The 72,089-nt window shown below is 41.7% G+C and overlaps 3 protein-coding genes and 1 long non-coding RNA gene across 6 annotated transcripts; 2 read left to right on the top strand and 2 right to left on the bottom strand.

Annotated features, from left to right (window-relative positions):
* Positions 1-1,478: 1,478 nt before the first annotated feature.
* LOC128458450 (sodium- and chloride-dependent GABA transporter 3) lies at positions 1,479-14,258 on the top strand. The gene is made up of 14 exons (XM_053443283.1): positions 1,479-1,611; positions 2,516-2,650; positions 4,595-4,732; positions 5,759-5,870; positions 6,012-6,144; positions 6,969-7,103; positions 8,982-9,085; positions 10,022-10,146; positions 10,284-10,396; positions 11,687-11,824; positions 11,955-12,057; positions 12,925-13,025; positions 13,814-13,981; positions 14,104-14,258. The coding sequence occupies exons 1-14, from the start codon at positions 1,482-1,484 to the stop codon at positions 14,224-14,226; spliced, it is 1,758 nt and encodes a 585-aa protein (XP_053299258.1). The 5' UTR covers positions 1,479-1,481; the 3' UTR covers positions 14,227-14,258.
* Positions 14,259-36,833: 22,575 nt separating this feature from the next.
* Positions 36,834-38,324, top strand: LOC128458352 (cilia- and flagella-associated protein 45-like). Its single transcript, XM_053443148.1, has one exon. It carries the CDS (start codon positions 36,834-36,836, stop codon positions 38,322-38,324), a length of 1,491 nt encoding a protein of 496 aa, XP_053299123.1.
* Positions 38,325-51,683: 13,359 nt separating this feature from the next.
* LOC128458610 (transmembrane and immunoglobulin domain-containing protein 1) lies at positions 51,684-62,813 on the bottom strand. Of its 3 annotated transcripts, XR_008342037.1 has the most exons (11): positions 62,719-62,813; positions 62,367-62,548; positions 58,522-58,876; positions 58,164-58,385; positions 57,290-57,646; positions 56,987-57,217; positions 53,973-54,251; positions 53,569-53,653; positions 53,380-53,437; positions 52,460-52,548; positions 51,684-52,121 (listed from the first exon to the last, which is right to left on the bottom strand). XR_008342037.1 is itself a non-coding variant. In XM_053443509.1 (6 exons), exons 2-5 carry the CDS (start codon positions 54,190-54,192, stop codon positions 52,468-52,470), a joined length of 444 nt encoding a protein of 147 aa, XP_053299484.1. In that variant the 5' UTR covers positions 54,193-54,251; positions 56,987-57,273; the 3' UTR covers positions 51,684-52,121; positions 52,460-52,467. The 3 variants fall into 3 exon arrangements, 1 of the variants encoding a protein (XP_053299484.1); XR_008342038.1 differs by lacking the exons at positions 53,380-53,437; positions 53,569-53,653; positions 53,973-54,251; XM_053443509.1 differs by lacking the exons at positions 57,290-57,646; positions 58,164-58,385; positions 58,522-58,876; positions 62,367-62,548; positions 62,719-62,813 and having other exon boundaries at positions 56,987-57,273.
* Positions 62,814-67,036: 4,223 nt separating this feature from the next.
* On the bottom strand, positions 67,037-67,705 carry LOC128457980 (uncharacterized). The gene is made up of 3 exons (XR_008341976.1): positions 67,483-67,705; positions 67,179-67,310; positions 67,037-67,092 (listed from the first exon to the last, which is right to left on the bottom strand). It is a non-coding gene; the product is annotated as an uncharacterized LOC128457980 (long non-coding RNA).
* Between the last annotated feature and the right edge of the window lie 4,384 nt (positions 67,706-72,089).

The following is a 72,089-nucleotide window of genomic DNA, read 5'->3' on the forward strand; positions in this document are numbered from 1 at the left end:
CATTGATTTGCAATTCTGTCAGTACTGGGAAAGGGATCCCACACATTGGCTCTCTCTGAGGGTTGTTAAAGCCCTATGAGACAAATTTTGATTTGTGAATATGGACTATACAAATAAAATTTGATTGATTGACTCAAGGCACGAACAGGAGGAGCACGAAAAGCCGAATTTTCGCCCCTGCAAACACCCTTAACTCGTGGCAGTTAGTGCCTGTTCGAAGATGTGATCTAAGTAACATATGAATCGCAGTGAAACCGCTGGTGAGAATTTATCTCACTTCACCATTGGATGAAACCACATACCTTTGAAACGAAAAGTCACTCGTGATTGGCTGGTAGATATTTTGCTATTGGTCACCCTAGGTCATTATAATAGACACGTGGGTAAACCCCTCCCACACAATAATAATAATAATAATTGATATAGTTATTATCAATATTTATTTATTGATAGTAATTATAAGTAAGCCTATACCAAAAGCACAACATTTTGGTATACACATTACATAGGTACCTGTGGAGTCAAAACTTTGTTTACATACAACACAAATATTTTAAAAACACAACAGGCCTTGCCAGTGAAAAACTAATCAGGTGAAGCTTGAAATGTCTCTTTGCCGCCTCTGGGTCTTAAGTTCTTTGTGGGACTCTGTCCGAATCTGCCCCAGTGTGTAGACGTCTGTGGTGTGTAGCTGTGAGATTCAGTGTAGCTTCTAGTCGTCTTTGAAGTGTGGCACACAGGTTTGGATAGCTCGGGGACTCAGGAACAGGTCAGTCTGCTCAAAACTTATCCCAGTTTAGCATATAGATCCAAGAGCACAGCTCTATGGTTATTCAGTCATAATCATGGGCCAGGAAACCCTTTTGTTCCTTAATACTCAGCTCGTTCAAATCCTCTATTTGCATTAAATAAATATTCCCCTCTCCCCCGTATTGTGCATACACAATGATTACAAATGTTTTGTCGCAACAGTAATAAGCCAAATAGCCAATCATGTGAGGAGACTGCCTCAGGCTCTAACTGAAATTAGAGTTTGAAAAGGCATTTGTATTTTTCTATTGGCCTTTCAGTAGCATTTTAAATTTATGTTTTTATGACAAAACAACTGTTGCACTGTGTACGCATTAACAATTATTTCCCTTTATCTGAACTGGTGAGATTTTACTTTCATATTTACATACTCTGTGTCTTATTCAGGTTTAGTCAATTTATTATTGTGAATCTGTGCCAAATTTAAATTAGTCAATGTTCTTAGTATCTCAGTGCAAAATTAACACATGTTTCAAACTATGTAAATAGCAATGAATATGGTTTTTCCGAATGAGCTCGCTGTTAACTTTAGACATACTTGCTTATTGGGTTTAAGCAAATACACTTAAACTTGCTGTACTAGTTGTACTAGTTGTAACTGCCATATTGTCTCGAGTTGATGAGGGGAATACTGATAGTACTGATCAGAGGACTGAGGAGGAGACACAGACATGGAGAGCAAAATGGAAAAGAGGGACACATGGATGAAGAAAAGGGAATATATTCTGGCAGTAGCAGGGAATGTTGTGGGCCTGGGCAATGTGTGGAGATTCCCATACCTGTGCTATAAGAATGGAGGAGGTAAGCTTGAGAATATAAAGCCAAAGACTGAATTTTAGCAGCATCAGCAGTGGAATTAAGAAACCAACTAGACCAGTGCTCTTAATTGTTTGCCATTTGTGCTGTACTTGTCTATTTTGATATGGCTTCAAAATATTACAATATTATCCAAAATGCAGCAGGCTATAATAGTTCTATAATATCTCTTGCCTGTAGAGCAGCCACCAGCTGTTTCAAGGTACATTCACCTGCATGGCTTTTTACAACATCAACAGTGTTCTCTACTGTGCACACATGGTTCTCATCATATGTGTGATCCTGACTTGTCTGTGTGTTGTCATGATCCAGAGACTCATGCCAGCTTCTCGTTTTAGCAGTAGCAGGAAATGTACACTCTCCTTGCCACCATGCAATGACAGGTACATGAATGCATTTAGTATTATGTTATAACTCTAATTGCAGAGTTAAACAAAACAGCTAAATGTATTCATTTAGTTATTATTCATCAAACTAATAAAGCGTAAAAAAGTTAATCTGTGTTCGGTAAACCCAATTAGAGTTTGCCTTGATCTCATTCAGCAAATGACATAAAAAAAACAAAAAGATAATTTCTCTCTCTCTCTCTCAGCTGTCATTTCAGTGATTCGCTGCAACACTCCTTCTACCAAATTAGCTCCAGTCACTAAATACTTCCTGCACAATAAGTAGTCTTATTAACTGTGGAATAAAAAATACAAAGAGTTGATTAATCAACTGACAGAAAACAAATCTGCAGCAGATGGCTGGATGGATTGACAAACAGTTATTGTACACTGTAAAAGTTTCTTGGCCAATTTTTTTCAGATCAGCATATTAATCAACTAATGGAAAGTAGTAGCTGCCACTCACTTCATCAACAGCTGATGGTGTGTAATTCTGTGTGCAGGTGTCTTCCTGTTTCCTTATCTCGTCTTTGCTGTGCTGTGTGGTTTTCCACTCTTCCTGCTGGAGACTGTGATTGGTCAGTACACACAGGAGGGTGCCATCACCTGCTGGACTAAAATCTGCCCACTTGCAAAGGGTAAATCAGCAACAATTCAGTACATGAGCTGACAGCAGCTGACCTCTATGCCGGACCACATCAGCTGATGCACATTTTGAATTTATACACTTGGTGGGCTTTTTGATATATGGTTTTGACATTGGATTTGTAATCTCATAAACCTCCCTTATGTGTCTCTGCCTGATTTACTTCAGGTCTTTGTTTTGTTTCCCTCTCCTTGGATTCTAGCTTACCTGATCTAATGTGTCACACTTATGTCCAATTGTCTTCCCTCCCTTTGAATATAGTATATTTATTAGAGGTGTAAAGTAACGAATTACATTTACTCACGTTACTGCAATTGAGTTGTTTTTTTGGGTACTTTGTAATTTTTGGAGTAGCTTTTGAAATGGGTAATTTTACTTTTACTTAAGTAGATTTTGACTGAAGTATTGTACTTCGCTACATTGGAAATTACATCCGTTACTGAGTAAAAAAAAAAACAGTTCAAGGCGCAAGGCAATTCTCACTGCAGTGGTAGATGCTGCATAGACTGAATGACGTTCCCTCACGTGCACGTTCAACATATGAAAACTGATCGTAAAGTTCACTGCGCGACATGCAGAACACTGCACAGGGAGCCCCTGCAGAGCGGCTGCAGAGCAGCGGGTTGCCGACCCCTGGCTCCGGCGAAAGAGCGATTTGTTTACTGCTCCGCCGTTAAAGACATGCGGACGTCAAAGCATTAGTTCAGCTAGAATATTAGTTCCGCCTCACATTTTCCCCTCCTGGTCGCGCGCGCACATGTTATGCCTCCGCGCAGTTTGAGAATCACTGCGCCGGCGATAGAACATTTGGTACTCTATGCAAGCTTCACTCCTGGCGGCCCCTCCCCCCCTCCCACAAGACTGCATTTCTTTTCAAATAAACACAACAACGATCACAACGACATGGTGCAAGCATTCGATTTAGACAGCCTCTCTCCTAAGGAGAAGGAAAACATTCTGTAACGTTTTAGCTAGACCTCCGATAATATCAATGTGTTCACCGTTCAAATTCATTATTTGTCATTAAGTTTCGTTCAGTTCAACGTTCTCATAAATATGAACGTGTTCAATGAACGCGTTCTTTTGAACGCGTTCATGCACAACACTGCCTGAAACTCAACACTGGCCTACCTGCCTCTGCCGCCTGTGCTGGATGCTGTTCACTGCAAAGCGAGCCCGATGAGCTCTACTCACCTTGAAAATCTACTGCTGCTCAAACTCAGCAAGAAGTTTGTAGACTAGTGCTCTAAAGGTGGACAAAGTTTTACCAAAAGTTTAAATATACAGTGGGACTGCGGCATTTTAACTTTTTATTTTAGCTGTCATGTGGTTCATTTCTTGACATGTCCTCCCAGAACTTCTTAAATGTTGTGTTGACATGTTAAATGTTTATTGTCATTGCACTTATATTTATATATTATATAAATATATATATATATATATATATATATATATATTTGTAAAGATTCTCCTTTATTTAAAAATAACAGTTTTTGGATTGGATTTATGACCCCTTGTCCTTTTTTGCCCTGTATAGGAGCGGCCCCCATCAAGTTGTTGGAAGTAACTAAGTAACTTTTACTTAAAGTACATTTTAAATGAAGTACATTTTACTTTTACTTGAGATTTTTAGATTGGTACTTTTACTTGTACTTGAGCAAAATTTCATCAAAGTAAAGGTACTTTTACTTGAGTACAATATTTCAGTACTTTTTCCACCTCTGATATTTATAGTATATTTCTCTCTGTCTTCATTCATTTCTTCTTTTTCGTCTGCATTTGCATCCTCCTAATTACAAACGTAACATCATGACCAATGTATCTATAGTCCTGAGCAGTATGAATACTGTTGTCACGGTATTGTTGCGTTCACATTTTTTTCATACTCACTTTTGAAGTGTTTATAACCATGTGATACTGTATTGTCTGACTCCAGGAATTGGCTATTCTATCAACGTGATCCAGGTGTATGCCACCATCTACATCCTTATCCTGGCCTGGGCCCTCCTCTACCTTATCTCCTCTTTCAGAGGCACACTGCCCTGGGCTACCTGCAGCAATCCCTGGAACACAGGTCAGTGTGGAACTTTACACACTGCAATTATCTACATGACCTCATGTCAAAGGAAGGGGTGATGCAAAGGGCAATCAGAAGCTCCGCCTTGGAATTGCATAATTTAAGGCTAATGTAAACAGGGTCTGTGACGTAAAATTTAGACGAGATTAGTGTTAAGGATATAAATCTGCCTTAAATAAGACAATACTCCTGATTGTAATCATATTATGTTTGTGATGTGGCCAAGCAACATAATATGCATTTAGTTGTTTAAATGTTTTATCCAACATTTTGTATTTGTCCCACTTTATCAAACATGATTGATAAAAGTGCTTTACAGTTTAAATCATGTTCACACTCAAATTATTATATCCACGATGAGCTGCCACCACATTAATTAATCTTTTGGTTAAGAAAACTGAACTGAATCCCTTCCTCTCAGCTGAGTTGAGATCTGTCAGTTGTGAGCATCATTTAGAGAGGGAAAATTTAGAATATTAAGAATTGTCAATGAAAGTGAATACATTTTTTTAAGTCAAGACATTTAAAATGAATTAAAATGGCAACAAACAGTGTGCTAAGTCTGAAAATGAAACCAAATAACTGCGATTCTTATTTCAGTGATCTGAATAATAATAATTATAATAAGAACTTTATTTGTATAGCACTTATCTAAATAAAAATATAAAGTGCTTCACAAAATACTTGGCAGTAAAAGAATGAATACAAATAAAAGGAATTCAATTAAATAAAATTTTAAGCGTCAAATCATAAAATATTAAGGTCACGACTTTAACATTTATAGAGAAACTCAACAGTTCCCACAATGAGCAAATACTGTGGTGATGTGGAGAGAAAAAACACCTCAATAACCAGACTCCTTGTGGGCAGCCACGACCGGTTGTAGTCAGCATAGAAAATAGGGGAAGAGAGGAGAGGTGGGTGGGGAACGGAGAGAGACCAGGAGCAGTTGTGTAGCCATCATATTCAAGCTTTGAAGATTAACATTTAATGAACACTATCTTTTTTTTTTCTTATTAACAGACAGATGTGTGGAACTCACATCTGCAAACAGGACTGCATTAAACAATGTCAACCTGACAGTAAACTGGACGTCTGGAAATCTCACCAAGTCTTCAGTCTCTGAGTTCTGGGAGTGAGTTAGTGTTGTCACATCAAGATCATTGTAAATTGCATTGGGTGGCAGCAACGGATTAAATGTATGAAACACATTATTTCCAGACAGCAATTCCTTAGGCATCGTAACAACATCTCACTGTCTGGTGTCCCCACACAGGAGAGGAGTGTTGTCCATGTCTGGAGGAATAGACGAGGTTGGCACAGTGAAATGGGAGCTGCTGTTGTGTCTCCTGGCCTGCTGGGTGGCCTGCTACTTCTGCATCTGGAAAGGTGTCCGCTCAACAGGAAAGGTCAGTGAGCAGAACACAGATCAGACCTGTTTGCTGGAAAAGTGTATATACTGCCAATGATCTGATATGATGCCGGTTTTTATGTCCTCTATCCTTGGCCAGAAAAGAGTTTTGTAGAAACTCCATGTTGATTTTTTGATGTAATGAGCATATGATCATAATTATGTTTCAGTAGCATGTACATTGTAGCAATGTATAAAGTTGCTATGAACCCTAAAGTACAGTTTCACTTGGTGTGTTAATTTAACACATATTGGCCACTTCAAACAGGTCAAATGGCAGAATAGAGGCTTTTATTTGTATCTGTTGCAGAGCTAACACTTATTACTGTCCAGGAAAAGCTCTTGAACACTCGTATCAAGTCTCAGTTAAATTTTTTCTGTCATAGTTCAGAGAACACAAGGAATGTCAAGGACCCTCTTACTGCTGGTACAGTTACCGAACATTTACAAAATTTGCATTGAACACTCGACCTGTGCTACATTGGTGCAACTGACTAATCTTATAAAAATGAGGAGCATTTTGACATTTGGTTCATACTGGACATATTTTTGTCACTTTTCATTACAGTGCCAACACGTATTTACTATCCTGGAAACGTTATCGAACACTTGTAACAAATCGTAACTATTCTCTTCATTTTTCTTTCTGTTGTTGACATGGTATGGAAACACCTCTTAACCAACATCATCAGAATCAGAAAACTATATAAGTAGGAAGAACAATAAGTTATTGGGCACGTGCATTATTAAGGTGCAGTATCATAGGGGCCGTGCTTTTGTAACCTGACACAGAAATATGTTATCTATCTAATGAAATTTCAGGTGGTGTATGTCACGGCAGTGTTCCCCTATGTAATGTTGGCCATCTTGCTGGTCAGGGGCTTGACACTGCCAGGGGCTTGGCAGGGTGTGGTCTATTACCTTTATCCAGATCCTTCTCGTCTAGCAGACCTTCAGGTGAGACACCTTAGATAAATCATGAAGTTTTTTGTTTAAGTGGTGGTATTTTTTATGAAAACATAACATGATGCTATGTAGTCCGGGCAAAGTAACCCATTTTGGAGCCAAAAATAGAAGTAATTGTAAAATAATTTTTTCAGCATAGATCATTTCTATGAGGTGTCCACAACAACATACTAAAAGTCCTAAGAAATCCTAGTTGAGGAAATATGTTAAATTCTCATCAATCCGAGATGTGTGCCAATAAGGCAAGGCAAAAATACATCCCAATGGGGCTATTTTTTCCATTTACTCCTATCAAAATGAAACTTTACACAATGAAAGTACCCTTGACAAGTAACAATTTTTATATTACAAGTTTCTTTGAAAAGTAATTTTATTATGCAAATGACCTATACCAGGTTTGGTTGATTAGACAATTTTTTATATTTTTTATAATTTTTGATTTATTTTCTAACCAATTTTTTTCCCACAAATTTAAATGTTTTTAAATACACATTAACATGCATCGACTATTGTGAGGCTGATATGACCCTCTGCCTAACAACCTCCATCCATCCAAGGTTAGATAAGTTGTGTGCTACCCATGAGGGTCCGACATCTCACTAATGTGGGAATATGTGGGGCGGCTGTGGCTGAGGGGTAGAGTGGTCGTCCTCCAACCTGAAGGTCGGCGGTTCGATCCCCAGTCTGACCCATCTGCATGCCGAAGTGTCCTTGGGCAAGATGCTGAACCCTGAATCGCCCCCCATAGAATAACAAAGTGCTGGGATAGATGCACTGTATGAATGTGTGTGTGAAAGGGTGAATGTAAAACTGTACTGTAAAGCGCTTTGAGTGGTCATCATCAGACTAGAAAAGCGCTATATAAATACAAATCCATTTACCATCCATTTACCATGTGTGGCTTGAGGATCCACTGTCTCTCCTACATACATAGTTTAAAATAAAAACATGAATCTGTGAATTAATTTAATAGCTCAGTGTTGTATGCTAGATGTATGTTTATAAGTGGCAGTGGCATGGCCATCCTGTACCTTGCATATGTGTAAATTAAAAACATGAATATATGAACCTGTGTAATATTTCAATGCACAATAACGGGTAAGCTATGTTTATATATGGCAATAGGCCCAGTTTAATATAAAACCCAATTTTATACAATATATATAGTAAGGGGTTTCTGCTCCATCTCTCCACCAGTTTGGGGGCCTTGGCCTGAAAAACTTTGAAGACCCCTGACCTATACACTAATCGAATATGCCCAAAATACACTCAAATACGCTTAATTTTTTCCTTTACTCCTACCACAATAAAACTTTACATGTTAAAAGTATACATGAAAAGTAACTTTTTTGTATTACAAGTTTCTTTTGAAATGAATTTGAATATGCACATGAGCTCCACACCTATTGAATATGTCCTAATTTGCATAGGCAGAAACACCATTCATATGTATGACAAATAATCTTCATCCAATCATCCCACTGCCAATGGGTGATGGCAAAGCTGCTTTTAGACTAGCCTCTAACCTGAAAACTGCCTGGCTTGGTAGTACTTGCCAGGGGTATAACCCCCGACGGTATAGTCTTCAGGGTCACGGAGGCCCACAAGCCTCCCCACCACGAAAGATTGATGAAAATTGTACATATTTCCTCAACGAGGATTCCTTAGGACTTATAGTATGTTATTCTGGACACCTCATAGAAATGATCAATGCTATAAAAAAATATTTTACAATTAGTCGGTCGTAAAACGCTACTTTGCCTGGACTAATGTGCCTGAAATGTTTTTAAAAGTGAATTCATTTAGTTTGTTGTAGAAGAATAAGGTGTTACACCGTATTACACATGGTTTTTCACTTTTGTTAATCAGGTATGGATGGAAGCCTGCACTCAGGTCCTCTTCTCCTACGGTGTTGGAGTAGGGACACTAACCACATTGGGCAGCTACAATAAATTCAAGAACAACTGTTACAGGTGAACCATGGGATCAGTAGTTCGATGCAGGGTGCAGTCCGATAGGGCTGTGTAGTGTGCTAGTTTAGCATGTTAGGTAGGGAGAAAATGGACAGACAGGCAATCCTGAAAAGAAAGAGAAGCAGGTTTGATCAGGTGCACAGACAGGCAAACAGATTGGTTCAAAAAGCAAGCTAAACATGATTAAGGGTCAGCTGAGGGATTATTAAATGGTCTGTATTTATAAAACTCTTTTCTAGTCTTGATAACCACTCAAAGCAATTTACAGAGCAGATTTCCATTAACACATTTACACACACATTCATACAGTGCATCTATGTGCAGCACTTTCATACATCAATCATGCATTGCTACAAAGTGTAAGCATTAAATATGTGGACACGAGAACAAAGTAAGATTAAACAATCCATAATCCCAACTCCTCCAACTGTTTGTCCTGCTCTGCATCACCAATGAAGACAATTGCACTGACTCCCCAAACTTATTTTTAGTGGAATAATTCTGAAATGCATGGCTTTGGCAGAGATTGTCCAAAATGGATGTAAATGATGGATGTTGATAACGGATGAATAAGTGAGAACACACTGGGTCACATGATAGCTGAATAATTAGGGAGTAGACTACATGGGTGTAATTTCTCTGACCATAAAGGCTCAAGCTTAACTCCTTGCCAGCCAGGTCATTTGAATCCATGTCATAGCCCAACTCACCGTTCCCACATTTCCTGTTTTTCCACGGTTGCAATCATTCAAGGTATGAGATTCTCCCAAAATATCTGAGAACATAAATAGGACCAACTGAATCATAACAATACTGGGGGGAAGAATGAAAGAATGTAGGTAGCTTAAATATACTCTTTATGTTTTTTAAACTAATTCATCTTATACATGTCAAGTATCTCAGAGTTGGGCATTTCAAAGCTGTGTGTGTTTGCAGGGACAGTCTGTGGTTGTGTCTGCTGAACAGTTGCACCAGTTTCATTGCTGGGTTTGCTGTCTTTTCTGCTCTGGGCTTTATGGCTCAGGCTCAGGGAATTCCCATCAACATGGTTGTTGATTCAGGTATGATTTGAAACTTAGAGACTCTGTCTGTAAAACATGCATTTACCTGCCCGCAGACTTATTTTGCAGAAGGACAAAGATCTATTAAAAGACAAGCAGAGATGTATATAATTTAAATGTCTTTTCTGTTCTTCAAGGGCCTGGGCTGGCGTTTATTGCATTTCCTCAAGCTGTGGCCATGATGCCCCTGCCTCAGTTGTGGGCTGCCTGCTTCTTCATCATGCTCATTATGATGGGGCTGGACACAACCGTAAAATATCTCCAATTATGTATATGTATATATATATTACCACACAATCAACTATTCTAAGATCTCTTTTTCAACAAACTCACACTACCAAACCATTGTGATAGAGTCTTTAGTGCAAGGGGGATTCAGGGGAAGGTGGCAGAGTCCGGTGAGGGGAAATTCAGGGCCAGTGCTGTGCAATAAATGAAGTAGCTTTGTCTTTTTAATTTTAAATGAGCTGCTCCGAGTTATTCTTTTCAAATAGAACCTCCTCCTAACTGTGATGGACGTTTTTTGGAAGCTGGTGAAAGGAGATTATGAAGAAGAGTTTATTGTAGACTTGATGCATCAAGGAGACCAGAAGGTGGAACAATATACAAAAACGCTAACAGAGTGACATGAGCAATTGTCACCTCTGAAGTCTCCAGATGTCTTGCACCATTCTAACAGCGCATCCAGGAAAGGCTAGAATTGCTGTCACTCTCTATGTGACATAAAGGTTTTTGTATCCTATTTGATAGTATTGCCTAAAGTTTGCATTCCTAAATCACGTTGTTTCCTTATTTTTTGGCACTGGTGAAATACGCAAAAGAGTTGGAGTTGGTGCCTCTTTGTCTGGAGCATCTGAGTTAGATATGAAAGTCCACGACACTACAATGTACTGCTAGTAGGCCCTTTATCTATATCCTGATCTTAGGTATTGCTGGGAGAGAAGAGAGTATATTTCGACAGGCTCTATTCTCATAATGGTATTGTGCAGATGTACTGTGTGAGGAAGGTGAAAAAATCCTTACCCTAGCCATACATCCCCAGCCCCTTAATGACTGCCACATCCCAAACTAAATGAACAACTGCATACTATTATGGAATGACAGACAGGGGTGACTTTAAATGAATCCTGACATTCATGATACCAGGGGCAACCGTCCATCTCACAGAGCACAACATATAGGAAGGAGCACGTCACACACCTTGCAACATGGCCATGTCCCAACATACCGTCTGAACACTAAGCAATTCAATCAGCATGTGATAAACTGTGTTTGTCCAAAAAATATTCACTGAGTATCATGTTATTTCATGCTTACAACACAAACTGTATATCAAATGAAAGCAGAGACTTAGAACTTTTTTTTTTCTTTCTTTCCTATTTTTGTGAAGATTTTTGTTCATGAATCACATTCTTATCACAGTCTGGCATGCCGATCTGCTTTCATACATATGCTTTTAAAGTTTTCGGTGTACCATGACGGAGAGGCGCTACAAATGTAATAATCTCTTGAATCTCTATTCTGCCCCTTTACATTTTAGTTTACAGGTTTGGAAACAATAACATCATCAGTGATTGACATGTTCCCAGGGACGATGCGCAGACCCTGGCGTAGAGAAATCTTTCTCCTCCTCCTCTGCTCTGTCTGCTTCATCTTGCAAATCCTTCTCACCACTCAGGTACTCCACAAAATGATGTGACCTTACCCAAGCACAGCACCTAACACTCAAATAATTCTTATAGGGGAGGGTTTATTCAAGTGAAATTACATATACACATAATTACATATCCCTCTTCTCTGTCCTCCAGGGAGGAGTCTATCTGTTCCAGCTGATTGATTACTATGGTGCTAATGGAGCATGTATAATCTGTGTGTCTCTGATCCAGTGTGTAGCTGTTGGTTGGGTCTTTGGTAAGTCATATTTGTGAGTGGTGCCGGGTATTGTGTCAAAATGGGGGAGCAAACTTACTTGGCGGAAATCCTTCCCCTGAATAAAATAATTTCAATTAATTTCTACTCCACCGAACAGCCAGATAAACTATAATCATACAAGCCCTAAAATCATCTCAGATCCACTTTACATCCTCCATTCTGAGTACAAGGTCCTCCCGTTATGGGTACAGAGTGCCCCTCAGGCGCCACCATATCAAACTCTTCTTGCAGGGGATGGTGAGTATACCCGTATTTGACATACATAGGTTCTGGCATGAATTGTTAGGGTGGAGCAGGAACAAAGGCTTGGATGAGGGTCTCTGCCACAGAGTCAGAAGACCCTTTAAGATCTAAAGTGGTTTGTACTGCACTTGCTGCAGGGTTCATTGCTAGGCAGTGTTCTTTTTTGGGTAAAAACAAAACAAAAACTTGACTGTTTACCAAAAAACTCCTAACTGCAACTTAAACATCAGTAATTATCTACTCATTACTATGCCGATGGAGGGGTGGGGTCATTGAGTCTACAAAACACTTCTGGAGTCTCAAGGGGAAACTTTTTTACAGCAGAATCCAATACAATGGGAGTCAATGGTGAGTCATTCTTCAGACGTAATAAAACAACGGAAAAAACACAACATGCCTACATACTGCTTGTGTGGTGTCATCAAAGTGTCTGCAAGCACCAACATTCACATTCGACTCCAAACAGGGTAATTTAGGTGTTTTTAGCCCCCACACTAACAGCTACTTGTTACAGGCCAGTCTATTAGTCATATTTTATTTATTCTGACAAACAACGACCTGTACTTTTAACCCGTTAAATTACTAATTATGTTTGTCATTCAGGTGCTGAACGGTTGTGTGATGCAGTTGAGGAGATGACAGGACAGAGGCCGTTGCTTCTTTTCAAACTGTGTTGGCGTTACTTTACACCACTGATCTGCATGGTGAGTTAGACACTATGAACAAAGAAAACAACTACAGTTATTGCTAAAGATAGGCAGAAACAAGGAGTTAAGAGTCCTCCCTAAGTTATTTTGCAAGGGCAATTTTTCAGATTTTTTACGCCAAAATGTTGTAATAATTTGAAAATGTAAACTAGGGATGCACCGTTATGGAAAATCTTGGCCGATACCAATACCGATGTTTAAAACAACAATCTAGCTGATTGCGATGCCGATATTTGTTTATTTTGTTTTTGTTGTTATTCATTCACCCTTTTGTGCTAGGAAAATAATTAAATCATGATTTAAAAAGCACTGTTTTAAATTATTTCAGCCCTTTATCACTCTTATCTTTTAATGAGCACAAATGCTTCCCCCGTCGCTTTTGCCACGTTTTAACTCGCTGCTTACCTCGCATGTTGACTTCCTTGTTGCATTGGCATGTGGTCTTCTTGGTGTGTGAGTGTACCACCACCTAGGGATATAATCTGGATGCCAGATTGGCAGGCTGCAGAAAACATACCAATGAACAACGGCCAATGCCATCGGTGAAAAACAAGTTTATTAACGATGCGCCGATGGCAGTAAACGAGGCGAATATCAGCCGCTACCTATGTACGGCCAATACACTGGCACACCACTAATGTAAACCTTTAAAAACCATCATGTTGTGTTTTATAAGACACTAAATTAGATCTGTAAGATCACGAAAACCAGCTGGGAGATCCAATGGTGTTACTTCAGTGTGTCTGTTCATAGAATTTGTATTTTCTATATCTTTTTGCCTTCAGGTTGGCTTAATCTGCTCCTTTGTGGACTATCAGCCCCTGACATTTGGGAACTATGTGTATCCAGACTGGGCCTACCATCTGGGCTGGGCCATTGCACTCTCCTCTATAATTGTTATACCCATCTGGGCTATTGGCAAGATCTGCCTCACCAAGGGCTCCCTCAGACATGTAAGAACACCAATACATCCTGCCTACTTTTTCATACTGTTTTACTTTTTATTATTTTCATCATATAGAATATTTCTAATATATGAATTGAATAACAAATCTGTTGAATTTTCTGTCCTCAGCGTCTGTTGGTCCTGTGTCATCCTAATAGTGAACATGTTGGTCCCAAGACAAACAAAGAAAATATCCTGCGGGAAACTGAAATAAACCCAATGTCAGCTCCTCTCCATGATATGTTATTATGAGTCAATATGAGGGCTGCCAAAGAAAAAAAGCATTACAGAGACACATAGACACATATACTGTGCATGTTTCTATGAATACATCCAAACACCCTTATATAATATCTTTACATGATCTGTTCTTGTATAAACTTACGTTGCTTCTTGAGTATTATGAATACTGTGCATCTATGAGATGTTCATTTTTACTCATGCTTTTATATATGCTTCCTGATATTGGCTACCTGCTGTGTGTTTTCTCTTGAATGGTATGGGGAGGTAGTTTTACTGTTATTTTACTACTGACACTACTATATTGTACAACATATATCTTTTAGTTCATGAAGATGGTGCCTCCCTACTGGCCGACAGTTGCAGCAGCTCTTCTTCACTCTGAGCTTTTTTTTCTCACTAACTTCGTTCTTTTTCGTTCTTTCTTACTCTCTTTTGTGTGTTTTTGTTTTACGGACATTTGATGCGAATTTCCCCATTGTGGGACTAATAAAGCACTATCTTATCTTATCTTTTTACCATTTACATAAGTGTAAGTAAAATGTTTTCAATTTCCCCCCAAAAATCTAACTATTAATATCTTTATTATTTTTAAATTGATTTGTCTGTAACCTACATTGTTTCATTAAAGCGGTATTCTTTTCTTTTCACTGGTATGTTGTCGGCACATCCTCTCCACCAATAGTTAATTAACAGTATTGCACTATACTGGGAATACCCGTGTCCTGTCTCACAAGCGCTTGCCACTTTGGACTCACTCTATAAAACAACACTGTAACAAGTAAAACTTGTCATACTTAAACTTTTTTTGTACAAGGCTATAAATATGCTTATATCTGCTGTAAAGTTGAGAACTTTACAATGGAGATCTAAGATAATTGACACGCTTTTAGAGCCATTCTCAAGTGGCTCATCAGGGAACTTTTCAATTATGAAAATGACTATAACTGGTAAGGAAAACTCTTTGAGAGGGTAATTCATTGCTATAGTCTTTCTGATGGAACCCCCATTTAGCCTTATTGAATGGAGAGCATTTCTAACAAAATATAAATGTGTATGCAAGTTATTTCTTTTTTGTTTGTGCTTTAAACTGAGAATCTCTTTTCAAACAAGCCTTAGTTTCTATATTTAATCTTAACTTTTTTAATATAGTCTACCAGTTGCAAGTGTAGCGATCAACATTAAATCAATCAATCAATCAATCAAATTTTATTTGTAAAGCCCATATTCACAAATCACAATTAGGCTCATAGGGCTTTAACAGGTTGTGACATCCTCTGTCCTTAACCCTCAACAAGAGTAAGGAAAAACTAGAGAAAAACTTTAACAGGGTAAAAAGAACGTAGAAACCTCAGAGAGCCACATGTGAGGGACGGACAGGAGGGCAATAGATGTCAAGTGTAAAGGAGAACATCAGAAAGATCAGATTATTTACAGTATTGATTAGAATAAACAGCTTGTAGCATGATGGAAGGTATATTAATAGATGGATTATTGTCAGTAATGGTCGAATATCTGAGCTTTCCTCCAGTTTACAACAGATTTTACTTTTTTTGTAGGATTCCTACTGTATGTGTACATGTGCTCAAAAGCCAAAAATTTGATACATCCAAAAAAATATTTAATTTTCAAAACTTTGCACATGCAATTTTTACTTCATAAAAAACAGTACATCTAGAAACGTTTGTGCGTGGATCTGCCTAATATACTGCCCTCTTGCACTACTGCATTGAACCATAATTGGTAAATAAAAGCACCTAATTAATAAATATGGTTAATTGACCCTGATGATCAGGAGTTTATTCTGAATCACAGTATTAAGTGAGAAGAAGCTTAACTTTTCGAAGATTGAAATAAAGGAGATTGTGAGCGATTTGGAGGTAAGAAAAAGTGGCTTTGATTAATGGATCACCTATAAAAAATAATTCACTAAGTGGTAACATGTTGATGCTGCAGTTAATGCTGTGAGTACAACATAGAGGACAGTGTGTGAATGGTTTGGTTCCGTCTGGTCAGTCTGTCTAAAACTGGACTCAGTTCAAGACAAAGATCCAAGATCACAGCTCACGAGAATCAGTCAGCATCATGGGCCAGGAAACTGTCACTGAACACAGATTTTCTCTTAATCGTTCCATTCGCATATTCATCCAGCAGTGCCATCTTGCAGGACAACACCCAAGTGTCACCGCAGGATGTTTATAGCAACCGGACTGATCACTTCTCATTGTTTGAATGCCTTTGACTTTACACACGAAACTGTACGAAAACTTAAGTCATAATTGTTGAGACAGGCACAGTGTATAAAATGCATTAGTTGCTTGACTGCAACTTTTATGGCATTTGAGCATAATTTGATTTAAGTTTAATGATATCTTTAAGAAATTAAGGTTTATGGAATAGTTATGTGGCCCAAACATAAATAATAACTGCTAGTTTCATATTTATGATAAAGTGGATCTATAATCTGCTTCACTTCACCACCTGATGCGTCGCCACCCAAATGTTGCTAGGCCTGAGTCAATGCCCACATTCTCTCATCAAGTTTGTGTGTAGAGAGTTCAACATTTGGTGTTCATATCTTTCAGAACCAGTTTTTGCGTAACAAAAGGATATAAATCAGGCCCCTGATGAGCATCAATGACAGGGGGTGGAAAACGGCCTTCAAAACACCTCTAGGGTATCTTGCGCACCTTGTTACAACATCCAGACTTTCTGAGAGACCTCTGTGATTTTAGAAAACACTTATTTTTTGTGTTTGAATAGAACATCAACTGTAAGTCTCTAACATCAGTTCAGTGTAATTTTTTCTGTTGCCGTTCTTTGTTTTAATTGTAAACTGAGTGAAAGAATTGAAGAGGAATTTGAAACAGATTGTATGTTAAACAACAAAGTATCATTGAATGCCAAAGAAGCTCTAGTTGCAACTCAAAATATCTAGAACTTACCCAAAACTTGAACTTGAACTACAACACTAACTTACTGTTTTACTATAACGCACTTCAGTAATCACAATATATGTAAAACATTATCGACGGAAACATGGAATTGAACTGTTCAAGTAGAAACTTAACTATTTGCATGACATTTTTTTTTTAAATGCTTTGCATTATATATATTTTTTGGTTTAAATTTTGAATATACAGTGTTCCTTGACTTATAAAAACAATCCTTTAAACTATGTACATAAAAATGAACAGGGATTGTATATATGTATTTTATATGACAGTTATAACATCAATATCACATTTGGTCCCGTTAATGCAGTCTCCGGTGGATGGTAGTGACATATCTTCCTTTGTGTACCTTTGTGTCATCAGGTGATCCACCCTTTTAATCGCAATAGCATTACAAGCCGAACCTGAGGGTAACACCTACTGTCAGAGGCGACAAAATCATAGGTTACCCGGTTTAGAACATAGGACAAGACAGCGAATATCTCACATATGCTCTGCCGCACTCATCAAAATGCAAACCACCAGCCTCAGAAATGACCAAACAACTTAATCTCCATAAAAATAAGTTTTGTGCGGACTACTTTGCCTTCTTTTATTTTCTGTCTCTCTTCTGGATATGTGGTTAAATCAAATTTTGCAATACCCCGCAGAAGCCATCTTCACCAGAGCATGGACATGATTAGCTTCAACACACATGTCAGACATTTGGCTGTGCAGCTGTGGGAAGAGATTATTTTCAGAACAATCAGAAGGAACCTGGGTAACAATAGAAGCTGTTGTTCTTTTTACCCGTGGAGCCTTGCCCTCATTGTTTTTCAGAAGCCACTGGAAGCATCTTGCCGTAGCTTGACAAACTGCAGTTAAGCCTGGTGAAGGTCTCTGTAAGCCAACTATGCTCTTTACAGTCACAAATTGATGCACTGAATCCTCTGAGGTGAGAGCTTCTCAGCAAGGCATACAGGTGACCCTCTGTTTCATCTTTTTCACAATGAAGCCTATGATGTAAGATGTGGCTGCCTCCTTGTTCTCAGACAGATTGTCAACATCTGGAAGGTGAGAGAGCACATCATTCTCAGGTACAAGCACTTCCAAGGGCTCCACATCCATTGCAGGTGTTGAGTCAAGGATGGCGGTATTGTCACAAAAGGGAGCTGTGCCCCTTTTCACGCTCGGAACTGTCTTACATTGGGGTTGTCGTTGTAACCTCCACCTGCTCTGATAGCAGAGAAGAACAGCTCCAAGTGGTCCTAACTTAGTTTGTATGTCAGAATGTATCGGCATGGAGCAGCTGGCTGCTCCAGCAGGTCTTCGTAGATGCCCATGACACTTCTGCAACAAGCAATGAACCCATAGATGGGTGTCTTTTTCTGAGTTGAATACAAGTGTACCAGTCTGTTGCAGTTGTTTTTAACTTTCAGCCCTTGGAGAAGTGACTCAGTTTGGCTTTGGCACGGTGTTTTGTTGCTGGTTTGATGGATGCTTTCTTTCCTTTTTCAAGTGGCGTTACGGCTGTTAAGGACATCAAAGGCTGCATCAATTGTGCGCAGAAACTGAGCGATGGCAGCACATCCACTGAGCTTTGAATATTTTTGCTCCTGCTCACAATAGTCAATCGCATCAGCCACACTGCGATTGAAGAGCTGGGCTGCAAGATGCACTTTCATTTTTTCATTGCGCCACTGAATGTGTGCCATTTTTTATTTGTTGCAGAGACGCAAGCCTTCCTTCTCCTGAAGTTTGTGGAGCTCCTCAATGTACTGCCACTTTATCTGCTGGCCATCTTCTCTAACCAGAACCTCAACTGTTGACAAAACCTTTCAAAGAAGTTTGAGCATGTGACATGGATCTAAGAGCAGGAAGAATTGTTGGTGTGATCCCGAGGATTGATAAAGTCATGTCAATGATGTCTGGGTTGGCACCAAGGTCTCTGATCATTATGATGTTTTGAGAGGGACCATCACATGTCAAGGACACAACCCTAACTCCGCACAAGAATTCTTATGCGGAGTCCAGTTCTCTCTCTTCATGTTGAGCATCAGGCACGTGCACAGACATTTTGGGGGGCAGGTGCTCAAACCAAAAAAAAAAGGCACCCATCGCCAAAATTATTTATGAAATTAAAAAGAATAATAATAAATAAATAAAAAACACAGTAGGATATTTTCAACTTATATATACATTTTTGTTAAACTAACTCAAATTATCAATTTGAATGAAAAAATGAATAATAGGCAAAAACAGACAAAACAAGGCCATATTGAAGACCCTAATATGTTAGGGTTGGGGTTGGGGTTAGGGTTAGTGATGTGATGGGCTCCTCTGGACCAGGTAGGTTTACTGATTCTCCCTCATCTGTTTTACAAGTTGATGGCCTGATCCAAGATAAAAGAGAGCTGCTACTCTGAGCTGCTTACTGCAGTTCCCTGTCCTTCTGTTTTTGGAGTCTCTCTTTTCTTGGCATTATGCTGCAAATTTTGTAAATGAGATGAATCAATGTTGTGGATAATTATCAAGAGTTACTTACATAATCTCTATAAAGCTGACAACACATTACACAATTTTTTTTTTTACTGTTTTCTGACAGAGTTGAAGCATAAGCAGCATTACACTAATAATATACCACAATATACCTCACCAGACTTAAGACCTAGCTTTTCATTTCAATAATTACGATTTTAAATGAAACAAAACCTGCCCTTAAATTAATGCTTGTGAGTGCCTCGGAGCATGTCAGGGCGAAATTCTCACAAGAACTCAAATAAATGCCCCATCAGATATCAAAACAAATTTGGGGGGAATTGATGACAGAGTAATTTTTATTCTTAAATATTGATGAATGAAGTAAAAATTGGGCTCCAGCAGAAGGGCACTTTTCTCATCTAGGGCAAAAGGGCCAGTGCTTGAGCACCACTAGGGGTCTATCTGTGCATGTGCCTGCCCAGGACAAAAAGTGCCATTAAATTAGATAGAACTTTATTTATCCACACATCGGGGATTGCACTTGTTACAGCAGCAGGCAGGTGTGCAGAGAATAAAGAAAAAGAAAATTACAATAAAAATAGTGAAAAAATAATTTAAAGTAATAAAAAAAAATGCAGAGTATGAAACATTCTGTACATACAGGATAATTGTACCTGGCAGGTAAATATCTGTTTGTACATAAGATTAAAAGGTTACGATAAAAGACAACAGTTGCTTTCTCATTAAAAATAGTGCATGATAGTACTAAAATGTAACTATATAACTGTGCAAAACAGATGAGGATATACCCTGTATATGACAAGGGCTGTGGGATAAATAAATTGTATAATAAATATGAAATTAAAGGTTTCAGCATTCCACACAATCACAGAAGGCTTTGGGGTTTTACATTTCTTTAATTATAAACAAACAAATATATACAAAACAAACGTGAAATAAAAAATATAAACAGTACGCTTTAGCTAAATTTTAAATAGTATTAATAACTATATATATAAATGAACAATAAACACAGAACATTTAATTTTACATTGGAGTTGGTTTGTGTGTGAGTGCGAGTGTGTGTATGCATGTCAAGCCCTGGTGTTCTCCTTTGGGATCCACTGCAAGGGCCACGTCATCCATCTGTAATTAAACAAGAAGTTGTTTTTTTTACATTAGCAATGAATGCATTTCAATCTTGATGAGGGAAAAGGGCAATGAGACACAGCGAGCTATATATGCCATATGCTTTAAATATGTTAACATGCACACAGTGTAGATGACCTGATTATGTAATAGTCTGAATAAGAGGTCTACATGAACTTGTGTTTTTAAAAATATCTTTCAAAGTAAATAAATAGCAGCACATTAGCTTTTAACAATTTAAACAATTTAATTTTTGGTAATAAAACAACAACGATAGATAATAGAATACGTTCTTATTTGTAATATTGTAGTAAAAGTTAAGTAATTTTATGGAAAACAAAATAAAATTAAGAAAAATTCTACATACCAAATTTAACAGGGCTCCCATTCAACATACTCCATTAAGTTCCCCTGAAAATCAATAAAACAGGTTAACTATTACAAGCAAACCTATGGTCAGATGACTCTTTACTTTGAACCTGTGATGAATTTAAATCCAGTTGGTAAAACATGACATTATTGACCTCAAATAACAAAACAAACCTTCAGCATTTTCGTCTTTATAACCCTCTTCACCGGTTAAAATGTTTCTCCTCCAGTGAGTCCAGTCGATGCATGGTTACATTCTGAAAGACAAACCTGACCTTGAATGTATTCATATTAGCATTGTTGCACAATTTGATATCAATTGTCAGGGAACATCTTGATACTCCTAAACCTAAACTATGCATTCGGCATGTGCATCATGAAGATCATTAGCCTGGATGCCAGACGAACTTAGCCCCGCCCACAACATTTGAGGTGGGGAAGTTCAGTCTGGAGTCGCTCCGTTGGGGAGAAACTATGCCAAAACAGAAGCTGTTCGGACCAATCAGATTGTCAGGGCGGGTTTTATACGATGATTGACAGATGATCAACAGTAACGTAATCAACCACGTCATCAAAGTAGGCTTGGGTTGAATTCGTTTTCAACAAACATGCCTGCCGCTGGAGAGCTGAGATGTGTAGATGCTGCCATTGAGTCTGTTTTAGAAGACATCGCATTCATTTTGACAGAGGAACAGAGAAACGCGATCAAGGCATTTGTAGATCGAAAATATGTTTTTGCCGTCCTTCCTACGCGATTCGGAAAAAGTTTAATCTATCAGCTGCCCCCGATGGTTGCGAAGAAGATTGGACACGGGAATGTCGCGTTCCAACCGTGTTATTAAGTTCTTACAGGATCGACAAATGCGATACGAATTGTTTGATGTGTTGTGGAGTTGTAATCCTAAACGGAGAACTTGTTCGTACGTGCATTCACCTTTACTGTAACTGACTGCTACACCTGCCACTTTATGCATACTGTTTTATTCTGTTATTTTGTTTTACACGTAGCGACTCCCCTCGCATAAATACCAGCAGTTTAAGGAGCGGACAATGTTAATAGACGCACCAGATCCTTCGCTTGCGGACCAGTGCAATAAGACACCTGCCGTACAGCGCCGGCACAAGGATAGGAGCAGGAACAACGACCGGTCGCCGGCTGTGCGGCATTTCTCAAAAATGATAGTTTAACACCCCTCGCCAGCGGAACGAGGTAAGAAAGCTGGTCCCATTTACTTTGCTGCAGGTAGCGCGGAACAGGAGTCGCTATGTCACGTTAACGCATCAGACTTGTCGCATGGTGATTTGTTTGTTTATTGTATTTTAACGTTTGTGTTTGGTTTTATGGATTAAAATATCGTGTACTTAATGTCATTCCAGTTTTATGGTGTAATTACTGCTACGATGAAGTGAACAATAAAGAGCCGTGTGATATCAGTAGAGAAACTCTGCGTCAAGATTGGGGAAGCGGGGGGGGCTGTTACATACGTTTTTACTGATCTTCTTCTACTTCTTCCAGCGTGCAGTTGAGGTCTGTTGACAACAACTATGCGTCGCTTTACATACGTCACATGCTACGTTGCTCTGATTGGTTTGTAGGTCTATCGAATTGAGCGAAGAGGCATTTTTTTCCCTGGTTCGGTTGAAACACGCCCCATAGTCACAGCCCAATGGAGCGGTATCAGACTCATATTCTGACTAGAATTATGAGTATGACAACGTCAGGCTAGAAGATCATGGGACCCGAATGAAAACACTACGAAACTGTGTGTGTCAATCAAGGGCTGCAATCGTCATCAACTCAAAAAATAAAACAATAATTGTCTGGTCCCACATGGTTCCTTCCTGGAACTTTTACATAATTCCTCTTGGCTTTATCATCAGCAAACATTACATGATCATGTCAGCTGCTTGTAATAAATTAACAACTAGATGGCAACAAAACTAATTTAGCTTTAGAACAGTGGAAAAGCTGACATGGTTATTGGTTTTAAAGCCTAGACAATAGGGCTGCACAATATATCAATAAATGTGCATCATCGCGATATCAACATGCGCAATATACATATCGCAAAAGACTGCTTGGACTGCGATAAATGGTGTTCAATGTGCTGTTGGGCAACAGCCCAGTGAGTTGACCACTACACAATGGGTTGTAAAACTGAGGCCTGCAGGCCAGGCTGAAACCAGTTCGACCAGTTTTCACATTCCAATCGACCATAAAAGTGCTCCTGAGTGGGGGAGCAGACACCTCAGCAGGTTAGGAGTCTCCCCCTGGTGGTGGAAAATGTCCTGGGGATCCTTTGGAACCCAGCTGATTCCCAAGCCCCGCCCACTTGAGAGTTGAAATCTGACATTCCATTGGCTGACCCGTGAACCCCCTCAAGGAGGCGGGCCCTCCTCTCAGGTTAATAAATACGGGAGGACACAAAAATCGCTGCCATTTTCCCTGCTAAAGACTCAACCAGGACCCCTCCGGGTCTTCCAGATGTTCTAACTGCTAAAGGGGGCAACCACAGACGTTTGTTAAGTTCATCTTTCTTTTCTTTATTTCTTTATTCAGTCGACGTTTTATTTTGATAGACTATTTTTGTTTCGCAGGCCGAGTTTCATACAGACTTTATTTACCACAATTCCCAAACAACTGCGCTACAGCTGTTACATCCCTGCAGAAGAACGACGTTCATTCCGTTGAGGGGCAAGAAGAATCCGCTCCTATTCGGCCCGGCGCTGATCTCCGTTGCAACCACTCTACCCACCGGAGCCCCGCTTAAGAGGCCACGAATCATTCACTGGACTTCCGGAAAATCCGCGCGCCAAGTGCATTCCACACCGCGAATGTCACAGTAAGAGGCTTTATTGTCTGGGCAGAGACTATTTTTAAATACTTAGCTTGTCATTTATTTGAGTGTGTTTGTTTGAAGACCGCAGAGTCTATTTTCAGCCGTGTTTAACGCGGCTAACCGAGGCGTCACATCCAGTTCCTTTGTCTACTGTGTCGAATGTTGTAAAGTGCCTCGCGCCATGATGGAGAGCCTCCGGCAGCACTGTTATTGTCCGACTAGGTTTTCAGAGACTTTACAGATCGGTATACAATGCCAATTTGGATACCGAGTGGTGAAGTCCCTGTAACCTTGTCCCTGACGATGTTTTGAGAGCTTTTCTTTCCCTCTCCCTCTCTCTTCTCCTAAACCTGCTTTTACACACGTCCCGACCTCCATTCACATATTTCATGTTACATGGATGAATCTAGACTTAAAGAGCCTGAATGCACCTCGACGCCATTTTGCGCCAAAACCACGAGATAAGAATCTCTTTGTCTGAAAAATTCCTTTGTTGTAACTCACGTCACCTACTGCCATTTTGTCTTCGGCCTCCTGGCGTCACTGGGGTCATAAACCTCCATTTTGAATCACTCGACGTAACATCATCTTGAATTCGGCCAGGCTACGTCACCACGTGACCGCGTCATTACGCCAGTGCCATTCCCCCTTCTCTTTCTTACACAGACAGGCAGACACACACGACCACACACATAGATACCCTCAGTATTACATGTGTGTCCCTAAATTGTGATAAGTGCTGCTGCTGCTGTTGTCATCTTTGAAATATTGGAGTTTGTTAAATGAAGAATCATTGAATAACATTAACTTTATTTCCCTTTTCAATAAATCCTTTTGTAATTAAAGTATTTGTATTCTGTGATTATTGGTGCATATGTATATGAATACAGCTGGATAACTATAGCCTGTGCTCGAACTTAAAACCCTTCATTGTTTATTATATAATCTTTAATATTAAATATTGAGATTATTAATTTAACTCTTATCACTTGAGACTGATCTTTAAAGATTGATTTGTTGGTCCCTGTAACCAGGGTGGTTCCCCGTGACGATAAGTAATAATTACAGATTGTATTATTCTTAATTGATAATTTTATTGTTTTCATTAATTATTTAACTATTCTTAATTGATAACCGTATCATTTCTAATGAATTATTTTAATATTCTAATTAACAGCGTTATAATTTATTTATTATTTTTTATAAATAATTTTATTTTAATAATCATATTTCATGATTATTAATAATTAGCCAACGTCAAATCTACTACTACTATTGCACAACAGTCCCATATATTTAGGCTCTACATGTCTATAGATTCAGATCATTGTGTGCCAGCTCTGTCAATTTCATTCGGTCTCAACCTCCTGACAAAATTCTAGTACAGTGGTTACTGCAAGTGATCATGTTTTTGGGATATCCTGTGTTTGCTTGAGATCATAACCACAGCATCTCCAAGTTTGCGAAGTTGAACAACTTTGAAAGATTTGAAATATTTTGGGCTTTCCTTCCACAATGAAATATTGAAATGCTATATATATATGCTATATATGTAAATCTTCCCTGTTCTTCTGCTGGTTTTTTTTCTTTGTAGGCTTGTCTGTTGAGAATGAAGTAAATGAAGTAAAGTTTTTGTAAAGAACTCTTGTACAAATACACAAGAGTGTATACATACACTCCTGATTCAAATCTTAAGACCAGTTAAACAATTGCATTTTGCACTGTTGAATCTTAGGAAGGTTCTAAGTAGAGTTTCAAAATGCAAAAAGAAGAAATGGGCCCAAAAGTTGTGAGCAGGAAATTTATTGAAAACAACAATTTACCTGAAGTAGGCTGTTCATCAGCTGATCAAAAGTTTAAGACCACAGCTAAAAAAAAACAAAAAAACAACAGAAATTAAAGTGTCAAAAACTGACTCAGTAATGAGTAGCTCCACCATTATTGTTGATCACTTCAAAAATTCGTTTTGGCATGCTTGATGCAAGTGTTTCCAAAAGGCTAGTGCGAATGTTGCGCCAAGTGGTGAAGATGGCTTCACGAAGGGCATCCACTGTCTGGAACTGAAGTCCACTTTTGTAAACTTCCCTTGCCATCCATCCCCAAATGTTCTCAATTGGATTAAGATCAGGGGAACACGCAGGATGGTCCAAAAGAGTGATGTTATTCTCCTGGAAAAAAGTCTTGGTCAGACGGGCATTGTGAATTGGAGTGTTGTCCTGCTGAAAAACCCAGTCGTTACCACACAGACGAGGGCCCTCAGTCATGAGGGATGCCCGCTGCAACATCTCCACATAGCCAGCTGCTGTTTGACGCCGCTGCACAACCTGGAGCTCCATTGTTCCATTGAAGGAAAAAGCACCCAAGATCATGATGGCGCCCCCTCCACTGTGCCGCGTAGAAAACATCTCAAGTGGCATCTCCTTGTCATGCCAGTAACGTTGGAAGCCATCAGGACCATCAAGGTTACATTTTTTCTCGTCAGAGAATAAAACTTTCTTCCACCTTTGAATGTCCCATGGTGCTCCCTTGCAAAGTCTAAACGGGCAATTTTGTGGCGTTGAAGGAGACGTGGCCTTTGAAGACATTTCTTGTTTTATTGGGCTGCAGTCAGCACCAGTAATGGCCTTAATTTGGGACGAGGATCGTCCCGTGTCTTGACGGACAGCCATTCCGATCCTCCGGCTCAGCGCCGGTGAGATTTTTTTGGGTCTACCACTTGACTTTTTTGTTCCATAACCCTGAGGATCTTTTAAGAAATGCAAAATGACTGTCTTAATGCGTCCGACCTGAGGTCGGACGCATTAATGGGTGGTTGAATGGTGGGTGGCTGTTAGGCTGTACTGGTACAGGGGTTATGCACACCTGAGCCGCTCAAGGACAGAGTTCTGAGGCTCGGGAGGGCAGTATCGTGGACTCTCAAGGTCAGAGTTCTGAGGCTCGGGAGGAAGGCACCGTGGCCACACAAGGGCAGCGCAAAGGGCGCGGACCTCTGCCCCGGACGTGGAGCAGGATCCGGAGTCGCAGCCAGAACAGGGCCCAGAATCGGCACTGCGAGGACCTCCGACGCCTGAACAGGAGGGGCCTCAGCCGGGACTCTTCGGCGTGGGATAGGGACTGGAGCAGACTCCGCAGGGGCCTCTGATGCCTGAACAGGAGGGACGTCAGCCTGGATATACACAGACATCACCTGCACACTTTTTTATACTTACAGCATATGCTCACTCAGCCCTGCTGTTTAAACAGGGAGTTTCCCTGTATTCTGGTTATATTCTACTTCTTAAATTGCTATAAAATAATATCATGGCTATAAGGCTGTTGTTCTTTTGTATTAATGCCCGTGTTTGCATAGGCCTAATAGTGTGTGCGTGGCTGTGCGCAACATTATATAACACATCCAGGGTCGGTGGGGGTCGCCAGTCTCTTGCACCGTTATTTTGAGGGTCGCAGGCTGAAAAGTTTGAAAAGTTTGGGAACCCTTACCTTAATAAAAGCATGTTTGTGTTGGCTCAAGAGAGAAATGGTCGCACTCTGGAAACATCTAACATCTGCTGGCCAACACAAAGCAGCGGCAAAACACTCAAAAATACCAAAATAAGACTCCATCTCAGACTCACGGAACACAAGTACGAAAGAAATATTATTACTGACTGTGGAGGTGAGGATGCTAAATTTGGGGAATTATCCAAATTTGAGGTGGTTAAACTGCTGAACTTGCTGATGTCAAGGATTTTTTCAACTGCAGAACCAGCAGGTGGTCTCTGGACTTAGATTTGGTGTTCTTCTCCACTAGGACCGCTTTGCAGGTCCTTGCTTTGGTCAGCCTTGACTGGAGCAGAGGTTGGAACCATTTTCACCTGTGCTCGGGTTAGTGCTGCTGTGAAACATTTCCTTTGGAGCTTGTTTATACCTTCTTTAGCATGTGCAGCGATGTCTTTGGCTGACTTTGTCGGCCACTCATCCACAGGTCGTTTCAGAAACTCTGGTCCATTTTGCCACACAGATTCCTCTTTGAGGTCTTCTGGGGTTGCTCCTCTCGTTATGATGTCAGCAATGTTTTGCTCACCTGGAATCCATCTCCAGTCTTCAACAGATGTGGACTTCTGAATCTCTCCCACTCTGTTTGCAAAAAAGGTTTGGAACCCATAGCTGTCCCTTTGGATTGCTCCTAGCACAGTTTGACTGTCTAGTAGATGGAGCCAACGTTCCATTTGCATCCGACTGTGCTTTTCGATGTATCTTCGGAGTCTTGCAGCGAAGACAGCACCACAGACCTCAGCCTTCACTGGTTCTCCCTTTTGGTCCAGTGGTGTGAGCTTTGCTTTAGACTCGACAAGCCGGACTAGGATGCCTTGTTCAGTCTCCCACCTGACATATGCAACAGCTCCATAACTCTGGTCACTTCCATCGGAGAATGTTATCCCCCAGGGTCCTCCAATCCTCTTGACTGGTGTAAGGCTTCTGTGGAAGGTTATTTGGTTGAGACGTGTATATTCCTCAAACAGGTGGATGGCTTCTTCCCTCAGTCTTTCAGACAGAGGTCTGTCCCATGTGTCTCGTGTCAGAGATTTGCCTCCAGCTTCTTGAAAAGCTTTTCTGACCAGGATGGCTCCCTTTTGTTTGGCAGGTGTTGCGAGGCCTATTAGGTCATATAAGCTAGCTACTTGGCTAAGCAGTTGTCTCCTAGTCAGTGGGTTTGGAGTTTTTTCTCTTTGAGAAGTTGATTGACATCATGAGGTACAGTTTGTCTGATTCAACTAGGTAGCCAACTCCAAGGGCTTTGTTGTCACCATCTCTCCTTTGGTTGGGAAGAATGAGGATTCTCATCTGTGTTCTTCTGCATCTTTCTGCCTCCCACTTTGGCCTGACCGGACCCACGGCTTGAGGAAGAATCCACCTGTCTTTAGGATTTCTTCAACTGTTTTGGTGGTTTTGTCTAGTTTTCCCAGGTCATTGTGAGATGTCAGGATGTCATCTACATATGAATCCTCATCAAGGATCCTACGCTCCTCCTCCAGGTGAGTGAAAATGGGCAGCTTTGCTGTCTCTCTCATGGCCAGTTGTGCGATACACCCTGCTGGTCGATCGCCAATGTTGACCCTGGTGATGGCATATTCCTCAATTTCTCCATCTTCACTATCTCTCCAGAGAAATCTGTGGAGGTGAATCTCCAGGTCTTCAAGCCACACAGAATTATACATTTTCTTGATGTCACCTAGGGCAGCATGGACTCCTCTCCTGAACCTTACTAGCACTGCTCGGATGGGATTCAGGACATCAGGCCCTTTCAGAAGGAGGTCGTTCATGCTGAGCCCTTTAAACTTCTGGCTGCTGTTCCATACCAGTCGCACAGGTGTTGTAATGGAGTGTGGGTTTGGCGCCACCAAGTGGCTGACGTACCATACTGGGCCTTTCCACTTGGCGATGGTCTCCTCAGTGAGTTTCTTTGCTGCCCTCCTCTCCACCATCTCATGGACTTGAGTTGTGTATGCCACACGCCACTCTGGTTCTTTCTTGAGCTGTCTCTCTGTCCTTAGAAAGGTGGCTTCCACTGCTCTCCTGTTGTTGGGCAGGGAACTTGGGACTTCAATCCAGGGATATTTTGTGTCCCAGTGAGGCTCCTGACTGTGAGCATCCGCTTTCACATAGGTGAGGCCTTGCCTGATAATCTCCAGCTCTCTTTCCTCACTCAAAGTCATGTCTTTGCCTCCCGGTTGACAGTTACCGCACCGGCATCCACCACACATGGGTTCGCAGGCTGCTCCAATGCTGTCCCACTTCCACCAGTCTAAGAACTCTCTGCCAGCAACTGTGCCTTTGGTTTCAGCTTGTTTCTCTGCAATTTCTTGATACTTCACTGCTGTGGTTCTCATCGATCGTGCAAAGCGAGTCTCAGAATTGTGCAGAGCCATGTCAACTACTTCACAGAGGTCTGGATGCACTCCGCCAACAGTCTTCCCTAAAGGGCCCTCCCAAAGGACGAGGTCTCCTACTACCTTTACTCTTTGTGGAGCGAGTCTTCCTTCACGTTGGCTGATGAGAAGCTCAACGTGCTCTGGTCTTTGAAGGTCTTCCAGGTTGGTGTTGGGGAAGAACTTCTTGAGCTGTTGTGGTTTGATTACTCTCTGCACTTTTGCAATTTCATCCAAGCCATAGCAGATAAGCTCATGAGCTCTCTCTGTCCCTTTAGGTGTCTTGACTCTCACCTTGAGTAAATATCTTTTGGTCTTCACCTTAAGGGCCATGCCTCCGACTCCATGGACAACAAGCGTGATCTTTTCACTCCGTAGCTTCAGACTCCTGGCTGCTCTGTGAGTGATGTAGTTGGTATCCGATGCCAAGTCAATGAGGGTTCCAATTCTCTGTCCTGCATTGGTGGTTACTTCCAGAAGCATAAGAAGAACTGGTAACTCACGTGTATTTGAGTCCATCACTCCAGGTAGTTTTTTTTCAGTGCAGTATGATTTTGCAGCCATGTTGGTGAAAGCTTTCCTGAATTTTTCTGCCATGACTGGGGTGAGTTCAGATATTAATCTCTCTTGTTCCTCTGTGAATGCTTGCCTTCTGGTGCTGGATTTTCCCACTTTGTCGGATTCTTTCCCTTTGAATCCTCCCTTCAGGCAAAGAAAGAAATGGTGGTCTGAGGAGCTTCCTCTCTTGCAGTCTTTGTTCCTGCACAGGTAACTGTCCACACATTCCTCCTCCTCTGCATGACATATGAGGCATCTTCTGCATGCTCCCAGTTTTTCAACAGCAATTAGCTTCTCGCTAGGTTTTAGTTCTTTGAACCTCTTGCAAAAGAAGATCTTCTCACTGTGTCTTTCATCTCCACAGACAACACATCCTCCTGTCCTTGTGGACTTTGTGAAAGCGTACTTCTTCTCCAGGTAAGTAGGCTTCTTCTCAGATTTTTCACTTACACCCAGTTGGTCTAGTCTCTCTAGGATATCCCCCTGAGTCTTTAAGAATGTGAGAAGGCTGTCAAAGTGGTTGTCAGGTGTGACTCCGTTTCTTGGATTGACCATGAATGTGAGCCAGTCTCTCTTCACATTGTCCGGCAGTTTGCTCTCTATGTATCTGATCACCAGGGGATTCTTGATGGCTCCAGTGCTTTCAAGCTCGATGAGGTCATTCAAAGACTTTTCTACTGTTTGAATTAGGTCAATCCCCCTCCTTGGCTGGTGTGACTTTACAGGTGGGATCCTCTCCAGGTCCTCAATTATTTCCAAGGCAATCGCTGGCTTATTTCCATACCTATTTTGAAGCACTCTAAATATGTCTTCAGCACTGTTGTATGTTGATAGGCTCAGTTTCTCTGCATATTCTCTCGTCCACACTGTCAAGGAGTTGGAACTTCTTCACTTCCACTGAGCCAGTTGGCTCCCCCTGCCTCTGCAGGTTCTCCCAGTCTCTCCTCCACCTGTGGAAATTCCTCTTGAACCCAGTGAATTTAGGTAGACTGGTTGGCTTTATCCTCATCACTGGTTGTTGAACTGTCACAGGTTGAGGCTCTCTTTCTCTTCCTTCCTCCTCTGTGACTCTTTGTGCAGTGAGGAATTCTGCCCTTCTGGCTTCGAGCTTGTTGCCCCATGCTCTCAGGTCTTTTACTCTGCTTTCCAGGTGTGCTGTCTGACCAGGTGGGATCCATCTTTCCCAGGCTTTCAGGCTCTCACTTGCATCATGAATCAGCCTCCTCACTCCTTCCAGCTGCAGTTCATAGCCGTCTCTATTGATAGCAGTGATGGGGCATGCCTGAGCTCTTTCACAGGCTACCCCTGCTACTTGAATTGCAGAGCTTACCTCCTCGTCACCATATCTTCGCCAGAGGTTGGATTGGACTGCTTTCCGAACTTCATCCAGGCTTGCGTCACACTCTTCCATTGTCCTTTCAAGCTCATCCTGCTGGTGCTTGCCAAGCTTGACTTCTTCGCCCTCATCGGTTTCAGCTTCATTATCTGCCAGTAGGCCAGCCCTGTACTCCTCATTTGCATCGCTGATGTGCCTTGCCAGGAAACTGAGCTCGCTGAACTCCTCTTGCAGCTCATGCTTGATCATGCTATTTGCAGCTCTGCTCAGGTAGTTCGCTTGCTTGGTGAAGGCAGTTTTAGCTAAGGTCCTCTCTTGCTTGAGTTGCTTGACTGTCTTCCTGGGAGTTTCCTTTGCCATGGTGAAGGGTTTCCAGTTCTTTTTATCTTTTCCCTTTGCGTCGACAGCTTGACTTCAGGCCTTTGATCCTAGTCTTCCTGCCACGTTGGTTATCAACTGTCAAGTTCTGTGTGTTTTCGTGACCACATCTCTGCCCAAACTTGAAAAACTGCTTGATCAACCATAGAAGGGTGCAAAGGACAACTCAATACTTCTTATTCTTCCATTTTTTATTTTCTTGATGTTTGATTCTTTCAGTGGACATAAGTAAATCAAGGAATCGAATAGAATGAATAGGTTGATAACCTTTGAAAACAGAAAAAGACATGCATTAGTCTAAAAAAAAATTAATAAACCAGTAAACATTTTCCTCTCAAAATGACCCCAGTTCCTTAGTTCTTAAACAAGTTCAGAATTAACAAACAATTCCAATTAACCTAGACTCTGAGTTACATAAAGTATCATCATAATTAATTAACCCCATCTAAAGTTTTCAACAAAGTTCAAATTAGCATGCTAAGGTTATTCAACTTATAACTGTAATTTAATAATAATAATTAACAACAGTCGTGGAGAAGCATGATCTTACTGCACCATCCACATCAAAGCTGTTCTTTCCTACCAGTTGCGTCTTTCAGATTGATCAGGAGCTGTGGTCATTCCTTCTTCCCAGGAGCAAGTGCTAAGACTAGTGATGGCGAGATGAAGCTTCATGAAGCTTTGAAGCTTTCCATCCAATTGGTTCGCTCATGGGCCGAAGCTTCATGGTGCTTCATTTGCTCTACTGCGCCATCAAGTGGACATTAAATGTAATGTAATTATAATGAAACCATGGCTTTGGTGGGTGAAGCTTTGAATTGAATAAACGAATTAATGATATTTGTGATGCCAATACACGTACACTTACAAAATGGATAACAGTTAATTTATTTTTATAAAACAACAGCTTCTAAACAGTGCTGGGTTACAGGCGGATTAATTTTTTTTGAAATAATTTCGCCTGCTTTAGAAACTATCATTTCACAGCGCACAGATGATGCTGGGGTACAAAGAAAAGATACCGCAAGTTTGTACAAGTTAGGAAATAAATTCCTTTTCTCCCTGCAATACTCAGAATATATTGCAAGCAAACGCACAATAAAGTCCCAAGACAAGTAGTGTGGGGGGGAATCCATTGCGTTTCGCAGCCCCTTTTATTTTGAATCGCACACCAAACCCGCGAACCCTTTCCTGAATCAGTGACATGCTCGGCCGGCTCGCGAGGCTTCGAACGTCATCACATACGTCATCAACACAAGCCTCGATACGCGCTTCATAAAAATCATCCTCGATTACTCGACACACGCTTCGAAGCCTCGACACGGGAGGACACATCACTAGCTAAGACTAGCTGACTGCATCCAAACATTTTGTGCCATGCCTTCCCAGTGGGTGCGCAGGCAAATATGGTCCCCTTTAAGAGTTCCTGTTGGGCTTGGGTTCCACCACCATCTCTTGTGTGGTCGCCCTCTGCAGGTTTGGAGTGCAGAGTGCTTTGTATGTGCTCTTGAAATGAATTGGGGTCTGACACAACAGGCAGTAATGGCTGGAAATGAATACTATTTTATTTAGGTGCAATTTCAAATAAAATCAAATTCCTGTGCATATAATTCAAATATTTTGAAGTTTATAAGTATAAGTCTCCTTATATGATTGTAAATCTGACGTTTGGTTCATTGAATATATATAATATATACAATAATGTATAATACCTAGGGAATACGGATGACAATTAGATTATAGCTACTCTGGTACTGCTAAGGAGCTGTGCATTGTCCCTATCAAATAAAATAAAAATAAATATAACTATGCAGAAATACAGACTATGTACAACTGTATGTGCAGAGTAAGTGTGCAACATGTGCAAAACAGAATAAAAATATAATGCTGGGATATAAATGTTATTTCTGCCTATTGTTTGGCAGAACTAAATGGACGCATCAACTTTCTACGGGGGCGAGCTGGTGGACTTCAAACCAGGATTCCACCTGTCAAAAGAGATGACAGCTGTCTCAGTGACAATAGCGATCAATTATGCCTAATGTTGCTAATTTGCCTCATACCCAAATGTATATCTATTGTATGTGCTATATTGAAATTAGCAATCACCACTTAATTTAGCATCTGCATGACAGCAAAAAACAATTTTTTTATGTAATTGTAAATAAATTCAGGCAATAAGAGGTTAAAAGGCAGCGTCTGCGCTGCCTCACGGAGGAACTCAGAGACTCAGACACTGGAGAGAATCTCAGATACTCTCTGAGAGACGCCCGGACTGAGCTGCAAAGCTAGTCTGCTTTGTGTGTGATTAAGTTTATGTGTGGTCATAATAAAGTATGTTAAAAAGCAACACTTCCGTCTCTGGCTGTTTGTAGGAGAGCCCCGTGGCAAGGTCTCCTGCCACACTGACATTAAATAAGGCATTAGAATGCGATATTAACAGAGTACCAGCAGAGGTGCATCAGAATTTAAATCCAGCTCTTTGTCAAGCATCTTAAAAGCAGTCTCTGTCTCAAACTTTCACAACTCTTACTTCCTCCGGAGCTGAAGATCTCGCTCTTCCTTGTCTAATGAAGCGAGGCGCACCTTTAATCGAGCATCAAACCTAGAGCCAGGAGATGACTCCACAGAAAAGGGATTTTATTTGTATAGCCCATATTCACAAATCACAATTTGTCTCATAGGGCTTTAACATGTTGAGACATCCTCTGTCCTTAACCCTCAACAAGAGTAAGGAAAAACTACTAAAAACCCTTTTAACAGGGTAAAAATACGTAGAAACCTCAGAGAGAGCCACATGTGAGGGATCCTTCTCCCAGGACGGACAGATGTGCAATAGATGTCAAGTGTAGGAAAACATCAAGATAAAGGTTTCAGCAGCATTGATGAGGGTAAACATTTTGAAGGATAACTTCAATACTATATAACAAGCAGTCCTGCTGCAATCATAGTCTATGGTCAGCAGCCAGCCAGATCATGATCCATCATCAAGATCGGATCCACTATATCTAATAACTAATAAAAACGTTACCCCACTTTAACCCTGATCAGTGGCCAAAAACCTGAAACGCCAATACCCATCGGGGATTTATCCCCACCCAGAATTATTCCCAAAACAAAAAAGGCAAAATAATAACTGAGTGCCCGAAAGAAAGACTGACTCGATCGATCAACATCCAGATATCAACACTTACAGCCCCCGGAGACAATCTCAACACAAAGAAATTACACGCTTATCAATTACTCGATCAGCTCAACAATTAACTGAAAACAACTTTCTAAAAGGAAAGCGAAACTGACTAACAGCAGAAACAATTTCACTCAAAAGTAGGGATTGCGAAATGAAGCTTCATGAAGCATTGATGCTTTCCATCCAATTGGTTCACTCATGGGCCGAAGCTTCATGGCGCTTCATTTGCTCTACTGTGCCATCAAGTGGACAATAAATGTAACACAGGCAGAGTGATTATAATGACACCATGGCTTTGGTGTGTGAAGCTTTGAATTGAATAAATGAATGAATGAAGCTGGGGTACAGAGAAAGGTAACAGCAAGTTTACACAAGTTTGGATATACAGTTTTCTGTCCTTCCCAATACTTTAGGTACTACGCTAGTAATTATTACTATGTGCATACCTTATTAGAAGAGATCAGCTCAAAAATGTTCCCAGACAGGGGAAAATCACTTCTTTCTTACTGGTTCCGTCGCAAAAAAGAGAAGCTTGAATAGATTGCAAACAAATACACAATAAAGTCCCAGGTCCACAAAATGTGTGGGGGGGGGGGGGGGATCCATTGCGTTTCACTGCTCCCAACACTCCCAACTTTAATGCTGCCAATTGACCCACTGGGCCTGGCTGTCTCCTTCTCTCTGCCTCTTAACCGCCACAGCCTTAATTGGTGATTTAGGCCAGCCGTGTACACTCACACACTGCAGCTGGAGGGAAAAGGGTGGCTTCTGAATGGACAATGGGAAGAGTGAACAGAGAGAGAGCAAAGAGAAAACATCAAACGGCACGTAACAGACATCTTTAAGATTAATTTTATTTCATCTTTAAGATTCATTTTAAGTTTGTTCATGTAGTGATGAGATGAATGCCACAAAAGTGATCACTATAATCACTTTATTCCACTGTATATATATATATATATACATATATAGCAAAGAATATAATCAAACGTTAATTTGCAGGAAATCACCAGCCCAAATGGGAATCTTAAAGGAATTGTTATTCAGTTCAAATGAATTATATTCAGTTTATTTGTATGGTGCCAAATCGCAACATAAATTTGTGTTCATCACATAGAATATTAATGAGTAAGATCTTTTGTTGAAAATGATTATTTGTCTAATAACATTTTAAATAATCTATAAAAAAATTGTGTGACATCACAGGTGCCAAAATCGAATTATGTCTTTGGCAGAAAAAGCCTGATATTAATAATAGGACAAAGACAATGGAATGAGATGAGGTCATAGGCGTAAAACAGGAGAGGTCAAGATCAAAGGAATGTGATAATGCTATAAAGCCATGATCAAAGGATTGACTATTTTATACTGCCAAAACCAACCCCACCATCACAAGGAAACTCCATGTTACAGTGCTCTCCACCACATCACATCCCTGTGATGGACAAAAAGCTCCATCAAGCAAAAAGAGCCGCCATGGCCAATAGTAATGTAAAAGGAGCCTACTATCTTTCATCTGATGAGTATAGGATGTTCATCTCAACTGCCGAGGTTCTTACTGAGGAGAATGAGAAGGCCTCAAATGAGGTTTATCAGAGGGAGCAAGAGAGACATGATGCAGAAAAAATAACGCTCCAATCGGAGTGGGACAAGTTCTTGAAGATGGAGCAAGAGAGAGAAATTGCACAGCTCAACATGAAGAAGAAAGAGAAAGCAAAAGCTGCAAAGATAAAGAAGTGCCCATTGGAGCATGCCAAGGACTTGAGGATGGAAGACGAGTCAGAAATTCAAGAGTTCAACAGGCAGATTTTGAGTGCTATGTATTTCCCCATTCAAAAAGCCCAGCTGAGGGAAATTGAACAGAGAAAGGCAAAGTTGTTAAAGGAGAAAAAGGATATGGACTCCATGCTTTATGCTGAGCACCAAAAGAACTGTAAGAGATTGGATGAGAAAGATGAAAAGTACAGACAGAATGCTATCAAAGCAGCACAAGAAATTCAAAATCAAATCCAGCAAAATCTTGAGGTAAAGAAACTGAAAGACAACATGAAAAAGCTGGAGGCACAACAGGTGAGAGAAACTCTGGTGAAAATGACACAGGAAGACTTTACGGAACTACAGACGAAGAGGGAGAATGCACAGCGTTTTTTTCAGGAAAGCATGCAATCTAATAATGAAACCATACAGGCCCGGGAGCAGAAAAGAATGGGGGATAAGCTGGCTGAAAAGAAAAAGCTGCAGAGAATGCAAAAAGAACTAGAGAGGGATGCTAAGTATGAAGAAGAGCAGACACGAATGAGGAAGGAAAAAGATTTTGAGTTGACAAAGATGTGGGGCCAGCAAAAAAAAAATATAGATAATTTGGCAGAAAAGCAGATACTTCGTGCACAGAACATCCAAAACGCCACAGCGATAGAATGGAGGAGAAAAGAGAAAGAGCTGTCTGAAAAGAGAGCAAAGGAAGAAGCAATGCTCAGAGAGGCTCGCTCTGAACAGATTCGCAGCAATGAGCACTGCTGTACACATGAGATTGGCCGGCAGAAAGAGGAATTTGACATATGTCTGGAAAAGCTATTGGAAGGAATCAAAGAAGAGAAGCAGAAGGAGACGAAGCAGCATGAGGAAATGCAGCTTTGCTTAGAATGCCTCAAAGAACAGATAACGGAGCGTGAGCTCTTAGCTGAAGCCAAACACAGACTGGAAATGGAGGACACCAATCGGATGATGGAAGAAAGGGAGCAGAGATCTATGTGCATTACTGAGTACAAAGAGAGGAAGCTAAGGGAAATTAGGGCTGCACGCCTCCCTGATCAATACATTTTTGGTTTAGCAAGTAAAGCAGGGGTCTCAGTAGAGAAGTGTCTGGAATGTCATGAAGTGACCAACAAGGACATGCCAACCTACTTTCCACACATTGTCAAAGCAGCCAACAAACACTTACAAGCTGCATTGAATTCAACTGGATGAGGGTCTTGACAACAGAACTAAGGAATAATTATTGATTGACCTACCCAACTCCCCCTTTTCCTGCCTTGTCGCCCCACATTTCTCTTTTCTTTACCTTTGATTCATGATATGATTACCTTACCACCATAAACAACCAGATTTTCCTAGAAGTCTATTCAGTTTGGGTTACATGTGTGGGTTTACCCCAGGTGCTCTGCTGTGTTCCACGGTCACACCAGAATAGAAAAATGTCAAATTATTCATTCATTAAAAACAACTTGCATGTTCATTTCATTTATTAATACTAATGCAAGTTGGTGAGGCTACAAATCAGTTTTTGAAAAATATGCTTGTATAATAATAACTCAAACAATAAATATTTTCACCATTTTAAAGAAGAATAAATATAAATCCAATTAAAGAGCAGAGTTCCAATACACTTTAACTCAGATCGTGTTCTTAAATGAAAAGCACAAACTATGCTACAAGCCCCTCTGTTTACACACTTTTTTGAATACCATATCAACACTTTAACTTTTAAATTCAGGGAAGCCGGGTTTTTTTATTTTTTGTTTTGTTTAATACATTATCTTAACATCAATACTCTTAATTTGAAAGGTTTTGTTAAGCTCTACCTATTTTTTTTATTTTTTCATGAAAGAAAAGTGTGGCATAATGACTTTTATTTAATTTGTTTTGATCTGTTCAGCTGTCGACTCTGAAACGGTTGGTACCTGTTTTACCCCAGGGCAGTTTGATGTCAATTGGAAAATGGTTTGAACACAAATACTCAAACACTGTTAAAAATGCTGCTTATTGAAATTCAGCTTGTTGATCAGTTAATATTTCATCAAATGCCAAAGATCTGTGTCGCTTTTCAGCCACTTTTTGAATCTTTTATTTTTTAATGTCCACTGATTTGGCCGATTACTCCTCAAAATGTTATTGAAATTGTTGACCACAAAAGGAGGGTATATATGTTTGTCTTGTTTTGATTTTTTTCTTTTTCTTTTCCAATATTAGCTTGTATAATCTAATTTAAACTCAGTTACACACTGCAGCATATTAATCACTTTTCTGTTTATGTTTCCCTTCAATCTATGGGATCTGCGCTCCATGTCTCCACAACCACTCCCATCCGATGACAACTTCATCTCTTCCAACCCGACCAACTACGCCCTCCCCCTGGCTCGTTAGAGTGCAAGCTTACCACCGGGCCTGTAGGCGAGTATTAATTCCAAAAAAGGATCTCTACAAGGTTAAAATCCAGATCATTGACTCTTAAACTCCACTATAACAAATTGACTAAAAAAGCCGCATTGACAAGTCATTATAAGTTTGTTTTTGGAGTAGATCTGACAGGAGCTGATATCCGAACAGCTCGCCCCTAAGTCCCTTATGGTCAAACAGAACCGAATGGCCCTAGACCTACTACTGGCAGAAAAGTGTGATAGGATGATAAGAAGTTCTTGAAATACATTTCTCCCCAACAATACAACCCGTGGTGGCTGGGTGACCAGAGCCCTCTCCATCTTACGCACCATGACACATGACATGGCTGCAGACTCTGAAATTACTAAATAGAATCATCACCACGGCTCTGATGAAGGAAAACATGCCTCATCCCCCAGCTGAACAGATGATGTTGATATTGCTGATGCTGATGCTGATGCTGATGCGGATGCTGATTCTGCTGATGAGGATGATGATGATGATGGTGACGGGTGTAAGGGAAAATTCAACTGACCAGTTGTCTCACTACAGTGGCCTTGGCAAACAGGGAGTTTGCTACAGCGGACGGACACAGCTGACAGGCACTGAGGAGGATTTCATATCTTTTTCATTTTACGTTTTATGAAGCACCTCTTTGTATTAATTCTGGCATGTCTTCTTTTTCTCATACTGTCTTGTGAAACGCCTCTTGGTATAAGTCCTGGCTTTTTCACCTTCGCAGCCAGTTGTTCAATCCTGAGCACCCGTGTAAACTCTGCAGAGCTTACTAATATAAAGACTCAATGGCAACTCCAGTCTGAGAATTTCATTATTTCAAATCTCAAGATGAATTTCCATCACAAATTGGCGTCACGAACAGGATCCCTTGAAAGATCGTCTGGACCCCAGAAGTCTTCGGTGGCTGGCCACCCGGGAGAGACATTTTCTGCCTCTACCTCTAACATTTAAGAGACGAGAGGACCGAAGTGACTGGGGTTCTGGACCTTCTTCACAGGGATCCAAAGACCTCTCTTTGGTCATCTTAAATCTGGTGAGATGTTGAAATTCTGATTTTCACGACTGTTTAGATGATTTCTCAAATACGAAATCAAACATAAGAAATAATACATTTAAAGAGTTTTATTTGGAACAGGTGTATTAGTCATTCTCTCTGGATTATTGTGGATTATTAATGTTAATCCGACCCATCTTGTGGCAATCATCCTAGTTGAAGGCATTTTTCCTGTTTTGCCGGAGAAAGAAACAAGGATTCGTGGAGACGTCCACGTCTTAAATTAGAGTGTTGTGAAAATAGTTGATGAGTCCTTTTTCACACAGCTAATTAATAAGGTTATGAAAAGTGTTGATAAGCCAATTTCATAGACCAGATAGGATGGGTAACAAGGGAAGTCAAGGACCCCAAAGCCCAGAGGGTCCTATTGTGGACTCTGTGGTTGCAAGGCACGGATGGGATAGTGTGACATTTCTTCCAGTATGGTTCAGAGACTTTGCTTTTCCTCATAACGGGTCATTCAGTGTCGACATTTTATTTTTTTACTTTTAAGAGAGAAACTCCTCGAGAAAGAGGAAGAATAAAAAAAAAAAACGCGACAAAAAAATAACATAAAAAAAGAGTGTAGGGACAGAAAACGATAATTTAAAGGTCGTTTTCTGTCTAAGGTTGACAAGAAGGAAAGTGATAATCTTGGAAAGAATGTTGAAAAGTAATCATATAGATCTCTGTATTCTCCTTTTGAAAGGGTGTGGCAGTCCTCTTCTCAACGCCTGCCTTCTCCTCACCAACGACAAAACCCTCCTCCACATGATGCAGAGACCAGACTCCACCAATCAACGCTCAGGCCCATCTCAGACGCCACCCACCGCTCTCCCAGTCTATGGAGACGGGGCAGCGGGAGGACTGAATGATGACGCCACCTCTTCCTCATCCTTAGGCCCCACTGACTTTGCAAAGATATGACCGCACTGTGGGGGAGATCTCCGTCTGACTTCAACAGACTGGGATGATGCAGGTAATGCAACATACGTCAACGCTCTCAACACACTCCTCAACGCCCTGAGGACCGCCTTCCCCAATAAAAGTGACATGTCCAAAATAACGGGGTGCAAACAACAACTAGACGAAATCGTAGGAGATTTCCTCACAAGTCTGACTGTCCTGTTTGATCAACACAGCTTTATGATGCAGGCTGTGTCTACCCTGTCAAGGCCAAGCAGACAAGATAGCACTGATAGCAAAGCCAACTTCACTGAACCAGGAAGAGAGGGGCGCGGACGTGGCCGTGGGAGAAGCTCTCTCGACAACCCAAAATTCCCAAAGATGAGTGTTTCATCTGCAGAGGAAAAGGACACTGGGCAACGAACAGCCCCAGCAGTGAGGGGACGGGGAGACAAGAACTTTCACTGCCGACTGAACTTTGCAGAAAGTGAGGAGGGGGCAGACGGGGAGGAGACGTCCAGCCTACCCACCGAGGATCAGAGAAAGGGAAGTGAAACACACACACAAGCTCCAGCACACACACAAATACATGCCACTGCAAAGAAGTATCAGCTTGCATTACTAACCGCACACACACACACACACACACACACACACACACACACACACACACACACACACACCAGATTACACACAACTTTGTGGTTCTTATGTTAAGTACAATAGTAATGCCTTTAAGAAAATGCCTTAACTCCAAGTTAACGGTCACAAACTTAATGTAATGGTTGACTCTGGTGCAGGTTATTCTGTGGTTAGGATGTCAGATTAGCAAACATCTCCTGAGATGAGTGGTCGCTTTATATTCTTTCAAATGCGCCGCTCAGTTAGACAAACATCCCATAAGGTTAGAACATGATTTTCTGTTGTCTCCCTGTTGCCCAATTAATCTATTAGGAAGAGATTTGATGATTATGTTAGGCCTCAATTTAGTATCCTCCTCTGATGGATTGGCGGTTACACAATTATTTTTCACCCAACTTCACAATGTCACAGACCACACATGAGCAGCTGTTTGCATATCAGTTGCAACTTCCTATAAATGCCTCCACTGATCTGCTCTCCACGTCACACTCTCTCATCACCCTTTTTCTGATTTCATGCACACTGATTCATTGCACTGCGTTTCACATGTGACAGATATAGCAGATCACGTTTATGAATATCTGTTTTTACTTTTTTCTGATGATCTAACGAACTCCTCTTTTCCTACAGTGTCCTCTCAGACCCATAAAAGTGATTCAGGTCTCCTTGATCTGTAACTTATTCCCCATCCCTCCTTACCTGGACACTGACAGCACAGATGATTCTGATGACGATACTCAAATTTATTTTTATTTTACACTTTTTATTTTTCATTTTCATTTCCTTTTTATGTTATTTTCTCCCTCCAGCTTGCTAATGTGTTTCTTAGTGATTTCACTAGACAAAAACAGCTACTGCAATTATCCTTTCAACTTCATATTTTCTGATGCCTTAATTTGAAGCTCTGTGAATTTTTAAGGTTGATGTAAATTACTTTATGAAGTTTGTACATACCCCAATTTTACTTCCTGGCTTGAATTTGTAAAGGTTTCACTGGATATATTTTCAACCTTAGATATACTTTATGTTGACATTTAACGTTTTATTATATTTTAATATAAGTTACTTTTGCCAATCAATACAGCATGTACATTTTTGATAATGGTTTATTAGAAGATGATGTTTGTTTGACCTGATTTCCTTCCATATTTTTTTTCATTTTAAATGCTTGCTCCATTACAGGAAAATAACTTTTTTTTCTTTCCACAAAAACAGCAGTGGCTACCTATTGTGGCCTCATCGCCAGTGATTCTGTATGTACGCAAAGTACCAGGGTTGCAGACTCGTCGATTTTTCTTCTATGATTTGATGTTTGTTATTGATAATGATTATGATGTTTCTTGATTATTTTTCGTTAGTGATCATATTTGTATTGATGATCAAATGGGGGAGTGTAAGGGAAAAATCAACTGACCAGTTGTCTCACTACAGTGGCCTAGGCAAACAGGGAGTTTGCTACAGCGGACGGACACAGCAGACAGGCACTGAGGAGGATTTCATATCTTTTTCATATTACGTTTTATGAAGCACCTCTTTGTATTAATTCTGGCATGTCTTCTTTTTCTCATACTGTCTTGTGAAACGCCTCTTGGTATAAGTCCTGGCTTTTTCACCTTCGCAGCCAGTTGTTCCATCCTGAGCACCCGTGTAAACTCTGCAGAGCTTATTAATATAAAGACTCAATGGCAACTCCAGTCTGAGAATTTCATTATTTCAAATCTCAAGATGAATTTCCATCACACGGGTTTGCATTGGATGGGATGGAGGTTTGGTATACATCGATGATCCCAGTAAGTGGTTCACACCATGAAATCGTGTGAAAGGAGGGAATGTTGGGATTTTAAATTTTAGCTTTACTCTTAACATAAAGCAGAAGCAGCTTTAGCCAGATAATGGCCCTCACAAAAATTATTTTAGATAACCGTTGCGGCTTAGTGTTAATCATGAATCTTTCACTTATTCTCATTTCTAACTTTTTATATTAACGCATAATTCCCTTAGATTAATTTGACAACACACAGAGTTCAAGCAGATGTCCCAGGTTCGGAGTGACATTGTTTTGTTTTGTTGTTTTGGTTTCGAGGATCCTAATGTTTACACCAACAGAACATAAAGCCGATAAAGCAGGAACACAATATTCTTTACTCAAATGAAAACACCACTGACCTACAATCTGTAAACTGTGTCAAGGCTGGTCAAGAAATGAACATTTTGCTTCTTAGCAACTAACAGAGGAGGAGCGTGACTGGGAGTGGCTCCATGTCACTTCCTGGATTCCATGACCAAGAGGAGTGGGACTACGCCTGCGCACTATCGAGGAAGAACCAAGGAAGACTTCCCCTCGTTATTGACCAATCCTGTTCTCTCTACTGTTAGTAGTGTGCCCATTTCTTTGCTGTTCATACCTTTCATCACTTTCTAAATAAATACTTGATTAGACCAAACCGTCTCTGACCGATTTGATTTTTGAAACCTTTATTTTCTAAATTTATACAAAACTACTGTCAATGTTTCAATGGATATGTACAGTATGTTTCAGAACAATACTAAAACCTACCTAGACAGTTATATTTAATATTAAAACATCCTCAACCAACGAACATACTACATCATTAAAACACCACTGTTTGATGAAGCCATCCATGTCCTTCATTTCTTTAAAAAACCTAAAATCTACCCAGACTCTTGCTTTCAGCAGCGAGAAAACGGGCAATTGCACTTGACTGTTGGGTTGATGATGGATATAAAACTGTTAACCGCGATGGCGATGTGTGTAAAATCCTCCACTGCAGGTCACCAGTCCTCTTCCTTAAAGGTGGGTTGTATAAAACCCTCCACACCGGGTTGTCATTGCTGTCCAGATCCAGTCTCCTCCTCCACACCGTGTCAGGCCTCACATCCAGCTTGCTTCTGTTCAGGGTTAAAACACAACATTCATACATGGCTCTTCCTTTGGCTGTGTATAGGTCCACTTGTTTCCAGTCTGTTTTATTTAAAAAAGGTCCTGTGAGCCCATCCAGATTTGGATTCCTGTAGCATATTCACCTCCTCATCTGTGAGTCTTTTAATCCATTCATCTAAAATGTGTTCTGCCTGTTGCATGGACCTCTGACGGTGAGGGCCGCCACCGCCAGGATGTTGGTTAGTCCAGGACCTCCCTCATCGGCTATCGTCCTCAGGGTTACAGCTCCGGCGGTGCACAGCATGTTGGTGAGGCCTGGTGTGGAGCTGCTCTGGACATCCAGCCTGGCTCCATTGGTTAGCGGTTAGCGAGTTTTTAGGTTCCAGCATTTTCCATTTAAAAAGGTTCCATGTCTTAAAAAGTGACTGATAAAAAGGAGATAATCCATACAGTTTAAAAAGCTTAAAATCCATTAAGAACAGTGGCATGTCTAAAACCAGCCCAGTTGTCCCCCTCAGGATGCTGCTTGTCACTTGTCTCCAAACAACATCCTGTGGACCTACAAGATACTTCTGTAAAAACTGTAATCTAAAAGTGGATATTCTACTACATATACATATACACACTGGGGCACCCAGTGTAACCTGTCCCAAAAAAAGTCTGTTAAAGTGGCTTGTAGTTTCTGTACTAATCCTTTCGGTGGTTCCAAGCATGCAAGCCGATACCACAGAGCAGAAGCCACCAGGTTATTTATAATCAATGTTCTGCCTCTGTATGATAACCGTGGTTTCAGCCATTTCCACTTGTTGAGCCTCCCTTGCATTTTCTCAGCCACACCCTCCCAGTTCTTCTGAACCATGGACTCATTGCCGACATAAACCCCCAGGTATTGAGACCGTCTCTCCTCCACATCAACCCCCCCGGCAGACTGGGTAGACCCTCTTCCCACCTTCCAACTGCCAGCGCTTCGCTTTTCCCCCAGTTCACTCTAGCAACTGATATGGTTTTAAAATCACTGACAATTTTTCCAAGTTCATGTCCGTCTGTTTTTTTACAAAGACGATGATGTCGGATGTAGATGCTGATAAAATGTAGCTTTTTTAAAAATCATTTAAAATCAACCCTTCAATATTAGCTCTTATCTTGCTTAGCATGGGTTCAATAGAAAGTGCGTATAACATCCCTGAGAGCGAGCAGCCCTGTCTCACCCCCATTTGCACTTTAAAAGGTGCACTCAGGCCTCCATTGATTTTCAGTACACTCTCAATGTCCTGATACAAAACCTTGATCATAGCTATGAGACATGGGCTGAGGCCAAACCTCTCCAGAGTCTTCCAGAGGTAAAGGTACTCAACCCGGTCAAAAGCCTTTTCCTGGTCCAGAGAAATGAGACCAGTTTTTATGCCTAATGAATTAGAGAAGTCCACAATATCCCTAATTAAGGACACATTGTCCAGGATAGACCTACCAGGCATACAGTAAGTCTGGTCTTGATGAATCACTTCCTCCATCAACTCCCTCAGACGGTTGGCCAGCGCTTTGGACAGTATCTTGTAGTCCGTGCATAACAGCAACACCGGACGCCAGTTCTTGATCTCCTGAAGGTCTCCTTTCTTTGGCAGGAGAGTTATCACTGCCCTCCTGCAGCTTATCGGCAGCACCAAGTCTCTAAAACTCTCATTAAAAAGAGTTAAAAGATCTTCCCCCATCTCGTTCCAGAACTCCTTAAATACTCTACTGGAATGCCGTCGATGCCTGGGGCCTTTCCCCCCGCCATGCTCTGCAGGGCCGAGTAGAGTTCCTCCATCGACAGGGGGCTGTCGAACCCAGTATTCACGTCTTGAGGGACTTTGGGCAGCTCTTCACAGAAGGATTCATACAGGGAATTGTTCTATGTAATCGTGATTTCCAGTGGAATCTATTAAATCCAGCACCACCACAATTTCCATCTCTAGATCCTCCATGGATCTGGTTATGTCTCTTGTAACACTGAGGGTATACTGTTGACAGAGCTGCTTTATCACAACCTTACCACAGTCCCACCACAGTTTTAAAGAAAGATAATAATTTTTTCTTTCTTTAAAACCGCTCCAAAAAAACTTAAAAACATCCTTAAAATGTGCATCACATAAAAGAGACGTGTTAAAATGCCAGTATGCGCTTCTAGACTTGACCTTAGAAATAAAAACGTTGCACACAACCAATGCGTGATCCTTAAAACCAACTGGGAGTATAATGCACTTTCTGAAGATGCTAAAATTATGTTTAAAACAATAAAACCGGTCCAACCTCGCCATGGAAATGAGACCCCCTTGGCAATGAGTCCAGGTGTATTGTCTCTTATTTTCATTCATCCTTCTCCACGCATCACACAGATCATGGGCCTGCAGCAGCTGCCTCAGTTCACTCTGTGATGCCCTGTGGCATCACAGGAGTGGTTCCTGTCTAAAACATCATCTTCTGTACAAATAAATCTCCTCCTAAAAATATAATATCAATTTTTACTTTGCTTAAAGCCGTGTCTAAAACCTTTACAAAACAGACTCTGTCAGCTCCTGAGACCGGAGCATTAACATTCCTAAAAACAAAATAAATCTGCTCGACCTTTGCCCTCACCACCAGGAGTCTGCCCTCCACCACCTACTCCACTTCTAAAGACTCTGGTGTGAAGCTCTTGGAGAAGATGATGCCCAACCCACCACTGGTTGTGCTTAGGTGGCCAAGGACCACTTGCCCCTCCCACTCTCTTTTCCAGTCATACTCAATTTTAGGGTCACTATTTGTTTCAGTTCTTTTCAGTTTTATTTGCTGGAACATCAGAGACCTCATCACAGCGTCTCTGGCTCTGTTTATGTTCAAATAACGGATGTTTAAAAGACTCATACTGTAAAATATAAAAAACCCACAAAAAACAGGACTGATTGGTTATCAGGATGTTCAACTTTATTCATCATCATTATCATCATGGTTTTTCTGTTGTCTAATTCTCTGAACAATTTTCTTGAGTCTATATATCTCCTGCTCAGTGAAACCTCCTCTGCCTTTACTGCTCATGTGCAGCCGGGCAGAGTTTGAAAACTGCTCTTTATCAGAGAAGTAATCAACTACTTTCAATCCCTTCATGTTCTTGGTTTTTTGTAGAAACACTTTCAGGGATCTCCCCTGTCCCCTCCTCATTCACCTGACCTTCATTTGGGATCAACCCTGTCCCGTCCTCATTCACCTGACCTTCCTTTGGGACTCCCCCGTCTACTCCTCACTCACTTGACTCTCCTGTTGGACTCCACTTGTCCCCTCCTGTCCCTCCTCACTCACCTGACTCTCCTGCTGAACCCCCCCTGTCAAAAATCATGTAGTCAAACTCCTCCACTCTGATTTTGAACCCCAGGTTCAGATCTTCAGTCCTGTTGTTAAGAATCATAAACAGATAACTTCATTAGAGAACTTTATTAGGAACTATTTTCAACAATACACATTGAAACAACTAATCAATTATTTTACATAAACATTTAGCTATAAAAATGCAGCTCAAGCTCCCTAGGACCATGAGGGTCCATCCGACCTTCCATGCCTCTTGGACCCTCCTTCCAAACTCCTCCTGCAGCAGGGAGGAGGAGGAGGAGAACAAGGAGGAGGATGACGATGAAGAAGCCTCCATCTTCTCCTCCTTGGGGGAGGAGTCCAGGTTTCCAGAGGATGCAGGGGCAGGGTCAGGGGAGGGCGGGTCCTGCTCAGTATCCGGGTCGATCAGCGATCGTGCTGGTGAGGTAACAGGCTTGTTTATAGAGACTAGTCTAATCTCCCCACCTGATATTTAGATGTTTTATTATATTTCAATATATTTGACAGGGAAGCTGTGAGCAAACAGGAATATAATATTCATGTATTTATAAAAGGGCACTTTCTCTCGAGGAAGGAAAAGGGGAGTGGCTCCAGCTCCCTTTGTGTGCACATACCGGCCTCCATCAATTCAATCTCCATCTATTCAATCAAGCTGCACCAGAGTTCAATCACTTATAGAAACCAGTCCTCTAAATCAATGATTTTCAACCAGTGTGCTGTGAGAGATCGTCAGGTGTGCCGTGGGAAATTATCTAATATCTAGTGTTGCACCGATGATTCGCCTCGTTTACCGACATCGGTAATAAACTTGACTTTCCCTGATATCATTGGCTGATGTTCATTGGTATTTGTGGTTAAACGTGGCGCGGCTGGGGGAGCAGTGGCCCCGTCGCCCTCCTCTCCACGCCGCAAGAGGCTTGGTGTGCGGCAAGCCTTGTGGTTTTTTATGGGAGGGGGGGTACTCGTCCGCAGCGCCCATATACAGTCTATTGCAGCGCCTCACAGCGTCGCTGGTGCGGGGGCTTTTCTCTCTTTCTCTTGGACCGTGGGGCGGTGTCCGTCGCCGGTGCAGAAGGCGGGGACCGGTTGGAGGGGACCGGGTACGGCGGTCGGCGGTGGCGACTCTGGACGCGTGTCGGTCCCTTCTCGTGGATCACCTCAGCCACGGTGCCCGCTGGGGGAACCCTCCGTTCGCGCGGGGGGGCCCCTCCGGCGGTGCGCCTCGGCTGGCGCCTAGCAGCTGACTTAGAACTGGTGCGGACCAGGGGAATCCGACTGTTTAATTAAAACAAAGCATCGCGAAGGCCCACGGTGGGTGTTGACACGATGCGATTTCTGCCCAGTGCTCTGAATGTCAAAGTGAAGAAATTCAATGAAGTGCGGGTAAAAGGCGGGAGTAACTATTGGCACTCAAAACAGGTCAATCTGAGGAGGGCTGTTTTAGACAGGATAAAAAGGTCCTGTTTTAAATGGTCCTTGTGGTATTTTGACCAAAATATGTTACAGACATTTCATTAAGACCCCAAGGAACCATATCAACTGTGATAAAATGGGCATATTATGTCTCCGTGAAATAAAGTTTAGTTAAATCAAAGATTGTTTCATGAATCTGATTCAATTTGTGCTCATTAAAAGATAAGAGTAATAAAGGGCTGAAATAATTTTAAATAGTGCTTTTTAATACATTTAGAAACTATATTACTAACTATATGTATTAAATGTAGGGGAGAGCGGGGTAATGTGGGACATCGGGTGATGTGAGACACCCCCTGTATCTAGGCAACGGAACACATTTGTGGTCATGTGACTATTATGTTTAAAAGCCCCTCCCATTCCCCCCTTGCAATGAAGGATAAGTTGGTGCAGGTGCTGTGGAAAGTATGTTTTTTCACAAAAATGTGTTTTTTGCATGTAAAAGTAAATTTTCTTGCTTTGAACTTAATCAGCTGTTGTGTCAAAACAAATTGAATCAGGTAGAAAAACTTATATCATACATGTTGATGAACTTCCAACATATAAAACCATGTGATTGATGCTAGCTGAAGATTAGCCTGAATTGCTAAAAGATGTTGTTTTTCAAAAATTATGGCTTCGGGGTAAAGTGGGACAAATGGTGGGGGGTAAAGTGGGACAGTGTCTCACTTTACCCCACCATGAAGCACAAGTTAAGTTTAGTCTTAAATATATTTTAGTGTTATATTACATTATATATGTTTTATTTTTATGTCATAAACATTGTAGAAAAGCCATCATGCCAACAAACTATACACCAGAAAGACAACCTGGGGCCAAACACCCCTCGCAGAGATGGAGAGTGCAGCCGCTGAGGTCATGCAAGGAAAGAAGTCCTTAAGAAAAGCTGGAAGGGATAGAAATATTGACAAGACAACCCTCAAAAGATTCATAAAGAAAAAAGAGAAAGGGAAAGTAAAATCAGTAGCCTGGGGTGCAGTAGTTGAGGTAAAGAGAATATTCACAGATGAGATGGAGGAGGAGCTTGCCAAACACTTGAAACAACTAGCTGACCAGTTCCATGGCCTTGCTCCAGTTAAGTGGCGTGAACTGGAATTTGAATATGCAGAGAAAAACAATATCCCTGTGTCTGCCAATTGGACAGAGAAACAATGTGCAGGTAAGCTAGGGTGTGCAAGAGATCACATGAATCATAATAATCATAAATGTGCTTAATTGACCAATCCCCATGATTCTGTTACTAGTCCGATATTAGTGGTTGTCAATCTAGCTGTCGGGATTTTAACTATTACAACATGTGTTGTTATGGTAGTTTTAAAGTTGAAAAAGTAAGTGTCCCACAAGACCACTTTTTTTAAAACAATCATATTTTCACTCCCCTTTGTCCTGAAGACATTCTGATCATTTCCATTGCTAGAAAACATCCTGAATTACTGGGAAATGTGTAAATTGTACTAATATATCATTTTAGCTCGCCTAGAGGGGAGCAAATGTAAAAAATGTCCCACATTACCCCGCTCTCCCCTACTGTGTTAGGCCATGGAGTGTCATTTTGTGTCATTTTGATTGGTGGTGTGCCCCAGGATTTTGGTTGAAAAAAGGTTGAAAATCACTGCTCTAAATAATCCTGTTTTCATCAGTCTCACAATTATAAAGAAAGTGGTTCAAACAGGCTCCTGGCTCTGCCCCTTTATCAGGATTCATGCCCAAATTTGATGAGTTTGAGGAAAAATCGATTTTTAGTTTTGTGGTGTAATTCTACTAAAAACCATCAAACAAATGATAAGGAGTCAAAACAAAAGGCCAAAAACATTTATTTAATAAATAATCATAAAATCATGATACATAATAATTCATTATGCATGTAATATCCACATTAATATCATGCATAAGACACGAGTCACATGGTGTTACCACAGCCTCACAGGCTCAACACCAAGATGTCCAACATAGTTCAGAGGGTAACAGCAAAAAGAAAATATATTTATTGCAGAAAAGACAACAACTTCAACAACAAGCGGCAAAATGGACAAAAGAAGGAAAAGCCAACACACCAACCCACAAAGGGTCGTAGGATCTGAGAATCCTCCTTCCATCTAAATCAACATCAGAACTAAAGCTCACAGAAATAAAGCTGCGAAAACTGGACGACTGGACCCATCAGAAAAGACACACCATAATACTCTTGCTCTAAAGGTCATGCTGTACAAACTGCTGCTGCTGCAACCGGGGACGGAAAGAGAGAGACTTCCTGTTCCCTCCTAAATACTTTCAAACAATCACAGTGCACCTGAGGAGAAAAGAAAACAGGACACCATGAGGAGAAAGGAAATGTATGTTTTTTTTCCTCTTTATTCAAAAGCGTGGTCTTTTAGTTTGAGAGCTGGACTTGCAAGTTCAGATTTTGTAGTGTTTTTACTCAAAACCCTGCGCTTGCACTCACACAGCTCCTGCTGGTGCTTAGATTTGCTCACCATGTGCTCAAACTCTGCGCTTACACTCAGATATTTTGTTGCTTACAGATTTCCTGTATTTAATAACTACACACTATGGTTTTTGTAAAACTCGCTTGTACGGATGTTCTCTGAAGTCGTCCATCTTGGTTCTGTTTGTATCAGTGGCTCTGACCTGTGGCTTCACACCAGGTCTTCCTGCTCCTCTGTGTCTTCTGTCTGTGCTGCAGAAGCGACGTTGTCATGCTCAGGACAGTTGTGTGACTGATGGGGGAGAGATGAGAAATATTAAGCCTCACTGGATTTTATTCATGAAACCTGCATATAATCACATTTCATTCAAACAGTTTGAACATAGTTGCGCCCCCTGTCCATTCGTTTGTTTTTTCATCAGCAGGATTACACAAAAACTGATGAACTGATTTCCACAAAACTTGGAGGAAGGACGGGACATGGGCATTTTTTTTCTTTTGTATTTATATAGCGCTTTTCTATTCTTGATGACCACTCAAAGCACTTTTACATTCACCCATACATTCATACAGTGCATCTATTCGCAGCACTTTGTTATTCTATGGGGGGCCATACAGGGTTCAGCATCTTGCCCAAGGACACTTCGGCATGCAGATGGGTCAGACTGGGGATCGAACCGCCGACCTTCAGGTTGGAGGACGACCACTCTACCCCTCATTCAAAGCCTCCATTTTTTACATGTTGTCCAGCGCCAATCTTGGTTTTTTGAAACCAGAAGTAACCATATTTGGAGGAGTGGGGGGAGCCTGACTCAGGGCCCAACGACAGTGCCCACCCACCTAAACCTGCGACCTGCACCCAGTACAACCTGTCAATCACACGGTAGCCATGGTCCAATGCCTGCGGTGCTTTATGGTCTATTTCACTCTCTGGATATTTCACTTCACTTTCTAGACCCAGAGTCTACGTCCAGTCAAATATACGTCAATGGAAAGAACCTTTTACATTTTGGGACAGATTCAGACAAAGTAGCTGATCCAAGAAATGTTTTCTGTCTTTCTCTAACATAGTTAGATGAAAACAGAGATATGGAGTCATTCTTCTGGCCTCAATGTCTCTCACCTCTATCATCTCCACAGCTTCATTCACTTCTGATTTCAAGCTCAGAGTTTTCTTCATCCTGGATCGAAAACAACAACAAACACAACATTTTACCAAATGAACTTCATAACACTGAAACTAGTGTTTGAAGACATTTGAAGAAGACAATAAAAGAGCAGAGGGTGAACTGATGGATTTGTGTTGTTTTACCTCGTCCACAGAGTCCAGACAAGCACTGGAACCAGCACGACCACCAGAGAGTACCTAATGGTATTTATGATTTTCACTGACTTCCCTAGACAACAGCCGGGAGACATGAGCAGTGTGGTTAGACTGATGTCTCAGTTTGCCAGGTGATGCTGTTAGTCAGTCAGTATTGTTTATGTGCAATATGATGGGCTTGATATACAGCTGTGTCACATCTGGAAATCCTGAGTATTGGTGGTTTAAGGTTCTGATGCAATGAAAAGGAGCTAATGGTGCTGCTAATGGTCTGCCTGTGAATATTTATGGGGCAGAAGTCAAACGACCCATTTCTGCACATTTAAAATGTAAAGGACAAAGAATGGGACAGATTCAATATCTCTTCACTTAATAACCTGTGTTTCACTCACGTGTCACAGTAATAAAGATGTTTGCTGAACTCCTTCCCAGCTCATTCTCAGCTGTGCAGTAATACTCTCCAGAGACTAAGGACCGGATGGAGCTGAGGACAAATTGTGTCTCTTCACTGAGACGTTGAACTTGTTTATCTCCACTTCTCTTGTACCAGGTGTATTTAGCTGCTGGGTTAGCATCACTGCTGCAGGTCAGAGTCACCGAGCTGCCCTCCATGATCTCACCAGAGAGACTCACTGACACAGAGGGAGGCTTTGGAGCATCTGAGGGATAGTCTGTATTAACAAACGGGAGGAGTATACAATAAAAACACTGTCTGTATTATTTGTTAAAGTTTAATTTAAAGGGGACATATTATGAAAAATCCACTTTTGTAGTGCTTCTACACGTTAATTTGGGTATCTGGCATGTCTACCGTCCCAAAAACTCTGGAAAAAAAAACCTCCCGCGATTTGTTGTGGTTCCTCTATGTAAGAAACTATACGATAGAGTGCTTCGAATGGGAATACGACCAGAATTGATGTCACAGTCGGTCTACATGGCATAGCCCCCCCCCCCCCTGGAGGCGGAGATCTGGTGGAGAAGACCGGGTTACGTTACGAGCCACAGCACCCTCCTCAGCTCGAGGCGGCGGGTGTTAGCTGGGAAGCTAGCCGAGGGGGGACGCTAACCAGCCGGTGAGCGGGGTGAGAGGCGGAGATCTGGCCGAGAAGCAGAGCCTGCGGTCGGGGTAAGTCACGAGCCCAAGCCCCCTCCTCAGCTCGGGCTCGCTGGGTGTTGTCGTCGGGATGCTGGCTCCATGTCAGCGGCTCGCTTCTGGTGGACCTGTCGGTGTTTGTTTACGGTTAGCAGCAGGGAGCTAACGCTAGCTTACTGTTAGTTTGTGTTTAAAGTTGCAGCACTTTCTGGAATGGCTTCTTGTGCACGTTTTTACAGCAGTATTGCATGTGGCAGCCCACCCGGGAAACAGCGGAGATCTGGCCGAGAAGCAGAGCCTGCGGTCGGGCTAAGTCACATGCCAAAGCCCCCTCCTCAGCTCGGGCTCGTTAGGTGATGTCGGGCTCCTGGCTACATGTCTGCGGCTCGCTTCTGGTGGACCTGTCGGTGTTTGTTTACGGTTAGCAGCAGCCGCCTGACTGACCTTCCCACGGACAGTGGAGCGTGGACAGTGCGTGTCTCGTGTCGCAGTGAGTGTCTTCAACTAGAAAAGCTGTTGTTTTGTTTCGGTAATTAGCCTCATAGCAATCAGTGCCCGGCTTGCCGGTCGGCGGCAGTGGGCAGCCGGCTGCTCGGTGGCGGGTTGGTCCCCGGCTGTACCTGGGCGGCTCACTGCGAGGCTGGCGGTGCTCCCTTTGACTTCACACACCTGAGAGCCGGACACGTCTCACCGGCTCAGGGTTCCCCACGTCTGCAAGGTATGTCTCATTTTCATCATTGATCATTATCGATCTGTGACAAATCTCCAGCCTGTGTGTCCCGCTACGGTAAGCAGCAGCGGGCTAACGCTAGTTTGCTGTTAGGTTGTGTTTAAAGTTGCAGCACTTTCTGGTATGGCTGTTTGTGAACGTATTTACAGCAGTATTGCATGTGGAACCCCGGCCGGGAAGCATCGGACTGGGAGGTGGGGGGAGAGATCCCATTTCGGGTCCGGAGATGAGGAACAATGATCTCGGAGTCGTAACTTGTGTGTGTGTGTCTGGCGCCCCGTGCATGCAGCAGGTATACATAGAAAACAATGCACTCGGAGGCTAACCCGAGTTGTAGCTTCTGTGTGTGTCTGTCTTTGTTAGAAAATAGCACCGGAATGTGCTCCAGGACCCGCCCGGTCTCCGGCTGCATTGTACCCATGCTAAGGCGCTCGCTCAGTGGACAGCCTCTCCTGTGATGCCCGGGCCGCGAAGCGGAGGAGGAGGAGGGGGGGAGAGAGCTGCGCCTTATAACTTTTGTGGCCCGTACAGATTTGCTCCACGCAACCCGAGCTGCACGAACCGGTGACGGTCACCAGCAGCTCGTTGCCGCCTCCGTCGCTCGCTTTAAAATAAACATACCCGGGGTTTTGAGTGCATTTCGCCGCAAAAGTTGCAGCAGTGTTAGTCTCCAAAGCTGTAGCCCCCCATGATCCCTTTGTCTGTGTGTGTCTGTGTGTGTCTGTGTGTGTCTGTGTGCGCGCGCTCAGAATATATGCCCTGTATGAATAAATATACACATACAATTATATAGTGTATACACACATATCTAATGCATGTATTTAAATAATGTACATCTTTATCAGAAGGTGTAATAGTTTGAAAATTGTAGCTTCAATGAAGAAACACAACAAACGGATACAGAAATATATGTGTAGGGCAGTGACTTAAATGATTTTAACAACCTTAAATATGCTAAGGGGAGATTTAAGACGTGAAACTCGATGTGTGTGCGTGTGTGTGTGTCTGTGTGTGTGTGTGTGTTTGTGCGCTCAGAATATATGCCCTCTATGAATAAATATACACATACAATTATAGTGTAAACACACATATCTAATGCATGTATTTAAATAATGTACATCTTTATCAGAAGGTGTAGTACTTTGAAAATTGTAGCTTCAATGAAGAAACACAACAAACGGATACAGAAATATATGTGTAGGACAGTGACTTAAAATGATTTTAATAACCTTAAATATGCTAAGGGGAGATTTAAGATGTGTATGTGTGTCTGTGTCTCTGTGTGCCTGTGTGTCTGTGTCTGTGTGTGTATGTGTGTGTGTCGGGGGTGGGGCAGTGAGAGGGGGGGGGGGGTTGTTAGTGAGAGGGGGGCGGTGAGGGGGGGGCGGGGCACTCAAAACAGGTCAATCTGAGGAAGGCTGTTTTAGACAGGGTAAAAAGGGTGCTGGTTTAAATTAACCAAAAAATGTTACAGACATTTCATTAAGACCCCAAGGAGCCATATCAACTGTGGTGAAATGGGCATAATATGTCCCCTTTATATTATTTCCACATTATTGTAGCTTCATGAGGCGTAAACTCACCGAATGTAGGAGACGGGAAACGCTCCGGTCCCTCTATAGCACAGTGATAGCTGTCTTCAGCATCAAAGTGTCGGAGGTGAAAGTATTTTTTCCGTCCAACAGGTTTATTGTTATTGTACTAAATGTAGGAAAGATGATCAGGGAGCCGACACCTGCTGTTACAGGTCAGCTCTGTCCAGGTAAAATATGGATTGGCTGTTGATCTCCTCACATGTACCTTGAGCTGAGGGTCTGTGAACAATCATGTGATTTTATTTTAAAATACACACTAACATTTCAAACTTACTCTAATGTAAATGTTACCTGTGACAGACAGAGTGACTCCAGCTGAACCAGTTAAACTCCCTCCAGGTAGGTTTGTTATGAACCTGAACTTGTAAACAGCTGAGTCGCTCTCTCTCAGGTTAGAGAATCTCAGAGTGCACTTCTTCATTTCACAGAGATTCTCCACACGACCTGAATACTCCGGATCAGTCCTTAGATCAACGTAAATCCTCTTACTCTCTTTAATTAACCAGATCGTTTCTTGAACTGTACTATCAAGGTTCTTCCACCAGGATGGGTATGTGTAGGTACAGCTAATGTCCACTGTTGATCCTCTGACAGCACAGATCTCAGTAGAAGTGTAACTCACACCCCAGCGATTCAGACCCCTTACCACTGTAACACAGAGCACATCAGAGGATCAGAAAATTAACTTAACATTTATAAAACTAACTCATGTTTCAGTTCACATAAAACACAAGGAAGTTCCCTTTAGACTTCAGAGTGAGGGAGAAACACACTGTTGGAGGTGAGGAAGATGAGGGACCTTGTATAAATTGCTCTTATAATGGAGCAAACGGGCCAATATGGAGGAAATGATCTAGTCCATGTCCTTCCCACTAACATGGAGGAGACAGGATGTATGTTCTATACTGCAGCCAGCCACCAGGGGGCGATCTCAATGCTTTGACTTCACTTCTGGGGAGCAGTCATGTCTTCCATCTTTATTTACACAAGCAGAATACTAGTACTAGTACTACACTAGTTTGTCAGTACGGACAGTAGTATCCCAGAAGTTCAATGTGCCATGTAGAAAAAATAATTTGAAGACACATGAAATTATGGTACCATGCATTATCTCAAATACTCCAGCAGATGGTGCTGTTAGTGAACTACTGTAGATTAAACTCACAGATTGATGGAGAGCGGATATCCTCGTGTCCTTTAACAGCACAGAAAACTCTGTCTGCAGAATGAAAATAGCCTGAATAAGATGCTCTTTCAATCTCCTTCTGTTGATTCTTGTACCAGACGTAGTTCAGATGATCAGGAAGATGACAACTGCTCTGACACCTGAGCTCTGCATCGTTATAGGAGTTATACTTTGCTGATGTGCTCAGCTGCACATGCAAATCTGTGTGTGAGAATAAGGGATTCATTTTAGTCCAAACTTACAGCACATACATGCATATACAAGTGCAGAGACACACTCAAGTGAACCAAACAAGATGAAGGAAATAAATGAATGAATGCTCAGATGTAAATGTTACCTGTGACAGACAGAGTGACTCCAGCTGAACCAGTAAAACTCCCAGTAGGTTGGTTTGTTGTGAACATGAACTTGTACACAGCTGAGTCGCTCTCTGTCAGGTTAGAGATTCTCAGAGTGCACGTGTTGATTTCACAGAGATACTCCATACGACCTGAATACTCTGGATCAGTCCTTAGATCAACGTGAATCCCATTACTCTCTTTAATGAACCAGAACGTTTCCTGAACTGTTGTATCATGGTTATTAAATGTGGATGGGTATGTGTAGGTACAGGTAATGTCCACTGTGGATCTTCTGACGGCACAGATCTCAGTAGAAGTGTAACTCACATCCCAGCTTCTCACACTGTACCACTGTAACACAGAGAATCAGATTCATAACGACACCAGAGAGCACTTAAGCCTGCGTTTTCACGGGCCCGTAAGCGCAAGAGCCCTTCCGGGTCCCTTACGTGCTTATGTATCCCTTCTTACGTGCTGACGGGCGTCGCCCCACTTTTCTAAAATTTACAGCAAAGCTCCGCAAGCTCACTCAGCCCGCAAGGCTGTGATTGGTCTGCTCTACATCCCTTCTGGAGCTGCATTTCCGGTTTCATGCCCCATAATACAGGCAGAAACAACGGGAGATTTAGAAGAATGAATATGGACCAAATAGAAGAGCGTTTGGCAGAAGAGATCCGAAAGTATGTCCACTTGTATAACCCGTCACTGACTGGCGTATTTGTCTGCCTGAAAAAGGCTACAAGGAGCCGCAGTAGCTATGTAAATAAACAATCGATGAAGAAAGAAAGAAGGCGTCTCTCAGGTCGTCTTCGACAAAAAGCATTACTCCGCTGTTGTGCAATAGTAGGAGTAGAATTGACGTTGGCTAATTATTAATAATCATGAAATATGATTATTAAAATAACAATTATTTCTTAAAAATAATCAAAAATGATAAAGCTATTAATTAAGAAATGTAACACATTTAATTAGAAATGATACGGTTATCCATTAATAATAGTTAAAATAATTAATGAAAACAATAAAATTATCAATTAAGAATAATACAAATCTGTAATCATTGCTTATTGTCGCGGGGCACCACCCTGGTTACAGGGACCAACGAGTCAATCTATAAATATCAGTCTCATAATGATAAATGTCAAATCAATAATCTCAATATTTAATATTAATAATTATTTAATTAACAGTGAAGGCTTCTAAGTTCGAGCACAGGCAATCATAATCCAGCTGCAATCACATACATATGCACAAATAATCACAGACTACAGATACTTTAATTACAAAAGCATTTATTAAAAAGGGGAAATAAAGTTATAATGTTATTCAATGATTCATCATTTTAACAAGCTCCGATATTTCAAAGATAAACACAGCAGCAGCACTTATCACAATTCAGAAAATACATGTAAAACCGGCGGTCTACCCATGTATGTCTGTCTCGGTGTGTGTGTGTGTGTCTGTGTCAAAGTGTCTCTCTGTGTGTGTGTCTATGTGTATGCATGTGAAATAAAGTTAGTGTTATTTAATGATTCATCATTTTAACAAACTCCCATATTTCAAAGATAACAACAGCAGCCGCTTATCACAATTTAGAAAAACACATGTATTCATCTATGTGTATCTGTGTGTGTATCTGTCTGTGTCTATCAATGTGTGTCTGTGTGGGTGTGTCTCTGTGTGTGTGTGTGTGGGTGTGTGAGAGAGCGAGAGAGAGAGAGAGAAAAAGAAGGGGGCGTGGCGATGACGCAGTCACTTGGTGACGTCACATCTAAGATGGCGGCCGATCATGATTCGTGGAATCAAGGCCTAAAAACTCTCAAAATGGCGGATTGACTACAAACAAGATGGCGGAGCCGTTATGAATTTAGAGCCAGAATGGGAGGAGAGGGAGAGAGGAGGCGTGGCAATAATAGATTCAAAATGGTGGTTTAACTTGCGTTATTCAAAATGGAGTCTATGTTAATGACACCATGTGGCCGGAGCTCACACTGGTGGTCGTCACATGAATTGCACCAAGGGATTTTCAGACAAAAATAATTCTTTGTCTCTGCTTTGGCGTTCGGCCGCATGGCTTCCAGATGTGTCCAGCCTCTCTGAATATAGATTTAACTATGTTACATGAACTGTATTCTAAATACAGATCGGATGTGTGTATAGGTCGGTTTAGAAGGAGAGAGAGAGAGAGAGAGAGCAAGGAGAGAGCAAAGCTCTTAAAAGCACCGTCAGAGACAAGTTACATTTACTTTACCACTCAGCACCCAAGTGGCGTTGTGTGCTGAGGTTTGAACGGTAAAGTCTCTTTAAAGTTGTTCAAACGGTCACAATGAGCTGGAGACGCTGCTCACGGCGCTTAAAAACTGTGGCACAAGGCCGTAACCGGAAACCGGAAGTGGCGAGTCGCCGCTAAACATTAGAGACTCGGCGGTCTCATACAAAACAAATACGTTCAAGTATTAAAACAATACGCTACGTATTAGATTAACATCTGCCCAGACAATAAAGCCTCTTACTGTGACCTCCGCGGTGTTGCTTTCGCGTGGGGCGCGGATTTCCGGGAGTCCAGTGAATGTCTCGTTAAACCCCAGGATGCGTGCGAACGGGCGGATTCCTGGAAAACAAAATCAGTGTCCTGGCCTCTTAAGCGGTGCTCCGGTGGGTCTCGTGGTTGCAACGGAGATCAGCGCTGGGCCGAATCGAGCGAACTTCTCTTGCTCTTGGAATGGAATTCAGCTTCGTCTCTTCTGCAGGGATGAACAGCGGTAACGCCGCTGTGGATTTGGAAAGAAAGTCTGTGATGCTCGACCGGCGAGCGAGTTCCTGTGCGCGGCCTCTTCAAGTTAAAATAACAAAAGTCCTTTTGAAAATAAAAACGTCGACTGAATAAAGAAATAAAAGAAATGAAATAAAATAACTCTGGTTGCCCCCTTTAGCCACTAAATCAGCTGGGAGGCCCCGAAGGGGGCCTGGTGTTGTCTTCAGAGCAGGGTAAAATGGCTGCGATTATTGGGGTCTCAGTGGTTTTGTTCTACCTGAGAGGTCCTCCTCCTTGAGGAGTTGGTCATAGGATGATGCTGGCTTTAAGCCAATTGAGTGTCAGAAATGGATCTGAGTGGGCGGGGCTTGGAACTGAGCAAGGGTTTCTGGGAAAAACCCCAGGACATTTTTCCACCACCAGGGGGAGATTCTTGAGCCTGCAGGAGGATGTTTTCCCGCCCAAAGTTTAACAACCCTTTGTTCCTCTCGGCTCCAGTGTCTGGCGGCCCCCCGCTGGGCTCTGGCCCAACACCGCCTAGTGTTCTGGCGCGGAATTGCTTTGTAAGACGCGCAACGGTTGGGGAAGCATGAATGACAACGAGTCTTGCGCCACAGCGGCGTGAAAAGACGCAGACGCAGTCGCAGAAGCATGTTTCAGGCTTTAGTTTACTTTTTACTTTCTGTAGAAAAGAAACACATATCCATGAGCAGCATTCCATAGCATTTCAACTAATGACTCCACACACTGACGACAATTTCTGCATCGAGGAGAGGAACTCAGTCATGATGATAATAATAATAATTATTATAATATTAATAATATTAATATTATTAATAATAACATGTTTCAGAATGTAATATTTTAAGCTCTAGAGTAGACGATAGAAACTTCTAAACAAAGATACAGAATAATACTGATGATAATTCCTTCATATGTTTTCTTTCTGCATCACTTTACAGGTGGTGACCTGACAATGAATGAATGGTTCACTTATATCTTTACTTTCTTTCTCAAACTCACTTCAGGTGAATCAGAAGTCTGAGTGTTAAATAGAGTGACAACATGAATATAGACGTACAGTACCTGTCACAATGAGAAGAAGGAAAACAAATCCACTCGCTGCTGCAGTTACACTCATAGTAGCTGCTGCTCTCGTCTGTGACTTCAAACAAGAAAAACGTCCACAGATAAATAATGTGCACAAATGTCACAATTATAGACACGTCTACCTCCAACACAGAAGAATCTGAGAATGAATACAGCTTCTGTAAGAGAAAGATACATTTAAACTGTTAAACACAACCAACTTCCTTCCTCTTCACACGTTCATGCATGCTGAGCCCGATGGTGTTAGATTAAACTTAAAACAAAGAAGTAACATTTGGTTTGTTCTTCATTTTACAGAGTGTGAAAAACGATTTTAGTGGCACCAAACCTGAATCCTCCTCAACTGAAGCTGTAAGCAGTGTTGAACAGGCCTGCTCCCGCCCTCGATCCAGCCAGTTGACACAGCAGTTTACTCTTCTCAACAGTCCGACACTGCACGATTGAGAAAGATGCTAATTCCGGCGTGGAGTGTGCAGCTGTGTACTTGCTTCCTGTGTCCACTATGTGGCAGCGGAGAACACACCCTGCACGCACTATGCTGCTGTATATCAAGAGGAGAACACAACATGAACATTCCTTGTAAACCGAAGAGTAATTAACACAAGGGTTACCTCCACTATCCAACAGGGGGCGCAATGACTGCGACTGAATATGAACGATTTCAAAAACACTTGAAGATGCACCAGGGTGAGAAGAACTACCAAGAATGACAGGCACCATCTTTGAGAAAAAGGTATTTGATATGTTTACAGGCATGTTTAAGTTTGGTCAATGTCCCATCCACTGACATGGAAGAGGCCGGGTTTATGACAAATACTGCGGCCAGCCACCAGGGGGTGACAAATATCATTTGGCTTCACTTTGGGGGTCGCTGTCATGTTGTCCATCTTTATATTCAGTATCAAACGTGAAGTTTAGTGAAGATTAGACGTTGCAAAATTGAGGTAAAACAAATTCCTGTTTCATGGGGAAACATCAATCAATCAATCAATCAAATTTTATTTGTATAGCCCATATTCATAAATTACAATTCATCTCATAGGGCTTTAACAGGGTGTGACATCCTCTGTCCTGAACCCTCAGCAAGAGTAAGGAAAAACTACTAAAAACCCTTTTAACAGGGTAAAAATACGTAGAAACCTCAGAGAGAGCCACATGTGAGGGATCCCTCTCCCAGGACGGACAGAAGTGCAATAGATGCCACGTGTAGGAGAACATCATCAATGATCAAAGTCTCTAGCAGCATTTGATGAGGGTAGACATCACGAAGGACAACCCCAACATGATATGCCAAGCAGTCCCGCTGCAATCACAGTCCATGGTCATCAACCATCCAGACCATGATCCACCATCCAGACCAGACGCCATTCCAGTCCTCAGTCACCGTCCACCGCCGCCCACCAGGACCCATCACGAGCCACCACCGCGGTCCTGGTCCACCGCCCGTGCCCAATGCCAACACGACACAGGGTCCGCCACCACGATCAGCCCACATGACTCAGAATCCGCCACACTGGATCCAACACCACGATCCACAAACCGCAATCCATGGTGTGGCCACAGAGGCCCTTGATCTGCGGGTGATAAAGCAAAGGGATTCCGGGGAAGGGGGATAGGGATGGAGAAGAGGAAGGAGAAGCTGGAAAGAGAAGCTCCGTGTGTCATATGTAATAAAATAGAACAAGTAACGTTCTGGCACACTAATTAGCTCTAACTATAAGCTTTATCAAAAAGGAAGGTTTTGGGCCTATTCTTAAACGAAAAGATGGTGTCTGCCTCCCGAACTGAAAGTGCTAGATTATTCCACAGCCGAGGGGCTTGATGGCTAAAAGCTCTGGCTCCTACTCTACTTTTAGAGACTTTAGGGACGACAAGTAGGCTTGAATTCTGGGAGCGGAGTGCTCTAGTGGGTTTATAAGGTACTAACAGCTCTTTAAGGTAAAAATGAGGACACGTGCTGCGGCATTTTGGACAAGCTGTAGAGTCTTTAACGACTTACTGCTTAAGCCTGATAATAATGCATTACAATAGTCCAGTCTCGATGTAACAAAGGCGTGGACTAGTTTTTCTGCATCTTTTTGTGAAAGGACATGTCTAATTTTTGAAATATTACGCAAGTGGAAAAAAGCGGTCCTAGAAATTTGTTTTAAGTGAGAATTAAAGGATAAATCAGGATCAAAGATCACTCCCAAGTTCCTGACTGTTTCATTGGAAGCAAGGGCAATGTCGTCTAGCACAGCTATATCATTAGATAATGTATCTCTAAGGTGTTTGGGGCCAAGTATTATAACCTCTGTTTTGTCTGAGTTTAATAAGAGAAAATTGCGGGTCATCCAGGTTTTTATGTCCTTGAGACATGTTCGAAGTTTAGTTAATTGATTACTTTTTTCAGGTTTTATTGACAAATATAACTGGGTGTCATCCGCATAGCAGTGGAAATTTACCGAGTGTGTCCTGATAATGTTTCCTAGTGGAAGCATATATAATGAGAATAAAATTGGGCCGAGCACAGAGCGCTGTGGAACACCATGGTTAACTTTGGTGCGCACAGATGACTCATCATTCATTTGCACGAAATCATTAATTTGCACGAAATATATGTCACCATTGAAAAGTGAATATATAACATGAAGCTTTTCTGTGGTCCTGGATGAACGGGTTTCACTTCTGCAACAATCTCATGTTAGACCTTCAAAATGTACTGATTATTAGCAATAAACTTGTTCACCTCGTTTTTATGTCAAGTGCTTCATGATTCTCAGCTGACAACCTCAATTGTACTTTAAATATAATTATGTCACGATTCTTCTTTAGATGTTTAAATAGGACAAACCTATATATTTGTTGACTTGTGTACTTACATTTTCCAAAATATTGTTGTTGAAACCCCCCTCCAGAAAATGATTATTGGTCACTCCCATTGATTGATGTAAAATGTTTTAGCTGTTCTAATGTTAGTTACAACTAATTATAATTTATAATATTCAGAAGTTAATCTTATCCTTAACCTCAATAAGCGCAGTGATGAAAATGTTCACATGTGGAGCTGCTCACCCTGTTGCACTGTCAAATCGAACAGCGCTGTACTCAGCCTCCTCCTTGTCTTCCTCAGTTTCTCTCTAGGGGTTGAACTCGAGAGAGACAGAGAGAGACAGAGAGAGAGAGGAAGAGAGAGAGACAGAGAGAGAGAGGGAGAGATAGAGAGAGAGAGAGAGAGAGAGAGAGAGAGAGAGAGAGAGAGAGAGAGAGAGAGAGAGAGAGAGAGAGAGATTTTTTAAAACAACTTTATTAGGTACTATTTTTTACAATACACATTGAAACATCTAATAAGTTATTTTAAAATACACATTTAGCCATATATAAATAAAAGAATCACACAAGATAATCTGCATAAACAAGTTCTCAATTTGTCACAGAACATAAAACATTTTGAAAACACCACAGATCATTAAAAGAGTCCAGGTCACCTGCTGCTTTATAAAAACTAAAATAAACCAATATTCTGGATTTAATCATGTTGACACAGACAGGGACCGACTCAATGTGGACGTCCTGCTCTACCTTCCTCTTCCTGGTTATATACACGGCCATTTTAGCCTGCCCTAAAAGCAGAATTTTGTGTTTTTGTCGGTAAGTGTATTTACAACCATAAATAAAACCCTGCTTGTTAAAAACCTCTTTAAAACTGGTAAAAACAACTTATAAAAACAGAAACAAATCAGACAGACGGTGATACTCATAAAAACAGTGAAAGAGAGTTTCCTTTACACCACAAAATGGGTATTTTCTTCCACGGTGTTCTTGATTATTGATAAAAAAGCGTTCACCGTCATGATGCCGTTGAGCTGGCCTCCACTGGAGGTCTCTGTGTCTCTTGCTCAGTGGAGGTTTGTAAAGCGACCTTTTAAAACCTTCCTTAGCTTATGGAGCAGAGGCTCGATGGCCAGAGAGTACAACATACCAGAGAGAGAGCAGCCCTGCCTCACCCCTCTCTTAATGTTAAAAGGAGCACTCAGCCCACCATTTATTTTAAGAACACTCGCAACGTCTGTATAGAAAACCAGGATCATGGCTATAGAGCCTGGGTTGAAGCAGCCAGAGTCTGCCATAAGTACTGGTGTTCAACCCGGTCAAAAGCCTTTTCCTTGTCTATGGAAATAAGACCAGTCTCTATTGCCAATGAACTGGAGAGGTCAAAAACATCTTGAATCAAAGGGACATTGTCACTGAGCAGGGGTGGACTGGGACAAAAATTCAGCCCTGGCATTGTCTGTCCAGACCAGCCCACTACATTATCAGCGGACACCACATAGAAGTCCACAAATCTCGCGACGTCTTCTCTCATGCATACTACTGTTACCACCTAGCTCAAAGATGGCAACAAGAAGGGAGGCCACACACAAACCTCTCAAGCCAAAAGTAAATTTATTTAACTCCAAATCAAGATAGCTCTAACTACGTAGTGGGATGTGTAAAATATGTTACGTGTCAGTGGTGTTAACAGTGTTTCGATGTGTGAAAATAAGGTGTGATGTATGTTGTAAGGTGCAGAAGCAAAGAAAAACAAAGGCTGAGGGCCCCATGCCCCTGGAAGCAGCCTTTAGATCTGCAGCTGAAACCCAGCCCAAAAGGGCAGGCCCCTGTTAGCTCTACCTGTGTCTGGAAAACAACTCCTCAGGCTCTCACATGTCAAGTGGTCAACCTGAGAAGGACATGGATACATTATAATGTCTCTAATCATCACAAATTAAGTATGATTTCATAAAACATGAAAAATGATGAACTCACCAGACTAGAGGAGACTCAACAGACAAACTTTGGTACAGTGAAGGCAGAGAGTGGAGGCAGACAGAGAGCAAGTCCTCGAACATGGACAGAGGGTGAACAACTCCTCAGGCTCTCACATGTCAAGTGGTCAACCTGAGAAGGACATGGATACATTATAATGTCTGAAAAATAAAGAAAATGTTTTCCTCTGTCCTGCACCTAGAGTTGAGAACTTTTTGGATGTGTGTTTCTTTTAAAACCTTTTGAAAATTATTATAATTATGAAGTATGAATTTATACATAAAAAAATACATGATAAACTTACCAAATTCTAACAGTGGTCCCAAATGTCCACATATAAAACAGAGGGAGAACGACTCCTCAAATATATCACAACAACCTGTAATGGAGAATAATTGATCATTTAGTGTACATGATCACACCATTAAGGATCAACACATAAGCACTCTCATCTCTATTTACAGCTCAGAAAGTTGACTGTTGCAGCTCTTAGCTAGCTTAGCTGAATCATCTGAACAATAATAACCCATAATATCACAATTCGGCATATTAAAACAAAATCAAAAACGTTTTCTACTTTGTTTTGGACATGTTTCAAAAATGTAGCCTAGCCAGCCCCAGGCCAGCGTTACTTACCATGTCTGCATCCACTCGCTCATCATTGTCGAGTCCTCCTCACTCGTCTCCCGGCGCACCTGCTGCTGCTGGGCTGGTGAACCCGGCACCAAATAGGTCCGTCAGTTTGGCACATTTAGCAGCCTCCACCTCCAGAGACTTCAGCTTTTTTTCCCGATGCTTCTCAGCGCCACCCGGGCGTTTTTCAATCTTATTATCCATTTTAAGTTTCTGTCTCAGCAGCAGCCCGTCCCGCGACTCCCCCCGCCAATGCCATGAGGTCCCGCCCCACCCTGGTTTGTGTTGTGATTGACAGCACTGTCAGGGCTCTCTGAGCCTGTTAGCCCCTGATTGATTGACAATGACAAACAATAGACCAATAATATGTGTCGATGCTGGCAACACACTGCTAGCCCTCTGTAGCCAATTGGCCGGCCCAATTGGAGGGAATTTAGAGAAGAAAAAAAAACATAGCGGACCAGACCGGCCCACATTGGGTCAACGGCCCACCGGGACGATGCCCGGTATGCCAGATGGCCAGTCCACCCCTGCTTATGAGCCTGCCGGGCACACAGTAAGTCTGGTCAGGATGGATGACGGACGCCATTACCTCCCTTAGTCTGAGGGCCAGAGCTTTGGACAGGATTTTGTAATCCGTGCACAACAGAGAGACTGTTGACGAGTCTGAGACTTCAGAGCCGCTACCCATTTGCAAACAGTGAATGGTCTTACTCTGTCCATTTTTCTGCTCCAACCCAAAGAAGAACTGGGAGGGGGCATCTTTCATTTTTCTTTGCATGGCTCCAGGTGTATTGTCTGTGACTACTGTTAAAAACCCTCCACCAATTAGACAGATCATGTGCCTCGGTCAGTTGGTTAAATCTGAGTAATTATGCAGGATGTGGCTCTAAGTGATTCCTGTCTAAAGTGGGATTTTCTGTGCAGTTACAATCACCTCATTAAAACATAAAATCATCACCACTACACGTTTCAACAGTATCATCTAAAATGTTTAAAAGTGCCATCCTTTCCACCCTATTTGTGGGCGCATAGACATTTAAAAACACCAGCTTGACATTTTCATATTTAGCTTGCATCTTTCACAAAACACTTGGAATAATCTCTTCCACATAAAAAAAAGTGGTAAAAAACTCCTGGCAAAAAGAATCCCCAACTGCAGCTGGATTTGTGACTTAAAACCGCTTCCCCATTAAAAGCCCTCCTCCAGTCACTCGCATTGATTGGTGCTGTGGGTTTCTTGTAAAAACACAACATCTATTCTGTTAATATCCATGAGTTTAAAAACATCCGCTCTTTTAAAATCATCTCTGGCTCCGTTCACATTTAAAGTGCTGATTTTAAAATCACACATGGATAAAAGAAAAAGAAAAACAGTCAGCAAACAGGTCAGTAAAAGGACTTTTTAAAACTCGTCATCATCGGTGATCATTTGGCCTTTTACTCTCAGCACGAGTTTCCTGAGTCTGTAGATCTTTTGGTCTGTTAAAAACTCGTCGCTGCCTGTTTTCCTTGTGAGCGGTTTGGAGGACTTTAAAAACAGTTTGAGGTCAGGGAAGTGGTCCTCCACCGAGGGCAGCCTCTGGCCTTTAGGACGTTTTTTATTTCAGAGTGGGGGTAGAGGCTGTGCGCGTCTTCCTGAGAGGACAGACCCCTCCCCTGGCTGGACTTCAGCCTGCAGCTTGCCTTGCAGGCTTTGTTATTGCTGTGCCCAGAGCCTGAATTCTTCCTCTTTTGTGTCATTTTTAACATTTCATCATCACTCATGCCTTCCTCCAGCTCCTCACACAACATTTCAGCACTGCTCTGTAACGGTTTCCCCCCAGTTTCGTCTATTTCAATTGGCTCTGGCTGGCTGTCAGTTTTTTTGGTTGCCTGCTCAGAGACATTGTTTACAGGGGGGCCTCCCCCTTGGACTCCCACCTCCGGGAGCGGACTCTCCGGAGCTTCGGAGGCTACCTGAAACACCTCAGTCTCCGTTCATAAAAACAAAATAAAACTGCTCGACCTTTGCCCTCACTACCAGTAGTCTGCCCTCCAGCACCTCCTCCACTTACAAAGACTCTGGTGTGAAGCTCCTGGAGAAGATGATGCCCACCCCCCCACTGGTTGTGCTAAGGTGGCTCAGGAACACCGGCCCCTCCCACTCTCTTTTCCAGTCATTCTCCCTTTTAGGGTCACTATGTGTTTCTTGTAAGAACATCACTTCAGTTTTATTAGCTGGAACATCAGAGACCTCATCACAGCGTCTCTGGCTCCATTTATGATCAATTAACTGATGTTTAAAAGACTCATATTGTAAAATATAAAAAACCCACAAAAAACAGGACTGATTGGTAATCAGGATGTTCACCTTTATTCATCATCATCATCATTATTTTTCTGTTGTTTAATTCTTTGAACCATCTTCTTGAGTCTATACATCTATTGACATATAGTATGGACGTTATCCTTCAAAATGTTTACCCTCATCATTGCTTCTCAAACCTTTATGTTGATGATGTTTTCCTACACTTGACACTTGACACCTAAAAATGCGTCTCTCTCTGAGGTTTCTACGTATTTTTACCCTGTTAAAAGGGTTTTTAGTAGTTTTTCCTTACTCTTATTGAGGGTTAAGGACAGAGGATGTCACAACATTTTAAAGCCCTATGAGACAAATTGTGATTTGTGAATATGGGCTATACAATTTGATTGATTGATTGATCGATCTCCTGGTCAGTGAAACCTCCTCTGCCTTTGCTGCTCATGTGCAGCCAGGCAGAGTTGGAAAACTGTTCTTTATCAGAGAAGTAATCCTCTACTTTCAATCCCTTCATGTTCTTTGTTTTTGGGAGAATCACTTTCATATTCCCCGCACTGTAGCTTCTTGTGTTCTTCTGGCTTCCTGTCCTGAAGTCGGAGGATTCGCTGGGAGCAGAGTCGGTCTCCATGCTGGACTCAGACTCTGCTGCTCCTGTCCCTCCTTTCTTCACTGTCCATTTTTTTGCTTTTTAGCTTACACTGTTTCTCCTGGTCTCTCTTTTCAGACGAGGAACTTCAAGCACCTCCTCATCACCCTCCATGTCAATATCACTTACTTGGCCCTGTAGGACCCCGCCTGTCTCCTCCTGTTCCCCCTCACCTACCTGATCTACCTGTTGTACCCCCCTGTCCCCTTCTGTCCTTCCTCACTCACCTGATCTACCTGTTGGACCCCCTCTGTCCCTTCCTGTCTTTCTTCGCTCACCTGGTCTACCTGTTGGACCCCCCCCTGTCCCCTTCTGTCCTTCCTCACTCACCTGATCTAACTGTTGGACCCCCCCCCCCCCCCCCCCCTCCCCTCCTGTCCTTCCTTAATCACCTGACCTTCCTTTGGGATCTCCCCTGTCCCCTCCTCACTCACCTGATCTACCTTTTGGACCCCCCCTCTCCCCTCATCACTCACCTGACTCTCCTGCTGTACCCCCCCCCCCCCCCTCATGTTGTCCCTCAGTGTAAGCTGTCTTATTTCTCTTAGGACACCCTTTAGCTTGGTGTCCTTCTTTCCCACAGCTGAAACACTTTGTGTTGTTTGATGTCACACAAATCACATCCGTCCTGTTGTTAAGAATCATAAACAGATGCCTTTTGTGGGACACCACGTGTTTTAACAGAAACCCAGACAGGGCTGGGTTGGTAGCTACACTGTAAAAAAAGTTTGTTAATTAACAGTGAAGTGGTGTAAAATCCTGACATAAAAATATTGTAAGTGGAAAAACAATAAAGCAGGGTTTAATTTACAGTAATATTTAGTAAAATACTGAACGTAACATAACTTTTCATTTTAGAATGAAAATATGCTAAAATAATCAAATTTCTTTGTAGAACTTACAGATTAGGGGAGAGCGGGGTAATGTGGGACATCGGGTAATGTGAGACACCCCCTGTATCTAGGCAACGGAACACATTTGTGGTCATATGACCATTGTGTTTTCAAGCCCCTCCCATTCCCCCCTTGCCATGAAGGAGAAGTTGGTGCTGTTGCTGTGAAAAGTATGTTTTTTCACAAAAATGTGTTTTTTCCATGTAAAAGTAAATTTTCTTGCTTTGAACTTAATCAACTGTTGTGTCAAAACAAACTGAATCAGGTAGAAAAACTTGTGAACTTCCAACATATAAAAACCATGTGATTGATGCTAGCTGAAGATTAGCCTGAATTGCTAAGAGATGTTGTTTTTTCTAAAATGGTGGCTGTGGGGTAAAGTGGGACAAATGAAGCACAAGTTAAGTTTAGTCTTAAAACATATTCTAGTTAGG

This window comes from Pleuronectes platessa, chromosome 16 (genome assembly GCF_947347685.1).
Source record: "Pleuronectes platessa chromosome 16, fPlePla1.1, whole genome shotgun sequence".
Taxonomy (NCBI): domain Eukaryota; kingdom Metazoa; phylum Chordata; class Actinopteri; order Pleuronectiformes; family Pleuronectidae; genus Pleuronectes; species Pleuronectes platessa.

Excerpts from the sequence above, each read along its gene's own strand:
- LOC128458450 (XM_053443283.1), top strand. The coding sequence starts at position 1,482 with ATGGAGAGCAAAATGGAAAAGAGGGACACATGGATGAAGAAAAGGGAA. Across the intron at positions 4,733-5,758 it reads CAGCAATCCCTGGAACACAG|ACAGATGTGTGGAACTCACA; the intron begins GTCAGTGTGGAA and ends TCTTATTAACAG. Across the intron at positions 6,145-6,968 it reads GTGTCCGCTCAACAGGAAAG|GTGGTGTATGTCACGGCAGT; the intron begins GTCAGTGAGCAG and ends ATGAAATTTCAG.
- LOC128458352 (XM_053443148.1), top strand. The coding sequence starts at position 36,834 with ATGGCCAATAGTAATGTAAAAGGAGCCTACTATCTTTCATCTGATGAG.
- LOC128458610 (XM_053443509.1), bottom strand. The coding sequence starts at position 54,192 with ATGGAGGGCAGCTCGGTGACTCTGACCTGCAGCAGTGATGCTAACCCA. Across the intron at positions 53,654-53,972 it reads CATCTTTATTACTGTGACAC|GGAAGTCAGTGAAAATCATA; the intron begins GTGAGTGAAACA and ends GCTGTTGTCTAG. Across the intron at positions 53,438-53,568 it reads GTCTGGACTCTGTGGACGAG|GATGAAGAAAACTCTGAGCT; the intron begins GTAAAACAACAC and ends TTTTCGATCCAG.